We start from the raw sequence: 52,050 nt of genomic DNA on the forward strand, positions 1-52,050 counted from the left end.
CCATAAGCTCTGATAACCAGGAGGTCCTCCAGGCAAGTACAAACATTTTTGTACTGGATGTGCAGAATCAGTCCCAAATAAGAATGCAGACTTAGAGGCTGCAAAGGGCACTAGGCTGTGTGTCCAGGACCCAGAGTGGGCAACCTGAGAATAACCCCAGCAGTTCCCCAAGGCTAAAAGCCTATCTTATAACCCTCCTCCTAGACTCTGTCCCCATCCCAAGTTTCGGTCTTGCTCCCCACAACTGTACGAATATCACCACCTACCCTGTTCCTCCTGGTCCTCCTCAGCCTGGGCTATCTCTTCCAGGAAGCAGCCAGCAGGGGACGGCAGAAGAAGCTCCCCTGCCTGAGACTGTCAGTGGCACACAGCGGCAGGTGTGGGGCCAGACCTTGGGGCTCCTGGATGCTCCGTACTTTACCCCTGATGCAGCTTCCCAACAGGCTGCTCCCCAGGGCCTTCCTGGGACACCAACTTGCAAGGTCTGCCCTGAGTCTGGAGAGGCCAGGAAGATCATCAGAGGGCCTCTGGGGACCCGCAGCCTCTATTCCTTCCTCCAGTAGCCCAATGTAACCAAGGCTCCCTATTGTTCTCTCTGTCCTGAGCGCCCCAGCCCCTGCTGAGGCCTAGGAACTCCCAGTCTTGGGAGAGACAGGACTGGATTAGATGCCGTCAGCCAGTTGGGGGCAGAGCAGGGTCAGAGGGAAGAAAGGAGCGGGAGCGGCCCAGAGTGGGAATTCAGGGCTCTGCCCTGGGGTCAAGGCAGCTGGAAGGCTTCCCAGAATAAAGGTAATTTAGAGCTGGGTCTTGGAAAGTCTCTTCTCTTGGTGAATGGAAGTGTTCAGGGTCTTCTGGCCAAAGTGGAAAGCCCCGCTTCTCCTCTTGGTGGAGTTACCCTGTGTTGTCATGGTGATCCAGCCAGAGAATTCACATTAGTATGTGCATCCTTGGGATGTAATAACACATTTGGTCTTTGTCCAGTTCCTAAGACACAGCCCCTAAGCCCCTGTCTCAGGAGTGATAATAGTAGCTTCTGTATGCTAATAAGATGAATGGGGGCGGGAGGCCCCATCTCTCCTTGCGGTCAAGTTCTTCCCTATCCCTGTTTTCCTGGTAGTCCAGGCCAAAGAATCTACATTAACATCTGCCTCTCTGTGATACGGTCAAACTAATATTTTGTTTCTTGTGTGTCTTTGTTTACTGACCATCTGATGAGAGTCTTTGTATGTTCATGAGATGATGGGAGGCTGTGGGTTTAACATTACAAGGTATCTGCTGGCCTCATCTTTGAGTAATAGTTTTCCAGGAAGATCCAGGAAGATCCAGGAAGGTCTGAGCATATGCTCAGACATATGCTTTACCAAACCCCCGGCATGGGAATCAGACAGACCTAACATTCCATGTGACCCCCTTCATTCAAGTGTTGTGTGACCACCACCAGCATTTCTCCTCTGCATAATAATAGTACCCATACCATTGACCTCTCTTCTGTCATTTGAGATAGCACTGTGCTCTCAGCAAATCCTCTAGATAGATTCAAGTGAAACAGGAATGAGAACTTGATGTTGTACTGAAGGTAATGTGGGGAAAAGGGAAAGGGATCTCCATAAGATGTCAGTTAGCAACACAGTTTTAATATTCTGCATGTTCTAATCCAAACGCTGAACATCTCCTCCCTTAGCTCTTTCCCTCTCACTCCCTTCCTCTTTTTACTTCACATTCAGACATCCTTCAGTCAACTAAGATCAACATAGAAACTTATTTGGGGTCAATCCCCTCCAAAGACAGCGGAAACTATAAAGAGTCAGCCATCTTCTTGGAGACAAATAGTTTATTTTCTCTTGTGCATATGTTATAATTTAAAGATAATACCTATACAACACTGGACACAGTGCCTAATAAGAAAAGCCCCAATGCTGGTGGAATTTATCACTTTGCTTACTCTTGTTGTCCTTATGGTGGAGGAGGGGAAGTTCTGCCCTACTTGTCCATACAAGAAGAACCATTGCCATCAGTGGCCGGACACATCATTGTGATGCCCCCCGCTGGCCCATAGGTAAATAATACATTCTTAGACATAGGTACTGGGATGGACTTCATTACATGGTGTCAAGAACGAGAGATGGTAATCACTAGAGGCTATGCAAGAGGGAACAAATTGAAAACAAATTGAAGGGGAAAAAAAGAACGCCTACCATGCATCCAACATCTATGGATGCATCTCACGATACCTATGTAGTATTCTCAAATACTAAATCTCTACGACAGTCCTATGGAGACAGTCACTACTATTCCCAGCTCTGCTATCATATTTCCTCTTAACCAAACTGGCCATCAGGAGCTTAGGGGACTGAATTTTCTCTGGAAGCTTTTCTTTATGGCATTCTTGAGCTCCTTATTCCTGAGGCTGAAAATGATTGGGCTGAGAAAGGGAGTGAAGACTGTATAGGTGGTGGCCATCAGAGTATTACTGTCCATAGAATGGGATCCCTTGGGCTTGAGATAGATCATGGAGGCAAAACCATAGTGCACAATGACCACAGTGAGGTGGGACACACATGTGGAGAAGGTCTTGTGCCTGCCTTCACTTGAAGGGATCCTCAATATGGCAGCCACAATGAAGACATAGGAGAGCATGATGAGGAATAAACATCCCATCAGAGCTGTGACACACACCAGGATCACACCCAGGGTGACAGAAGATGTCTCCTTCCCACAGGCCAACTTTAGGAGGGAAAACACGTGGCAGCCAAAATGATGGATCACATTAGACCCACAGAAGGTGAGGTGAAAAACTATCAGGGTCACCATCATCCCCATGACTGAGCCACCAGCCCAGGTCCAGGACACCAGACGGGCACAGGTGTGGGTGCTCATGAGCACGTTGTAGCGCAGGGGGTGACAGATGGCCACGTAGCGGTCATAGCCCATGATCATAAGCAGGAAGGAGTGGGTGAAGCCAAATGTGAAAGAGAAGAACATTTGACTGGCACAGGCCACAAAGCTGATGGAATGGTGGCTGGAGAGCATGTCAACCAGCATGCGAGGTGTGACAGCAACAGTGAACAGAATCTCGGAGGTAGACAGGGCACATAAGAAGAGGTACATGGGTGTGTGCAGGCTCTGCTCATTCCAGACAGTGGCCATGATGAGCAGGTTCCCCAACAGGGTGAAAAGGTACATCAGCAGGTACAGCAAGAAGAGGACGGGCAGGAGATGCTGTGGGAGGTTGGAGAAACCCAGAAGGATGAATTCAGACACCATGCTATAGTTCTGACCAGCCTCAAATGCTGCATCTGCTCAGATCATGGAGGAAATGAAGGCGACCAGAATAAAAATAATAAAGATAGTGAATCTGTATAACAGTAACCTTAAAAAATCTACAAAATGGAGGAACTTTAGATATGGTGTGTTAGGATTGGGAAAATGACAAGGATACTCACTGTTTCTGCTGTTCTTTAGCATGGAACTGAAAGCCGTGAGTGGTGCTCTAAGGAAGGAAAAGAAAGAAGATATGTAAGATTGGAAAAGAAGAGACCTGCTCATCTGACAGAAAAAGCAAAAGAATGAAATCAGAACATACCCAGTGTGAGAGAGCACTGAGCTGTAGAAGACAAGATTTGCTTCTAAAAACCCGTATTTCTCATAGAATTACACCACTAGTCATCATTAAAAGTATGAATTTGAAGTAAAAAGTAAGATACCATTCCCATGAGTGACACAAAGTATAAAGAAACAGCTCTCTAGCATTTTGGTCTGGCGATTTCTTTACACTTAAGAAAAGTTGAGCCTCTAATGCACTTTTGTTTGGGAGCATTATCACTCCCCATGTTCACCAGATTAGAAAGAAACACAGATTTTCTGACAATATCCAATTATGGATACATTCTAAGGAAGAATCTACCTGTTCAATGTCAATGTAAGTAACAATTATTTAGGAAAGTAGCTACTTTTACAAAATTAACATTTAGTGACAAGAGGGCTCTCTCCTCCTCCTCCTCCTTCTCCTCCTCCTCCTCCTCCTCCTCCCCCTCTTCCTCCTTCTTCTGCTCCTTCTCCACCTCCTCCTTATTCTTCTTTTTACATTTTAGCAAATTTGTCCCAGGCTGGCTGGGTGGGAGACAAGATGATGCTTGTATCTTCTTCTTCATTCAGGCTGAGGTAATATGTGGCTGTAGTTGAAGCATATGATGAAAATACATCCTCACCTTCATTGGAAAACTGAGAACCTGACGGTCTCCCCAAAATGGTCTCTGGGACCCCAGGGTCCTCATATCACACTTTGGAAGCCTCTGTTGTAAAATATCTAGGAATCAATCAAGCACATGAATGCCTCCAAATTCAGAAATTTTTAGCATTAATAAAATGCAGGTGATTTGAATACATAGAGAAAGATCTACACTCTCAGATGAGGTCAGCGAGTATGGAAATGATAACACTTCTTCCTCAAATCAGAGCACCAGAGCAACTACACTTTCAGTGAGTCAGCTGTATATCTCATAACAGTTTCCTCAAATTCCTTCTGAAAACTAAGGTCAGGGCAAAACCATACTAATCTTCTGAAAGTGGAGTCAATAGGAAAGGAATGCTCTGGCAGGTGTGAAGACTCATCATAGACATTATACACATCATAGTCATTTTTAAGTGTGAACCTGGAACAGACACAGACACTGATCAAATTGATCGGATACCTCAGAAAATATCCCCGCATGAGTCACAGCTTAACATGTGCTAAAGGTGGGAGCACAAGTCAAAGGGAAAAGCTGGATTGTTTAGGAGTTTGTGGTGGGAAAACTGGTCCTTTGATGAAGCAAACTCAATCTGAATTTCTGCCCAAGACCATATGCAAAGGTGGATTCCAGGATTCAAGACATAAATACGAAATATGACCATGGGAAGTTAATAGGAGAAGGTATAGGAGAAGAATTTTGTTGATCTAGGGTTGGAGAAGGACTTCTTAAACAAACTTCAGAAACACAAACATTAGGTGTTTTTGAAAAAAATGAAAACATCAACAGGAAGAGTATTTGTTCAACAAATGATGTTGTGGATCCAGCTAAGAGTAGATGGAAAGGTGAGGAAAGATCACTGTCATTGTCCACGACTGACAGGGAATATGATGTAGAATAAACAAAAAACCAGTTCCATCTACAAGGAGTAGAAATCTCAATGCAGAAATGAGCAAAGGTGTGAGGAGAGAGCTCACATTGGGTATAGCACAAGCAAATGAAAACATGCTAAAAAGAAAGAGAAAGAGAGAGAGAGAGAGGAAGGGAGAGAAAGGAAGAGAAATGCAGTGGAAATTCAGTGTCTACGTATTTAAGGTCCCAAACTAGAAAGTGCCCAGTGCTATCAGGTATGGGGAGCAAGCAATATTAGTGCACTGCCTGTGAGAACTAGAGGGTTAAAATGAATAGGTCCTGTGCTCTGTGCACTAGCACATGTGCTCCTGAGTATCTATCTCCATTGCTGACAGGTATTTATAAGGGAACATGTCAGGGAATATTTTGTAGCATTGCTTGTAGTGAGGAATGTGGAAAGTGCTTGTCCATAAGTGGAAAGAGGGCAGCTCACATGGGCTGGATGCAACTACTAGAGCTCCAGAGTTCGATGCACACACAGCAGCATAAATGAACCTGTAAAATGATCTTGAGTGAATGAAGCATAAGCACATGAACACTCTAGCATAATTCCATTTGGGTACATGAAATTTAAAGCACCTGAAATATTCTGGATGATGCCATAATGGTGTGTACAAGTCACTGTACATTTGCCCAAACCCAAGAATGTAAGATGTAGACAGTGAACCCTAATGTAACCTGTGGGTTGAGTTAATAATAATTTATCCCTATTGGTTCACCAACTGGAACAATGGCACCACAAGAATACCAGATTGTACAATCTTTATCAGCAAACCTGGCCTCCACTCACCAGATGCCAGTAGCATCCCTTACCTCCTCAGGAGCAGGGACAACAAAAAGGTCCTTCATGCATGTACAAACATTTGAGGAGGGGGGGTAGGAGCCCCAAACAAGAATGCAGACTTACAAGCTGCAATGGGCACTAGGCTGAGAAAGAACTTAAGACCCAGAATGGGCAACCTAAGAAGACCCCCAGCAGTTGCCCAAGGCTAAGAGCCTGTCTTATGACCCTTCTCCCAGACCCTGTCCCCATCACCAGTCTGGGCCTTGCTTCCCACAACTGTATGAGTATTGCCACCTACCTGTCCCTCCTGGTCTTTCTCAGCCTGGGCTGCCTCTTCCAGGAAGTAGGCAGCAAGGGAGGGCAGCACACAGGGGCAGGTGTGGGGCCAGACGTCAGGGCTCCTGGAACTGATGCTGTGTGCTTTACCCCTACTGTAGCTTCCCAGCTGGTTGCTCCCCAGGACTTCCCTAGGATACCAACCTGCAAGTTCTGCTCTCAGGTTCTTGAGAGGCTAGGAGGATCATCAGGGGACCTCCAGGGACTAGCAGCTACTATTCCTTCCTCCAACACTCCAAGATGATCAAGGCTCCCTTCTGTCTCTCTCTGCCCAGAGAGACCCAGTCCCTGCTGAGGACTAGGAGCTCCCATTGTTGAGGGAGACGGGGCAAGATTAGATGCCTTCAACCACTTGGGGTCAGGAAAGGGACAGAGGGAAGACAGGAGCTGGAGTAGCCCAGAATGGGAATCCAGGGCTCTGCCCTGGGGCCAAGGCTTTCCAGAATAAGGGTAATTTAGAGGTTGGTCTTGGAGACTGTTTTCCCTTGGTCTTTGGAAATGTTCAGAGTCTTCTGACCAAACTGGATAGCTCCACTTCTTCCTTGGTTGACTTAGCTTTTCTCTGTTGTCACGGTGATCCAAGCCAGTGAATCTATTTAGCATGTGCATTCTTGGGCTCTAATAACACATTTGCCTTTTGTCCAGTTCCTGAGATAGACCCACTATGCTCTTGTCTCAAGAGTAATATAGTGGCTTCTGTATGCTACTGAGATGAGTGGTGGCTGAGGGCACCTGGATAGTTTTAGGAAGGGGGCTGCTCACCAGAACAACCAAGGGATGATTAGTGAATTGGAACCTCCAGGGAGGGGAGGGGATACAGATTGATATTCAATACTGATGATGAATGATTTAATCAATCGTGTCTTTGTCACCAAACCCTCATAAAACTCCCTAAACCCTGGAATTCAGAAACCTTCCCAGCTCGTGAACACATAGCAGTACTAGAGGGTGGCGTGTGCAGCGAGGGCATGGAAGTTCCTCGCTCTTTCCTCCATACATCTCTTTTATTTTTCTGTTCTTGAGTTGTTTATTCATAATAAAGTGGGAAGAGTAAGTGTTGCATTTTCCTGATTTCTGAAAGCCATTCTAGCAAAGTATTCAAACTGAGGAGTGTGGAAACCCCCACCTTTGTAGCCACATCAGAAAGAAGTGCAGGTTCCCTGGGCAGTAAATATGTGTGACTGACATCTCCAGGTTGTTAGTGTCAGAACTGAACACAATTATCAGACAACAAGGTGGTGTCTGGGTAGTTGGAGAATTGGTCATTGGTGTGGAAAGAATTTACACATTTGGTGTCTTGAGTATTAGAGGCAGAAATAGTTCACTTTCTCTCCCTTTGTCCTGTCAGAAACATTGTCCCTTCTACATCCGAAATCAGTCTCAATTTGCCACCCCACCCCATCCAAGATGCCCTCATACACCTCTCCTCATCTTTTCCTGCATCTGCTCACTCTGCCTGCCCTCAGCAGGCTGCTTCCCTGACACCAGCTAGAAGAGGGCTCTACAAACAGGAATCTGACCACTTTGGAAAACTGTTTCGCAGCATCTATTCAAGCTGAACATAGGTATTCCCTATGAGTCTGTATTTACACACCTAACTATAGAACCAACACAACATATAAGTATTAATCTGCCAAAGGACATGTACTAGATGTCATAAGAACACCCTCATAGGAAGCCCCAACTGGAAATATCCATGAGAATGTTCACATAATGGAATACAGCTCTTCCTTTTATGAATTTAAAAAACATTTATTAGTCCCCATTCCCGTTAAAACAAACTCCTCAATTGGACACCATTGTCTTGCATGCCCATGACCTTCCCACATGTATGCCTTCAATTCCAAAAACACACTAGCGACCTCCAACTCTCTCTGGTGCACTGAACATACCACTGTCCCAAATGCACTATGCTTTTTTCACCCTGAGACTTTGTACTTGCTAACCTCTCTGTCTGGAAACCCCTTTTCCACCTGTCTGGTCAGCTGAATCATACCTACTCACCCTTCAGGTCTCCCTGTAGACATCACCAATTTCAAAGCCTCTAAATCCCAGGTTGGGTCTGAGACCCACACTTAGCTTCTCCAGATCCCTAGGCTGTCTCGAACACTCCTATGATTACTCTGTGCTGTCTTCTTTGGTTATATGACAGCTTCCCTTGTGGACCATGAAAAGGACAGAGCAGAGCCCTCGCCCTTGGTTATTGCTGGATTTGAGCACCTAGAATATTTCCATATAGATAAGCCTTCAATAGTATTTCTTGACTATATGAATGAATAAATGAGGGCAAAGAACTGTGAGAACATACAGCACTCTTTTCTGTTCATGATCATGGGCAATGACAGCTATGTGGCCATCTGTCACTCCCTGAGGTATAATGTGTTCATGAGTCCACATGGCTGTGCCATGTCATGTCCCCATCCTGGGCTGGTCTCTTGGTCATAGGGATGATGGTGACCCTGATAGATTTTCACCTCACCTTCTGTGGGTCTAAAGTAATCCATGATTTTTTCTACAACATGCTTTCCCTCCTAACATTGGCTGTGGGAATAAGACATCCTCTGTTACCTTGGTTGTGGTCCTAGTAAGTGTTACAGCTCTGATGTGCTGTTTATTCTTAATCATCCTCTTCTATGTCTTCATTGTTGCTGCCATATTGAGGATCCCCTCAGCTGAGGACAGCGCAAGACCTTCTCCTCATGTGTGTCCCACCTCACTGTGGTCATTGTGCACTATGGTTTTGCCTCCATGATCTACCTCAAGCCCAAGGGCCCGCCTTCTATAGACCATAACATTTTGAGGGCCATCACCTACAGTCTTCACCCCCTTTCTCAGCTGATCATTTTCAGCCTCATGAGATGCTCAAGAAATATAACTGGAGAGATTATGCTAAGTGAAATAAGTCAAGCAGAGAAAGACAATTATATGGATTCACTTATTTACGGAAAATAAGGAATAGCGGAGGACATTAGGGAAGGAAGGGAAGAACAAGGGGGGAATTAGAGGGGGAGATGAACCATGAGAGACTATCGACTCTGGAAATCAAACTGAGGGTTTTAGAGTAGAGGCGTGTGGTGGGATAGTTGAGCCCAGTGATGGGTATTAAGGAGGACGCGTATTGCATGGACTACTGAATGTTATATGCAAACAATGAATCATGGAACACTACATGAAAACCTAAGGATGTACCGTATGGTGACTTGCAAAGCATGATCATTGCCATCGTCGTCGTCGTCGTCATCGTCATCATCATCATCATCATCATCATCATCAAAGAATGCCATAAAGAAAAACTTCCAGAGAAAATTCATTCCCCTAAGCTCTTGATGGCCAGCTTGATAGTAAGGAGAGCCTCTCATCAGATGGTCAGTAAACAAAGACACACAAGAGACCAAATATGAGTTTGATTATATCACAGAGAGGCAGATGTTAATGTGGATTCTTTGGCTTGGACCACCAAGAAAGCTGGGAATAATAACATCTGTCTCTACATGACTGTTGTAGGGTTTCAAGGATATGAAAACACAACACCCATAGGTGATGGATGCATGCTTGGTATTATATTTTGGTTATTGTGCTCTATGGTTTCTCTCTGGCTGTGTGAAAGGGATGTATGCCTAGGGCTGCACCTGCTCTCTTCCCTGAAAGCTGTCTATTCCTTCTAAAGACAACTTTGCCCTCACAGTCATGACCACACTTCTTTCTGCAGGCACCTGAGAGAGATGCATTCCTGATCACCAACAGCACACATGTGCAGATTGTAATGGATTCCTGCCTCACCACTTCAGGGCAGTGTGGCTGGGGAGAAATCATCTCTCAGATTTGCATTTTCTGCATTTCTTTTTTTCTTTTTAAATTTAGTTTTATTTTGTTTAAAGATTTTATTTATTTATTTGACAGAGAAAGAGATCACAAGTAGGCAGAGAGGCAGGCAGAACAAGAGGAGGAAGCAGGCTCCTTGCTGAGCAGAGAGCCCCAGACAATGCGGGGCTCTGCTCAGAGGGGAGCCTGCTTTGATCCCAGGACCCTGAGATCATGACCTGATCCAAAGGCAGAGGCTTAACACACTGAGCCACCCAGTGGGTCCCCTTCTTAAATTTTTTTGTTGTGTTATGTTAGTCACCATAAAATATATTAGTTTTTGATGCCGTGTTCCAAGTTCATTGCTTATGTACAAAACCCAGTGCTCCATGCAATGCATTTTCTGCCTTTCAAAAATGTGAATAGTAACGAATGTGGGTCATACAAACCACAAGAGTCTCTGTCTCTGTCTCTCTCCCCCCTTTATTTTTTGGCTTTGGAGAAGTTTAACATTATTGTTTTTTTAATTTTTTTTTTTTTTTTACACAAAGATAAACTCAAAATGGATAAAAGATCTCAACATGAGGCAGGAATCTACCAAAATCCTAGAGGAGAACATAGGCAGTAACCTCTTTGACAACGGCCACAGCAACTTCTTTCAAGACATGTCTCCAAACCGTAAGAGACTCTTAATCTCATGAAACAAACTGAGAGTTGCTGGGGTTGGGGAGATAAGGATAGTAGGGTGGTTGGGTTACAGACATTGAGGAGGGTATGTGATATGGTGAGTGCTGTGAAATGTGTAAGCCTGATGATTCACAGACCTGTACCTCTGAAGCAAATAATACATTATGAAGCTAAAGCAGATGAACATTCAAGCACAATTCCATCAGGCACATGAAAATTAGAGCACCCGAAACTATTCTGGATGATGTTGTAATGGTGTGTACAAGTCACTATACATTTGCCAAAGCACAAGAATTGTGTAACACAGACAGTGAACCCTAATGATCTGTGGGCTGAGTTAATAATGTAACCATATTTGTTCACCAACTGGAACAAATGGACCACAAGAATACCTGATTGTACAAGGTTTAGCAAAAACCATGACCTCCACTCACCATGCCAGTAGCGTCCCTTCCCTCCCCATGAACTCTGACAACTAAAGGGGCCTCCAGACATGCACAAACATTTCCTGTGTGTGTGTGCATGTGTGTGTGTGCATGCACGTGTGCAGAATCTGCCCTCAAAAAGACTGCAGAGCTAGAAGCTGCAGAGGTCACTATGTTGGGTAAGGAACACAGGATCCAGAATGGGCAGCCCAAGAGGACTCCTAGCAGCTACCCAAGGCTAAGAGTCTGTCTTATGTGATATAAGACCCTTCTCCCAGGCCCTGTCCTCATCCAGAGTTTGGGCCACAACTGTATGAGTATTGTCACCTGTCCCTCCTGGTTCCCCTCAGCCTGGGCTGCCTCTTCCAGGAAGCAGCCAGCAGGGGAGGGTAGAAGAAGCTCTCCTGCCTTCTGTCAGCAGCACACAGGGGTAGGTGTGGTGCCAGACCTTGGGGTTCTGGAACCCATGCTGTGTGCTTTACCCCTGCAGCAGCTTCCCAGGAGGCTGCTCCCCTGGGCCTGCCTGGGACACCAACCTGTAAGGCTTCCCTCAGGGTATGGAGTGGCCAGGAGGATCATCAGAAGGCCTGCAGGGACTTGTGTCCTCTACTTCTTCCTCCAACAGCTTGACATAACCAAGGCTCACTGCTGTCTCTATCTGTCCAGTCAGCCCCAACCCCTGCTGAGGACTAGGATCTCCAAGTTTTGGGAGAGACAGGACTGGATTAGATGCCCTCAACCATTTGGGGTCAGGGCAGGGTCAGAGGGAAGGCAGGAGCTGGAGTATCCCAGAATGGGAATCCAGGGCTCTGCCCTGGGATTGAGGCAGCTGGAAGACTTCTGAGAATAAGGGTAATTTAGAGCTGGGTCTTGGAAAGTCACTTCTTTTGGTCAGTAGAAATGTTTAGTATCTTGTGGCCAAACTGGATAGCCCCACTTCATCTTGTGGTCAAGTTCTTCCCTATCCTTGTTTTCCTGGTGGTCCAAGTCAAAGAGGCTACATTAACATCTGCCTCTCCGTGATATACTCAAACTAATATTTGGTCTTTTGTGTGTCTTTGTTCAGTGACTCTCTGATGAGAGTCTTTGTATGCTCACAAGATGACTGGTGGCTGTGGGTTTAATGTTACAACACACCTTCTGCCTCCAACTCTAATATCTGGCCTCACCTTTGAGTAATAGTTTAGATTCACAGAAGGCCCCTTTCCTTGATCTTCAGACATATGCTTTCCTAAACCCCAGCATGGGAGTCAGACAGACTTAAACTTCCATGGGACCCATTCACTCTGTGTTGTGTGACCTCCACCAATATTTCTCATACACATAAAAAGGGTACACACCCTTGATCTCGTTTTGCACCATCTTGAGATATCATCATGACTACAACACATCCCCCAGATAGATTCAAGTAAAACATAGTAATGAGAAATTGATGTTTTTTTTTAAAAGTAATGTGGGGAAAGGGAAAAGAATTTTCATAACATGTCACCATCCTTTAATAACATTACCATCCTTTATGTTCTAACCCAGGCATGAATGCTCTCCCCCTTCTAGCCCTCATTTCTCTCTGTCTCCATCCTTCTACCTCTGGTCCCTTCCTCTATCATCCTTCCCTCTCCCTCTCTGATGAACATTGCCCTGTTACAAACCTCCTCCTCCTTCTTCATTCCTTTCCCAGATTCTGTACCATATCCAATTTTTTGTAAATTTCTGTTCAGATTAGTTTAAAGGACTCCTATGCCACGAGTTCATTTTCTCTTTTTTTTATCTCTTACTCTTTTTCTCTCCCCGCTTCTTCACATAAGATAGAAAATCTCCCTTAGGGTCTATCCTTTCTAAAGAAGGGAGCAATTATAAATAGTAAACCATCTTCCAGGATACAAATAGTTTATTTTCCTTAGTGCATTTGTTATAATTTAAAAGACAGTACAATATATTCAGAATGTAAATGAGCTAAATGGACCCAATGAAAAGACACAAGTTATCAGATTGGATTAAAAAAACCAAGACCCATCAATATGCTGTCTACAGGAGACTCATTTTAGACCCAAAGACACCTCCAGGTTGAAAGTGAAGGGATAGAAAGTGATTTATCATGCTAATGGGCATCAAAAGAAAGCTGGGTGGCAATCCTTATATCAGACAAATCAGATTTTAAACCAAAGACTGTAATAAGAGATGAAGAAGGGCACTATATAATAATTAAAGGGTCTATCCAATAAGAAGATATAGCAATTATAAATATTTATGTCCCTTGGGATGCCTGGGGGGCTCAGTCAGTTAAGCATCTGCCTTTGGCTCAGGTCATGATCCCGGGGTCCTGAAATCGGGTCCTGAATCGCACTCCGTGCTCAGCAGGGAGCCTGCTTCTCCCTGTGCCTGCTGCTCATGCTGCTTATGTTCTCTCTCTTTATCTCTTTATCTCTGACAAATAATTAATATAATAGTTTTAAAAATAAATACTTATATCCCAACATGGGAGCAGTCAATTATATAAGCCAATTAATAATAAAATCAATGAAATATATTGATAATAATATAATAATAGTGGGGGATTCAATACACCCTCATTGCAGTGGACAGATCATCTAAGCAAAAGATCAACAAGGAAGTAAAGGCTTTGAATAACACACTGGGCCAGATGGACTTCACAGTTATATTCAGAACATTCTATCCTAAAGAAACAGAATACACATTCTTCTCTAGGGCACATGAAACATTCTCCAAGAAACAAACTGAAGGTTTTAGAGTGGAGGAGAGTGGGGGGAATGGGCGAGCCTGGTGGTGGGTATTAAGGAGGGCATGTATTGCATGGAGCACTGGGTGTTGTACATAAACAGTGAATCTTGGAACACTGCATCAAAAACAAATGATGTATTTTATGGTGACTAACATAATACAATTAAAAAAAAAAAAGGAGAAGCATTCTCCAGAATAGGTCACATCCTGGGTCACAAACCAGGTCTCAACCAGTACCAAAGACTGGGATCATTCCCTGTGTATTTTTGGACCACAGTGCTTTGAAACTGGAACTCAATCACAAGAGGAAATTTGTAAAGAACTTAAATACATGGAGGCTAAAGAGCATCCTACTAAAGAATGAATGGGGGCGCCTGGGTGGCTCAGTTGGTTAAGCAACTGCCTTTGGCTCAGGTCATGATCCTAGAGTCCTGGAATAAAGCCCTGCATCAGGCTACCTGCTTGGCAGGGAGTCTGCTTCGCTTCTCCCTCTCACCCTCACCCTTCTCATGCTCTCTCTCTCTCTCTCTCTCAAATAAAATAAATAAAATATTTTTAAAAAAAGAATGAATGGGTCAACCAGGAAATTAAAGAAGAATTTAAAAATTCATGGAAACAAATGAAAATGAAAACACAACTGTTCAAAATTTTTGAGATGCAGCAAAAACGGTTCTGGGGGAAGTATATAGCAATACACGGATTTTCAAGAAACAAGAAAGGTCTTAAACACACAAGCTAAACTTACACTCAAAGGAGGTGGAGAATAAACAACAAATAAAGCCTAAACCAGACAGGAGGAGAGAAATAATGAAGATTAGAGCATAAAACAATGAAATAGAAACCAAAAGAACAGTAGAACAGATCAACAAAACTAGGAGTTGTAAGACAATGGTTGAGTTTCATTCCTCTATACATAGCTGTCCAATTTTCCCAGCACCATAAACTCAAAATGGATGAAAGACCTCAATGTGAGGCAGGGATCTATCAAAATCCTAGAGAACATAGGCAGTAACCTCTTCGACATTGGCCACAGCAACTTCTTTCAAAACATATCTCCAAAGGCAAAGGAAACAAAAGCGAAAATGAACTTTTGGGACTTCCTCAAAATCAAAAGCTTCTGCACAGCAAAGGAAACAGTCAAGAAAACAAAGAGGCAACCCACGGAATGAGAGAAGATATTTGCAAATAACAGTACAGACAAAAAGTTGATATCCAGGATCTATAAGGAACTCCTCAAACTCAACACACACAAAACAGATAATCATATCAAAAAATGGGCAGAAGATACGAACAGACTCTTCTCCAATGAAGACATACAAATGGCTATCAGACACATGAAAAAATGTTCATCATCACTAGCCATCAGGGAGATGCAAATTAAAACCACATTGAGATACCACCTTACACCAGTTAGAATGGCCCAAATTAGCAAGACAGGAAACAACATGTGTTGGAGAGGATGTGGAGAAAGGGGAACCCTCTTATATATCATTAGTTTTTGACATAGTGTTCCAAGATTCATCATTTACGTATAATACTCAGTGCTCCATGCAATATGTTTTCTCCTTATTACCCACCACCAGGTTTATCCATCCTCCCATCCCCTTCCCTTCTAAAACCCTCAGTTTGTTTCTTGGAGTCCATAGTCACACATTAAATAAAATCCTTTTTAGAAAAAGAAAAGGATCAACACTTTTGGTATTTTTATAATGCTTATTTTTGTTTATCCTTGTGGTGCTTATCCGATGCTTGCCCATTCAAGAAGAACCCTGTGCATCAGTGCCCAGACACACCTACATGATGCCACCCTCCTGGCCCTTAGGCAGATAACACATTCTCTGATGGAGGTAATGGGATAGACTTCACCACACAGGGTTAAAAACAGGAGATCCTGATCACTAGATCCCATGCAAGGGGGGTAAACAAATATGAGCATGCATCTATTAACTCTGGATGTGTATCTTCATATGCTTGAAACCCTACAAGCGTCCTATGGAGACAGATTTTATTATTCCCAGCCCTCCTGTCATATTTCCTTACCACGAAACTGGCCATCAGGAGCTTAGGGGACTCAATTTTCTCTGGAAGCTTTTCTTTATGGTATTCCTGAGCTCCTTATTCCTGAGGCTGAAAATGATCAGGCTGAGAAAGGGAGTGAAGACTGTATAGGTGGTGGCCATCAGAGTGTTACTGTCTATAGAAGGGGGGTCCTCGGACTTGAGGTAGATCATGGAGACAAAACATAGTGCACAATGACCACAGTGAGATGGGACACACATGTGGAGAAGATCTTGTGCCTGCCCTGAGCTGAAGGGATCCTTGATATGACAGCCACAATGAAGACATAGGAGAGAATGATGAGGAATAAATATCTCATCAGCGCTATGACACACACCAGGATCACACTCAAGATGACAGAGGATATCTCCTTCCCACAGGCCAACTTTAGGATGGAAAGACCATGGTAGACAAAATCATGGATTACTTAAGACTCATAGAAAGTGAGGTGAAAATCTATCAGAGTCATCATCATCCCCATGATGAGGTGCCAGCCCACCACCTGGACATGAGATAGCATAGCCATGTGGACTCATGAGCATATTGTATCTCAGAGGGTGGCAGATGGCCACATAGCAGACATTGCCAATGATCATGGACAGAAAGAAGTGCTATATGTCCTCATGAGCTCTTTACCCTCATTTATTCATTCATATAGTTGAGAAATGTTATCCAAGGCTTATTTTATGTGGAAATATTCTAGGTGGTTGAATTCAGCAATGACCAAGGGCTAGGGCTCTGCTTTGTCCTTTTCATTGTCCACCAAGGGAAGCTGCCATATAACCAAAGAAGACAGCACAGAGTGGTTGGAGGGGTTTTGGGGACAGCATAGAGATCTGCAAAAGCTAAGTGTGGGTCACACATCCAGCCTGGGATTTAGAGACTTTGAAACTGGTGGGAGTTCTGCAGGGTGAGTAGGTATGATTCAGCTGAGCCAAGCAGGTGGGAGAGGGGTTTCCAGACAGAGGGGACAGCAAATACAAAGGCTCAAGGTGACAAAGGCATAGTGTATTTGGGACAATGGTATGTTCAGTGCACCCGGGAGAGCTGAAGGTCACTAGTGTATTTCTGGAATTGAAGGCATGCTGGTGGGAAGGGCATGGGCATGCAAGACAATGGTGTCCACTTGTGGAGTTTGTTTTAAGGGGAATGGGGACCAATAAATGTGTTTTTTGGGTAAATTTTATTTTTTTATTATGTTTTATTAGTCATTGTACAGTACATCATTAGATGTAGAGTTCCATGATTCATTGTTTGCATGTAACACCCAGTGCTCCATGCAATATGCAAGAGGAAAGAGCTGTATTCCATTATGTGAACATTCTCATGGATGTTTCCAGTTGGGGCTTCCTATGAGGGTGTTCTTATGACATCTAGTACATGTCCTTTGGTGGGTTAATACTTATGTGTTGTGTTGGGTCTATAGTTAGGTGTGTAAATACCGACTCATAGGGAACACCTGTATTCAACTAGAATAGATACTGCCAAATCATGATACCTATTGGTATCATCAGTTTGCAAAACTGATGTAAAATGTACCAATAGGTACATTTTAAGCACAAGTAACGTGGTGAGATTCCTGCTTGTAGAAACCCCTTCTGGCTGGTGTGAGGGAAGCAGGCTGTTGAGGGCAGGCAGGGTGGGCAGATGCAGGAAGAGATGGGGAGAGGTGCATGAGGGCATCCTGGATGGGGTGGAGTGGCAAATTGAGGTTGATTTCAGATGTAGAAAGGACAGTGCTGTTGATTGGACAGAAGGAGAGAGGAAGTGAACGTTTTCTACTTCTAACACTCAAGACACCAAATGTGTGAGTTCTTTCCACACCAATGACCAGTTCTCCAACTACCCAGATACCACGTTGGTGTCCATAATTCTATTCAGTTCTGACACTAACTACCTGGAGATGCCAGTCACAAGTACTGGGTGCCCAGGACACCTGTGCTTCTGCCTGATGTGGCTATAAAGATGAGGGTTTCTACATTTCTCCCTTTCCGTTTGAATACTTTGCTAGAATAACTCACAGAAATCAGGAAAATGCAACACTTACTCTTCCCAGTTAATTATGAACAAACAACTCAGAACAGCCAAATGAAAGAGATGCATCCTGCAAGGTATGGAGGAAGGAGCAAGGAACTTCCATGCCCTCTCTGCACACGCCACCCTCTAGCACCGCTGTGTACTCACCAGTTGGAAAGGTTTCTGGAATCCCATTTTTAGGGAGTTTTTATGGGGGTTTGATTACACATACATCATTGATTAAGTCATTCATCCCTAATTGAGCACCAATCTCTACATCTGTCCCCTCCCTGGAGGTTCCAATTCTCTAATTACCCCTTGGTTGTTCTGGGGAGCAGCCCCCTTTCTAAAACTATTCAGGCTGAGGGCTCAGCCACCACTCATCTCAGTAGCATACAGAAGCCACTGTATCACTCCTGAGACAAGGGCATAGGGGATCTGTCTCGGGAGCTGGACAAGACCAAGTGAGTTACTATAGCCCAAGAATTCACATACTAATTTGAATTCTTTGACTGGATCACCATGAAAACAGAGATAGGCTAAGTCAACCAAGGGGAGAAGCAGGGTTATCCAGTTTGGCCAGAAGACACTGAACACTTTTATTGACCAAAAGAAAGCATTCTCCAAGACCTAGCTCTAAATTACCCTTATTCTGGGAAGCCTTCTAGCTACCTTGATCCCACTGCAGAGCTCTGGATTTCCACTCTGCACTGCTCCAGTTCTCTGACCTTGCCCTGATTGCAACTCATTGAGGGCATCTAATCCTGTCCTGTTTCCCCCAAGACTGGGAGTTCCTAGGTCTGAGCGGGGGCTGGGGCTCTGGACAGAGTTAGACAGTAGGGAGTCTTGACTGTGTTGGAGTGTTGGAGGAAGGACTAGATTTTGCAGGTCCCCAGAGGCCCTCTGATGATCCTCCTGGCCTCTCAAGACTCTGAGGGCTGACCTTGCAGGTTGGTGTCCCAGGGAGGCCCTGGGGAGCAGCCTCCTGGGAAGTTGTGGCAGGGACAAAGCACATAGCCTCAGTTCCAGGAGCCCTGAGGTCTGGCCCCGCACCAGCCCCTGTGTGCTGCTGACAGCCTCAGGCTGGAGAGCTTCTTCTACCCTCCCCTGCTGGCTGCTTCCTGGAAGAGGCAGCGTAGGCTGAGGGCGACCAGGAGGAACAGGGTAGGTGGCAATACTCAGGCAGCTGTGGGGAGAGAGACCCAGACTCGGAATTGGGACAGGGTCTGGGACAAAGGTCAGAAGACAGGCTCTTAGCCTTGGGCAGCTGCTGGGGGTCTTCTCAGGTTGCCCATTTTGGGTCTAGTGTTCTTCACCCAACCTAGTGCCCTTTGTGGCTTCTAGGTCAGTAGTTCTCAATCTAGGGTGATTCTACCCCACAGGGGACATGTGCACATATCTGGAGACAGTTGTCATAACTCAGGAAGGCAAGAGAGGTTACTGCCACTGGGGGGATGAAGCCAGGGATGTTGAACATAATAAAATGCAGAAGACAGCCACCATCCCAGAGAATGATATGGCCCCAAATGCGCGGAGTATTGAGGATCAGAAACCTTGCTCCAGGTGTGTATCTTGTCTGTGCTGTCGTGTCCTAATTAGGATGACAGTGGTTCTGCTACCGGGGAGGGTAGCCTTTTGGGGGAGGCAGAAGGTTGCGCTGGTTGTTCTCCTGTGGTGTGTGACATGGACTCCACACCTGTGTGTGAGCCATCCTCTGTGAGACCAGAGTAGACAGAGTTCTCTCCTGCACCTGTCAGAGGAGATTGGGGAACCCAGCCCAGAGAACTGATGCCACTCCACCCAGCAGGATGTGGGAAGGCAGACTATAATGGTGAGACAGGTGGAGTGTGGACATCGGATCAGATTGGATCAGACACTCACAGAACCGGATTGTCAGGTTACCAGAGGGACTAAGGGTCCCCGTAAGGGCAGAGACCATGAATTTAGAATGGGGCCAATTGGTTCCACGTGGTATGGACTGAGGACAGCAAAGCAGCTTAGAAGACAAAAAAAGATGTCAAATTCAGTGATAACTACCCACTTTAGGTAAACATGGGGCCCTTTTTGTGGATGCTCATGGACCTTCTCCAGATGGTTCTCTGCTTACTCCCACCTTTCATTTGGAGGAGAGGAGGCTCAGAGATGGTACTTTCTTTCTCAGAAGCACACAGCAAAAGAAGACTGAAGACTGGCTCTGATGACTACACTGGGTGTGTGTTTCAGGCAATGCTCTCTGGGATCCCGAATGGAGTGGAAGCAGAGAAGGAGCCTGGGGCTGTGAGCAGGGCAGGGGAGAGGAGTGGCGTCACATAGATGGAGAGGAGCTGAGCACGGGGGCAGCTATTTTGTAGACGGTGAGGATGCTGAGTGAAGGGGAATGAGGCACAGAAGGGAGCTGACACCGGTGTCTGGGTTTCTGAGAGGGACACCTGCACGGCCACCAGACTATTTCCTGGTCATCAGCACAGCCTTCCTCACTCCAGGAAGGTCCCTCCCCATCCTGCTCCTTCTGTGTCCTCTAGGCTCCATTCTGACCCCTATTGTGGGGGATCCTTGGGAACAAGACCCCAGGGAGACCGTGGGGTACAATTATGGCTGGGTCCTGTCCCAGAGCCCAGGATTTCGGGAGGTCTAGGCAGCAAATAAGGCTCTTATTATTTATAAAAACATATTTTTGTTTTATTTTATGGCAGATGACAGGTGCAGAGGTTTGAGTCAATGATATTTCTGGTTCACTGCTTTTGATAATCTTGGTTTTCTTAATGTCCTTTTCTATTTTTGTTCATATTCTCTTTCTGCCATCCTGTTTCCCTCCAGTTTCAACAACCATTCTAAGACACTGAAGTCACGCTCTTTGATTTGTGTATGCTCTTGTAGATAGGTATTGTTTCTCTGCGCGTACCTATGTTGTAAATTATCTTTTTCCTTTTTTTTTAATTTCATAGAAAATTGGTCACTTTTAGATTTATAGAGAAGTTTTTAGTTTACAGAAAAAGGCATACCTCCTCTCTCCCGCATACCATTTCCTCTTCTACCTCTTGTGTTAGTGTAGTACATTTGTTCCAGTTGGTGAGCCAATATGGATACATTATTATTAAATCAGCCCATGGGTTACATTAGAGTTCACTGCCTGTGTTGCACATTGTGTGAGTTTGACAAATGTATAGTGATATGCATCATTCAGAAGAGTTTCAGGGGCTCTGTACTTCATGCGCCCAAATGGGATTATATTGGAGCATTCATCTCATTTTTGGGTCATTCACTCAATATTATTTTAAAGCATTTTTATTTACATTGAATTAATTGACCCATAATGTACTATGGTTTTATAGGTAGAAGCCTGTGACTCGTTAGTCTTATATAATACCCAGTGCTCATTACATCACCTGCCCTCCTTAATGTCCATCACCCAGTTACCCATCCCTCCACTCCCTTCCCCTCCAGCAATCTTCAGTTTTTTCCCTATGATTAAGAGTCTCTAAGGGTCCTTTAGTCTGCTGAGTGTGCATCCAACTGCTGCCTGGGACTCCAGTGTTTGCATCCAGCCCATGGGACCTGCCCTCTTTCCACTTATGGACAAGCACGTTCCACATTCCTCACTACAAGCAATGCTACAAAACATTCCCTGACATGTTCCCTTATAAATACCTGTCAGCAATGGAGATAGATACTCAGGAGCACATGTGCTAGTGCACAGAGCACAGGAACTATTCATTTTAACCCTCTAGTTCTCACAGGCAGTGCACTAATGTTGCTTTCTCCCCATACCTGATCAGCACTGGGCACTTTCTAGTTTGGGACCTTAAATACGTAGACACTGAATTTCCACTGCATTTCTCTTCCTTTCTCTCCCTTCCTCTCTCTCTCTCTCTTTCTCTTTCTTTTTAGCATGTTTTCATTTGCTTGTGCTATACCCAATGTGAGCTCTCTCCTCACACCTTTGCTCATTTCTGCATTGAGATTTCTACTCCTTGTAGATGGAACTGGTTTTTTGTTTATTCTACATCATATTCCCTGCTCAGTCGTGGACAATGACAGTGATCTTTCCTCACCTTTCCATCTACTCTTAGCTGGATCCACAACATCATTTGTTGAACAAATACTCTTCCTGTTGATGTTTTCATTCTTTCAAAAACACCTAATATTTGTGTTTCTGAAGTTTGTTTAAGAAGTCCTTCTCCAAAGGGAGTTGGGGGAAATTGGAAGGGGAGGTGAACCATGAGAGACTATGGACTCTGAAAAACAATCTGAGGGTTTTGAAGGGGCAGGGGTGGGAGGTCGGGGTACCAGGTGGTGGGTACTAGAGAGGGCACGGATTGCATGGAGCACTGGGTGTGGTGCAAAAATAGTGAATACTGTTATGCTGAAAATAAAAAATAAATTAAAAAAAAGAAGTCCTTCTCCAACCCTAGATCAACAAAATTCTTCTCCTATACCTTCTCCTATTAACTTCCCATGGTCATATTTCATATTTATGTCTTGAATCCTGGAATCCACCTTTGCATATGGTCTTGGGCAGAAATTCAGATTGAGTTTGCTTCATCAAAGGACCAGTTTTCCCACCACAAACTCCTAAACAATCCAGCTCTTCCCTTTGACTTGTGCTCCCACCTTTAGCACATGTTAAGCTGTGACTCATGCGGGGATATTTTCTGAGGTATCCGATCAATTTGATCAGTGTCTGTGTCTGTTCCAGGTTCACACTTAAAAATGACTATGATGTGTATAATGTCTATGATGAGTCTTCACACCTGCCAGAGCATTTCTTTCCTATTGACTCCACTTTTAGAAGATTAGTATGGTTTTGCACTGACCTTAGTTTTCAGAAGGGATTTGAGGAAACTGCTATGAGATATACAGCTGACTCACTGAAAGTGTAGTTGCTCTGGTGCTCTGATTTGAGGAAGAAGTGTTATCATTTCCATACTCACTGACCTCATCTGAGAGTGTAGGTTTTTCTGTATGCAAATCACCTTCTACATTTTTAAAAATTTATTTATCTGACAGAGAGAGAGAGAGAGATCACAAGTAGGCAGAGAGGCAGCCAGAGAGAGAAGGGGAAGCAAGCTCCCTGCTGAGCAGAGAGCCGGATGCGGGGCTCGATCCCAGGACCCCGAGATCATGACCCGAGCCGAAGGCAGAGGCTTAACCCACTGAGCCACCCAGGCACCCCATCACCTTCTACATTTTATTAATGTTAAAAATTTCTGAATTTGTAGGCATTCATATGTTTGATTGATTCCTAGATATTTTACAACAGAGGCTTCCAAAGTGTGGCATGAGGACCCTAGGGTCCCAGAGACCATTTTGGGGGGACCATCAGGTTCTCAGTTTTCCAGTGAAGCTGATGATGTATTTTCATCATATGCTTCAACTCCAACCACATATTGTCACAGCCTGAATGAAGAAGTAGAAACAAGCATCATCTTGTCTCCCACCCAGCCATCATGGGACAAATTTGCTAAAATGTAAGAAGAAGGAGGAGGAAGAGGAGGAGGAGAAAGAAGAAGAAGAGGAAGAAGAAGAAGAAGGAGGAGGAGGAGGGGAAAGAAAACGCTCTAGTCACTAAATGTTAATTTTGTAAAAGTAGCTACTTTCATAAATAATTGTTACTTACGTTGACATTGAACAGGTTGATTTTTCTTTAGAATGTATCCATGATTGGATATTGTCAGAAAAATCTGTGTTTCTTTCTAAACTGGTGAACAAGGGAAGTGATAATAATGCCCACAAACAAAAGCCCATTAAAGGGGCGCCTGGGTGCCTCAGTGGGTTAAAGCCTCTGCCTTCGGCTCAGGTCATGATCTCAGGGTCCTGGGATCGAGCCCCGCATCGGGTTCTCTGCTCAGCAGGGAGCCTGCTTCCCTCTCTCTCTCTGCCTGCCTCTCTGCCTACTTGTGATCTCTGTCTGTCAAATAAATAAATAAAATCTTTAAAAAAAAAAAAAGCCCATTAAAGGCTCAACTTTTCTTGAATGTAAAGAAATCGCCAGACTAAAATGCTAGAGAGCTGTTTCTTTATACTTTGTGTCACTCGTGGGAATGGTATCTTCCTTTTTAATTCAAATTCATACTTTGAATGATGACTACTGGTATAATTCTATGAGAAATACTGTTTTTTTTTTTTTTTTTTTTGGAAGCAGATCTTGTCTTCTACAGCTCAGTGCTCTCTCCCACTGTGCTATGTTCTTACTTCATTCTTCAGCTTTTTCTGGGTGAACAAGCCAGTCTCTTCCTTTCCAATCCTTACATACCTTCTTTCTTTTTCTTTTCTCAGAGCACCACTCACGGCTTTCAGTTCCATGCTAAAGAACAGCAGAAACAGTGAGTATCCTTGTCATTTTCCCAATCCCAAGACACTGCATCTTGTTCCTCCATTTTGTATATTTTCTAGGATATATTGTTATATAGATTCATGATCTTTATTCTGATCGCCTTCATTCCCTCTATGATCTGAGCAGATGCAGCATCTGGGGCTGGTCAGAACTATAGCATGGTGTCTGAATTCATCCTCGTGGGCTTCTCCAACTTTCCACAGCATCTCCTACCTATCTTCTTCCTGCTGTACCTGCTGATGTACCTGTTCACGCTGCTGGGGAACCTGCTCATCATGGCCACTGTCTGGAGTGAGCGCAGCCTACACACACCCATGTACCTCTTTCTGTGTGCTCTGTCAACCTCCGAGATTCTGTTCACTGTTGCCGTCACGCCTCGCATGCTGGTTGACATGCTCTCCAGCCACCGTTCCATCACCTTCATGGCCTGTGCCAGTCAGATGTTCTTCTCTTTCACATTTGGCTTCACCCACTCCTTCCTGCTTATGATCATGGGCTATGACCGCTACGTGGCCATCTGCCACCCCCTGCGCTACAACGTGCTCATGAGCACCCGCACCTGTGCCCGTCTGGTGTCCTGGACCTGGGCTGGTGGCTCAGTCATGGGGATGATGGTGACCCTGATAGTTTTTCACCTCACCTTCTGTGGGTCTAATGTCATCCACCATTTTCTCTGCCACGTGTTTTCTCTCTTGAAGTTGGCCTGTGGGAATGAGAATTCTTCTGTCACCTTGGGTGTGATCCTGGTGTGTGTCACAGCTCTGATGGGATGTTTATTCCTCATCATGCTCTCCTATGTCTTCATTGTGGCTGCCATATTGAGGATCCCCTCAGCTGAAGGCAGGCACAAGACCTTCTCCACATGTGTGTCCCACCTCACTGTGGTCATTGTGCACTACAGTTTTGCATCCATTATCTACCTCAAGCCCAAGGGCCCCCATTCTATGGACAGTAACACTCTGATGGCCACCACCTATACAGTCTTCACTCCTTTTCTCAGCCCAATAATTTTCAGCCTCAGGAATAAGGAGCTCAAGAATGCCATAAGGAGAAGTTTTCAGAGAAAATTCAGTCCCCTAAGCTCTTGATAGGCATTTTGTTGGTGAAAAAATAGGATAGCTGGGCTGGGGATAATGATGAATCTCTCCGCAGGACTTTTGTAGAGATTTATATATGAAAATACTGAAAGGTATGGTTGGACGCATGCATAGGTATTGGAGCATGCTACATATTTGTTTTTCTTCAATTTGTTTGCCCCCTTTTGCATAGGAACTAGCGATCATTATCTCTTGTTCTTTCCTCTGTGAGATGAAGTTCATACCATTGCTTATGTCTAAGAATGTGTTTTCTGCCTATGAGCCAGAGCCAAGCACCATATGGATGTTTTGGGGCACTGAAGCCAATGGTTCTTCTTGAATGGAGAAACCAGGAAAGACTTGTTTCCTCCAACATAAGTATAAACAGAAATTAGCATAATAATGAATGACACCAAAATTGCAGCTTTTGGGGGGTAGGGCATTGTGTCCAGTGCTTTATAGTCACCCTTTAATATAAAAATGTACAAAAAAGTAAATAAACTATTTGTCTCCATGAAGGTATTTGACTCTGTCCAGTCCCTTCAGTCTGTAGGTGATAGATCGCAGGGGAATTTTTCTATACTGATCTGAATTGTGTGAAGGATGTCAGAATATGAAGTGAAGAGTAGGAGGGACTATGGACTCTGAAAAACAATCTGAGGGTTTTGAAGGGGCAGGGGGTGGGAGGTTGGGGGAACCCAGTGGTGGGTACTAGAGAGGGCACGGATTGCATGGAGCACTGGGTGTGGTGCAAAAACAATGAATAATGTTACGCTGAAAAGAAAAAAAAAAAGAGTAGGAGGGAGAAAGGGAGGGACTAGAGAGGGGGTCAGAGTGGAGGAGGAGAGGGCTCAGTGTATGAAAACACACAGAATGTTAAAAGTGTGTTGCTATCTGACATCTTATAGAAATCCTTTTCCCTTCTTCCTCACCTTACTTTCAGTGAAACATCAATTTCTCATTCCTGTGTTTTACTTGAATCTATCTGGGAGATGTGTTGGAGGGCACAGCAGTATCTCAGGATGGCACAAAGAGAGATCAGGGTATGGGTACTTTCTTTACAGATTAGAAATGTTGCGGGACATCACCCATGAATGAAGGAGTCACATGAAATTTTACATCTGTCTGAGTTCCATGCTGGGGTTTGGGAATACCATATATCTAAACATCCAAGAAGAGGATCTTTTTTTGGTGTAAGTTCATGCTCAAAGCCGTGGCCAGATATTTAGGCTGCAGATAGAAGGTGTTTTATAATAATAAATGTAAAAATGGCTATCACATATGAGCACTTGCAGTTTGCCAAATGTTGTGGGAAGGGTTTCCTGTGCATTCACTCTTCTACGTCTCAAAATAAATAATTATTTTTAAACATTTAGATATGACTCAAATCTATTCCTATTCACATTTTTGTAAAGCAGTAAATGCAAATCTGAGAGATGATTTGTCCCAGACACAGTGCCCTGGAGTGGTGAAGCAGGAATTCATTACAATCTGCATATGTGTGCCCTTGGTGATCAGGAATGCACCTCTCTCAGGTGCCTGCAGAGTGAAGTGTGGTCCTGACTGGGAGAGGAAGACCATCATTAGAAGGAACAGACACCCTTCGGGGTGGGAGGGCAGGTGCAGCCCTAAACACACACCCCTTCACACAGCCAGAGAGAAACACTGACTCCAGAGGAGTTACAGAGACACTTTGTGACAATTGTCACATTGACACTGACATGAGACCCTGGGGTTCCATTTCATTATTTTACAATTACTGATGTTAACGACTAATGCCAACCCACCATCCCTAAGAGGTCCTTTTCCAGAGCCTGTGACTGTGTTCCCTGCCCCAGCAAAAGGGACTGCATGTGATGAGATGCAGTTAATCCTCTGAGGCAGAGGGATTGCCCTGGATCATCCAGATGGGCTTGCTATAACTGCAAGTGTCCTTCTAGAAGGGGGCAGGAGGGGTCAGACACAGAGAGAAGTTGGTGATGTGACACTGGAAGGAGGGATTGGAGTAGCTGAGCCAGGAACCTTGAGCCAAAGAATGCCTCTGCCTCTGGCAGCTGGGAAAGCAGGAGACAGAACCTCCCCTGAATCCCCTGAAGGACGCAGCCCTGCTCACACCTTGACTCACAGCTGGTGACCCTGATTTTGGCTTCTGGCCTCCAGCATAGAGGGTGATAGATATGTGTGGTTTTAAGTCACTAGGTTTATGTGCTTTGTTACAGCAGCCCTAGAAACCTGACTCATGGAATGGCATCCTGTCATTCTATGTGATTTGTTTCATGAAGCAAAAGTTTTATGAACAAATTAGTTTCAAGCCAGATTCGTAGGCCATTCTCTACGGAGAAGACTTAGGGCATTGCGATCACTCATGAGAAGGGCAAAGTATCCTTGGAAGTCCATCAGCAAAGGTGAAGGAGTCCTGATAGCCCGGCTGCAGGATTTGCTCATTGGCAGCAAGGCCCTTGGGGAGTGTCGTGAGGACACATATCACTGTGCAGCTGTGGAGTACCCAGGCCAGGACCTAGAACCCAGCATCTGTCTGTACTTATGACTCTTCTATTTGTTGAGTTCTTCACGTCCATAGAATGTGCGGAAAGTCACACGGTTTGTCAGTAGGGAAAAAAAAGTAAAACCAGTTTTTGACACTCTTAGAACATTTTGCAGGCTTCACATGGTTCAGAGACCTTACTATCTGCACTTCACTGTAGTCTATATGAATTATTTTTTGAATAACATGATTGCTGTGCAGTACACATGGGTACTTTATTCCCCTTGTGAATCTCCCCATTAGATTGTAAGCTTCTTGGGGTCAGGGTCTCTGTCTTGCTTACCATTGTAGCCCTACTATGCTTGACTCATAGTAGATACTTAATATTTGTTAATTGTCTGAAAAACTCAACTTAGTGAGTAAATAATGATCTAGTGCAATTAGAATATATTTTGTACTATACCATAATTGTATTGTTCCATTATATAAAACAATATATATTAAATTATATATAGCATATATTATATACTGTGATACTCTATATGATAGTATATGTAACAAAACAAAACTGGGGACATCACGTTGCCTGATTTCAAGCTTTACTACAAATCTTTGATCACCAAGACAGCATGGTACTGGCATAAAATCAGACACATAGACCAGTGGAACAGAGTAGAGAGTCCAGATATGGACCCTTAACTCTATGGTCAAATTATCTTCAACAAAGCAGAAAAAAATATCCAGGGGAAAAAAGACAGTCTCTTCAATAAATGGTTCTGGGAAAATTGGACAGCTATATGTAGAAGAATGAAACTCGACCATTCTCTTACACTGTACACAAAGATAAACTCAAAATGGATATAAGACCTCAACGTGAGACAGGAATCCATCAGAATCATAGAGGAGAACATAGGCAGTAACCTCTTTGATATCAGCCATGCAACTTCTTTCAAGATATGTCTCCAAAGGCAGAGGAAACAAAAGCAAAAATGAATTTTTGGGACTTCATCAAGATCACAAGCTTCTGCACAGCAAAGGAAACAGTCAAGAAAACAAAGAGGCGACCCACGGAATGGGAGAAGATATTTGCAAATGACGGTGCAGACAAAAGGCTGATCCCCGGGATCTATAAAGAACTTCTCAAACTCAACACACACGACACAGATAATCATGTCAAAAAATGGGCAGAACACATGAACAGACACTTCTCTAATGAAGACATACAAATGGCTATCAGATGCATGAAAAAATGTTCATCACTAGACAACAGGGAAATTCAAATCAAAACCACATTGAGATACCACATTACACCAGTTAGAATGCCCAAAATTAACAAGACAGTAAACAACATGTGTTGGAAAGGATGTAGAGAAAGGGAAACCCTCTTACACTGTCGGTGGGAATGCAAGCTGGTGCAGCCACTTTGGAGAACAGTGTGGAGATTCCTCAAGAAATCAAAAATAGAGCTTCCCTATGACCCTGCAATTGCACTACTGGTATTTACCCCATAGATACAGATGCAGTGAAAAGAAGGGCCATCTTTACCCCAATTTTCATAGCAGCAATGGCCACAGTCACCAAACGGTGGAAAGAACCAAGATGCCCTTCAATGGATGAATGGATAAGGAAGATGTGGTCCATATACACTATGGAGTATTATGCCTCCATCAGAAAGGATGAATACCCAACTTTTGTAGCAACATGGACGGGACTGGAAGAGATTATGCTGAGTGAAATAAGTCAAGCAGAGAGAGTCAATTATCATATGGTTTCACTTATTTGTGGAGCATAACAAATAACATGGAGGACATGAGGAGATGGAGAGGAGAAGGGAGTTGAGGGAAATTGGAAGGGGAGGTGAACCATGAGAGACTATGGACTATGAAAAACAATCTGAGGGTTTTGACGGGGCAGGGGGTGGGAAGTTGGGTGAGCCTGGTGGTGGGTATTGTGGAGGGCATGTATTGCATGGAGCACTGGGTGTGGTGCATAAACAATGAATTCTGGTACACTGAAAAATTTAAAAAATAAAAAATTATTTAAAAAACAATATATAGTATATATTATATACTATGATACTCTGTATGATAGTATATATGACGTAATATACTATAATAATATGGTATATATATTAATATGATAATATACAGTGTATGTTTTATATTATATGATATATATTATATAGCAATATGTAAATATAATTTATATAATTTCATAAAATAATTATATTGATAAATACATAACTTGTTAATATATTGTACTATATATTAATATATTATTACATGTGACATATATTATTGCATATTATTATTGATAATTATTTATTAATTATGCATTTTTATATAACATATGGTTGTTACAAATAATATATAATCTAATTTAATTATTATCAAATGCAATAATTATTAACATAACATAACACAGTATATGTTTTTATAATGTATATGATTATATATTAATGTGATTATACATGTAATAATTTAATGAAATTTAATACTACATAACATATAATATTACATTATAATATGAATAGATATTTAGAGACTTATTATAGGAAGAGGTAAGGAACCAACCCAATGTAGGCTTGGGGTTTTTGAGCAGTGGTTTAAAGCTCAAATTTTTTAAACAGATTTTCATGCAGGTAACATGGTAGAGTTTTGTATAAAAGGATAAAGCACCATGTAATTCTTACTAAGGCTTGCACACAGCTCAGAGTTGATGCAAGCATACTGGGCATAGTGATGTGAGATGTGCATTATTCTTTCAAAGATAGAATGCCAACCAGCACCAGATTGTTCCAATTCAAATTTTTTATTAGAGATCCCAGTATAAATTTTTTAAGGAAAGATTAGACTTGTTTCTTCTTGAATTTACCCTTCCTACTTAGAAAAATGGCTGGAGGTCCTGACGAGCTCTGAAGTAGGATTCAACCCAGGTGTGGCTGAATATAGACCCTGAGCTCCTTCCACTGGTATTTTAGAATAGTAGTCATAATAATTATTAATATTATTTTGAATCCTTACTATGCACCAGGACCCATGATGAGCATTTGAGGTACATGATCTTATATAAACCCCAAATAGCTCTTTGAAACACAGACCAATACCATGAACACCATGTTGCAAAAGGAGGGGCTACAGTTAGAAGGTGTAAGGGACATGTCCAGGAAGTCCTCCCAGGCAGGGGCCCAGTGGATAACCTGAGTCATGTCCACTGGGCCTTCTTACCTCCTTCCCCAGCAGAGATGGTCACATGTGGGGCCTACACCACAACTCCATGCTGAAGTCATCCTTAAGGGTTTCCCAGCCAATGGTAATGGAAAAACCTAAAGGGAATCAATATAAAGAGGGTGAGCTGTCAAGGAGATCACATGCTGCTAACATTTGTCAAATTACCAACCCACATAGACAATTCACCAGTAAAAGTTGGGTAATTAATTGATGTCATTGAACATTACATCAAAAACCAATGATGTACTATACCTTGGCTAATTGAATTCAAATTTTTTAAAAATTGAGTAATGGGGAGAACTGGGTACTATGCATGAAAGGAGAATACAACTTTAAAAATACAGATAAAAAACAGAATTTTGAGGAGAGATTCATTCCAGGACAGGGGAACCAAGGAGCTAGATATTCCTTTGCTGCTTTATGAAGATTCCTGAGTTAGAGTGGTTGATGTCAGAAGTAGTGGTAACTGCGTATTGGAAATATCACCTACATCTCTTCTCTCATGGTTGGTTTGATTGCCTGCCCCAAAGAGCTGGTTGTTTGAGGGAATTCCACTTGTAGCATGGATGATGCCCCCTTTTGCATTTGTCTTCTTCACTGCACTTCAGGGTAAGTCAGTGTGAAGAGGAATAGACTCCCAAGGAATAGAGACTTTCCTCCACTTTCAAGTGAGATCCAGTAGAGAGGCATTCCGCAAGGTCATGACAATGATACATTACTAGAGGTTTCTTAAGCAGATAAGGAGGAAGCCTTATAATTGAAGTCACATGGAAACTACTTCTAAAAAGATCTATAAAGAACTCCTCAAACTCAACACTCAAAAAACATAATCACGTCAAAAAAGGGGCAGAAGACATGAACAGACACTTCTCCAAAGAAGACATACAAATGGCTACCAGATGCATGAAAAAATGTTCATCATCAATAGCCATCAGGGAGATTCAAATCAAAACCACATTAAGATACCACCTTACACCATTAGAATGTCAAAAAATTGAAAAGGCAAGAAACAACAAATGTTGGAGAGGATATGGAGAAAGGGGAACCTTCTTTCACTGTTGGTGGGAATGCAAGTTGGTGCAGCCACTTTGGAAAACAATGTGGAGATTCCTTAAGAAGTTAAAAATAGAGCTACCCCGTGACCCTGCAATTGCACTACTGGGTATTTACCCCAAAGATACAGATGTAGTGAAAAGAAGGGCCACATGAACCCCATTGTTGTAGCAGCATATCCACAATAGCCACACCATGGAAGGAGCCAGGATGTCCTTCAACAGATGAATGGATAAAGAAGATGTGGTCCATCTATACAATGGAATATCACTCAGCCATAAGAAAGGGTGAATACCCAACATTTGCATCAGCATGGATGGAATTGGAGAAGATTATGCTAGGTGAAATAACTCAAGAAGAGAAAGTTAATGAGAAAGTCATATGGTTTCACTTGTTTGTGGAGTATAAGGAACAGCATGGAGGACATTATGAGAAGGAAGGGAAAAATGAAGGGGTCCGAAATCAGAGGGGGAGATAAACCATGACAGACTATGGGCTCCAGAAAACAAACTGAGGGTTTTAGATGGGGGGGGGGGGGTGGGTTAGCCCGTGATGTGTATTGAAGAGGGAACGTATTTCGTGGAGAACTGGGTGTGATATGCAAACAATGAACCATGGAACACTACATCAAAAACTAATGATGTACTGTATGGTAACTAACGTAAAATAATATAAAAGAACTTAAAACAAAATTTTCTGAAAAAAAAAAAAAAAGTGGTTTCCCAGGTCTGGGAGTTATGGGAGCTGGGGAAGAAATGGGGAATAAATGGGTAGGGGTTACCTTTTTGGGTGACAAAAATGTTTCAAACTGATAGTGGGGATAATCACATAACTTTGAATATACTAAAGACCAACTGAATTGTGTACTTTAAATGGGTGAATTTTATGGCATGTGGATTATATCTCAAGAAAGCTGTTTTATTACAAATAAAACTAATGTCTGAACACAAACCAATGGAGGGAGAAGAAGAAAAGTTCACATTTATTGAGCACCTGCCATGTTAGGGGTGTTGTCACACATCTTTACCAATCATACTCAGTAGTCACTGTTAACCCATTTTACAGATGAGGCTATGGTCATCCTTCTAACTTTTTCTAAAACCACCTTCACTGGCTACTTAAATGTTGGAGGGATAAAGTTTGCTGAGGAAGGTCTTCTTCATGGCAGTCTTCAGCTCCTTGTTCCTGAGACTGAAGATGATGGGACTGAGGAAGGGTGTGAGGACTGTATAGGTGATGGCCATGAGGGTACTGCTTTCCTGGGAGTGAAGACCTTTGGGCTTGAGGTAGATAATTGAGGCAAAGCCATAGTGAACAATGACCACAATAAGGTGGGAAGCACAGGTGGAGAAGGCTTTGTGCCTGCCCTCAGCAGAGGGGATCTTCAAGATGGCGGCCACAATTAAGGTGTAGGAGAGGAGGATGAGGAGAAAACAGCCCAACAAGTTGGTGATGCACACCAGCCCCACACCTAGGGCCACTATTGGTACATCTGTTCCACAGGCTAACTTCAAGAGAGGGGGCACATGACATAAAAAATGGTGGATCTCATTGGGTCCACAGAAGGTGAGGTGGAAAATGGCGGTGGCAACCACCAGCCCTATGACCGAACCACCAGCCCAGGACCAGGCCACCAGGCAGGCGCAACCACGAGGGCTCATAAGCACGTTGTACCGCAATGGGTGGCAGATGGCCACGTAGCGGTCATAGCCCATGACGGTGAGCAGGAAGGAGTGGGTGAAGCCGAATGTGAAGGAGAAGAACATCTGGCTGGCACAGGCTGCAAAGGCGATGGTGCGATGGGTGGAGAGCAGGTCGGCCAGCAGGCGCGGGGTGATGGCCAAGGTGTAGAGGATCTCAGAGATGGACAGTGCACACAGGAAGAGGTACATAGGTGTGTGCAGGCTGCGTTCACTCCAGACAGTGGCCATGATGAGCAGGTTCCCCAGCAGTGTGAACAGGTACATGAGCAGGAACAGCAGGAAGAAGATGGGCAGGAGATGAGGTGGGAAGTTGGAGAAGCCCACGAGGATGAATTCAGACACGGAGCTGTGGTTTAGACCCCAAGTGGCAGCCATCCCTGGGTGGAGAGAGAGTGAAGGCGGCCTGGTGTGCAGGAGCTCTGGGTCCAAGCTGAGCCCAAGCCAGAGGACTTCCCAGGGGAAGAGGGGACCCTTACCCTGCAGACCATGGCCATTCCCTCCGCCACCCAATGCTCATAATGACTGTCACTGCACCTGGGAGTTGCATGGGGTTCATGGAACATCATGAGCCTCAAGTGCATAGGGTGGGCCCTGGAGCATAGTAAGAATGCAGTAAAAATAATACTACTAATAATAACTACAACTACTGTTATTACTATTATTGCTCCATGCACAACCTCCTGGCTTTCCTGCCTTGGAGCATGCTGGCCATTTCATGCTTATCTCCAACTCTGTGATTCAAAATCCATCCTGAACTGTAAGTGCAAACTACTCCCTAATTGCTATCTTCAGCTGGAGGGTACCTCTCCTGTGTGGCATGGAGAGGATGTAGGCTCTGTTTAATTGTCAGCATTGCCCCTTACTGGCTCCCTGGGAACATGGAATAATACTCCTTATTCCACAGGGCTGTAGTGACACTAAGGTGAGGTGTGCACATTCAGCTCTTAGGTACTGTTGTTGTTGTGTGCTCCTACTTGTGGGAGTCCCCCACAAGGATGTGGCACTGACCAGCATACCATCACATTCTCTGACCCCTGCTGGGCACTCTATCTCTGGTCAGGTACCAGTGCAATTCACTGAATCTTCTTCCATCTCCTCAAGCCCTACCCACTCTCTTATCTCCAAACGCCTGCTTCGTGGAGCAACCAAGGCTGGCAGCTGTGGGATCTCCATTACCCTTCTCCAAGAGGCAACAGACTCACATCTGCCCCAGCTCCCTGTGAGGACAGCTCTCCTTCCAAGCATCTGCTCCATCCAGGGTTACTTCTCTGTCTTTCTGTCTCTCTGTCTTCCTCTCTCTGACACCAACACACGTGATGCAAAAATGCAACACATTTTTAACAACACAGGATGGATCAACCGATGAATGGATAAACAAAAAGTGGTATATCCGTATGATGGAGTATCTTTGAGGCATACAAAAGCATGAAGTGCTGACGCACATTACAACATGCTGAGACAATATGCTGAGTGAAAGAAGCCAGCTGCAAAGACCACATATTGTATGAGTTCATTTATTTGAAGTATGCAGAATAGGCAAATGCATTAAGACAGAAAGCAGGTTAGAGGTTGCCAGGGAACGGGAGGAGGATGGAATGGGGAGTGAACTTTTAATGGGTTGTAGATTTCCTTCAGGGGTGGGGAAATGCCTTGGACCTAAATAGAGGTGTTGGTGGCCCAACACTGGGAGTGTTTAAATGGCACTCAGTTGTGCCATTTAAATTGGGAAGGAGGTGGGGAAATTGGAAATCTGCACTGTTGGTGGGATAGCACAGTCGTTCAAGAGCTATGGAAAACAGTATGAATGGCTTTCCATTCATAAATTAAAAATTAAAAATAGAACTACCTATGCTTCAGGCATCCCACTTCTGGATGGATATGCAAAAGTGGCAAAAGCAGGGTCTGGAAGACATATTTGCATACTCCTGGTCAGAGCAACACTAGCTATAATAAACCTAAGGTGGAAGCAGTCCCATTGTTCATTGGTGGATGGATGGATAAACAAGGTGTGATACATCCGTACAATGGAATATCATTCTACCTTAAAGGAAGGAAATCCTGTCTTCGGTTATAACATCAATGAAGCTTTATGCTATGTGGAATCAGCCAGTCCCCAGAAAGGAGAAATCCTGTATGATTGCACCTATCCGAGGTACCTAAAGCAGTCAAATTCATAGAAACAAAGTAGAATGGAGGTTGCCAAGGGCTACAGAGAGTGGGAAATGGAAAGCTTTGTTTAATGGGTGTAGAGTTTCTGTTTTGCAGGATGAAAAGGGCTCTGCAGATCGATTACATAAAAACGTGAATATACGTAACACCACTGAACTGCACACTTAACAATGGTTAAGATAATAAATTTTCTGTTGTGTGCTTTTTACACAACAAAGTATGAACACTTGCAACATCATAAATGAACCTTGAAAACATTATGCTATGTGGAAAAAAAGCCAGGCATGAAATACTTTCTGAAGAAAAGGTCGTCTGATTCCTTTAATATGAAATACCTGAGACATACAAATTCATAGACACAACAAGCAAATTAGGGGCTAGAGCCCTTGCTGAAGGGCCTGGGGAATGGGTAAGTGATTACTAATGAAGACAGTGTTTCCTTTTGGAGGGATGAAAATATTAGACAACTACAAAGGGGTGGTGATTGCACAATATCATGAATGTGCCAAATGCCAATAATCTGTTCAATTCAAAATGGTTAATTCTATATTATGTGAATTTTGCCCCATTTTTTTAAGAAAGCAAAACAGGCCTTTTTCGGCCCTCCTTTAATTCTGAGTTGTCTCTCCCTTGATTCACAGCCCAGCCTGTACCCAGAAAGACAGACAGTGAGTGTCTAGAGCCAGAGGAGAGATGACGGAGGAAGAACCCACCACCTGCCCTTAAGCCTACCTGTGCCATCCAGGGCAGCCACTGAGCCTCTGCCCAGGTGTGTGTGAGAACAGGAGAAGCACCTCAGAACAGCTCCTCTCAGGGATGGGTGGCTGCCTGTCTCACAGACTGGGATCTGGGTGCCCCCTATGTCTCACAAACACCTCCATGTGGGCGGGCCCCACACCTCCACATACCTGCATTCCCTTTGTCACCCATCCCCACAGGTGCAGCTGCCTTAAGCACTCACACCAGATAGGCACACAGCAGGCCCACAGGCACCTGAGCCCTGCTATCAGCCTGCAGCACCATGCAGATGCGGAGACCCGGCTGCACGGATAGACCCACACAACAGCAGAGTCGTGGACACAGGCACACCTGCAGGTGCACACAGACCTACACTCTCACAGTAGGACACAGCACAAGCAGGAAGATGGTGACTAACGCTGGTGTCCCTGACACACAACCTTTCTGCTAAGATCTGCAGAGACAGCCAGGAAGTGCACAGGACTCTCAGGGACTCCCGCGCGCACACAGCCCAGCCTGGATGCGAGATTCCGGATTAGAGGTCTCCGCCCAGGTACTATTTGCTCCAGACTTCATTGGGCCGGGTTCGGGTCCCAAGATCCACCCCAACATTCTTATTACCCACAGTCTTTCCCTGCATCCCGCGCTTGCATCACCTCCTCCTCAAAGACACCCAGGGGCACACACTCGCCTCTGTTGTTGGCGGCGGGGAGCGGTCTGGGGGCGTCGCCGAGGTAGCCCTGGGTCCCCTCACTGGCACTCAACACCGAGAGCTCAGGAGTGGGGTGGGCACGGCGGGAGGCTGCACCTGCACTTTATCTAGCTGTACTCCAGTGACATTCCCAAGGCTTCCCAGGGGGAGCCGGGCTGCTGACTCAGCTTGTGGGCGGGGCCACCATCATAGCCCAAGAGGGAGGGGGTGGAGAGAAGCAACAGGACTCCAGAGACTTCCAGAATCTTTCCTGAGATTCACCTAGAGCTGTACATGCAGCCTCCAAACTTTCCCTAAGGCCTCCCACCTGGACTGTACAGAGGAAGGTTACATCTGTAGATGGAGGTGACAAGACAGAGGAAGAAATACAACAGGAGGCTGGCGTTCCTCCCATACCCTCTGAGAATACAACTTTGTTCTCATGCATTATGGACTAGGCACACTCCATTCCCAATGCTCAGGCTCCATCCACACCCCACAAACAGGCACCCCGGGGCTATCCCAGAGAGGATAGCTCAGGTTCTCAGAGCTTTGGTGGAGAAACCCTGGGTCCCAGGCCCTGGGACTGGTCCAGAAGAGAGTTGCTGTCTGGCCTCTGCAGAGACAGAGGTGTTGGGCCAGATCTCTAAGGCATGTCCTTGCTCTGGGCCCAGGCTGCTCCAGGCTGAGGTCTGATGGAGGGGAGGAGGCAGTGCCACACCATCACAGTTACCAGCACCCGACTTGCCTTGCACTTGGGCCACAGTGCAGCTCAGTATCCACTCACCTGCCACTCCCCATGTTCTCATATCCGGGCCCCCTGCATGGTGTGAACACATCTGACCTAGAAGACAGCACCTGTCCTTGTATTAGTTTCCTGGGGCTCAGGAACAAATTGCCACAAACTGGGGTGCTCCAGACTCCAGAAATGTGCTCTCTCACAGTTCTGGGGGCCAGGGAGCAGCAGTGTCATTCCTTCTGCAGGCTCTGAGGGAGGATCAGCCCTATGCCTCTCTCCTGGCTTCTGGCAGCTGTCAGCAGACTTGACCGCATCATTTCCATCTCTACCTGCCCTCACATGAACTTGTCCTTGTGTCTGTATGTCTTCTCCTCTCCTTATAAGGACACTAGTCATTAGACACCAGCATTTAGGAGCCTAGCACGCAGCATGATTTCACCTTGAGGTCCTTCTCTAATTACATGTGTAAAGACCCTATTTCAAACAAGGTCACATTCTGAGGTTCCAAGTGGGCATGCATTTCTGAGCGACACTATCTTGACCCACTACAGCATCCCTCCTGATTCAGTTCTCTGCTTCAGGTCTGACCTCTGCACCTGCTTCCTGCACAGCATCAGAGGGATCCTGCTGAACAAACCACATTCCATCTTCCCCTCTGCTTGGAACCAGTCATGGCTCCCTCGTCCCAGATGCTTCACTGCAGCTGACAGTCTGTTGTTGGCCTCTCCGGTTTCCTCTCTCAGCTCCCTTTCCATCTTCCAACACAGCACCCCCACTTTGTATCTAGGCTGAAATGAGATGGGAGCATTTTCAATTTCTTGAGTGTACCAGACTCTCGCATCCCCAGATCCCACTGCATCCCTCCTACCCCACTCCTATCTGCTTCAATCAACGGGTCTCAGGTCACATGCCACCCTGTTCAGGAATCTTATCCTGTGTCCTTGCACCACTGGCTTGACCAGGGTCCTGTCTGACTCCTAGCTTGCCCTGAAGTCCCCCATCGCATGGTGCTGTCATCACCGGTTATGGGTCTGTGTCTCTCACTAGACTTCACCAGACCTCCCGAGGGCAGAGATGGCATCTCATTGGGAGCATCCTGTGTTCCCTACACCCAGAATAGTAAAACTTAAATGGAACGATACATGCACAGTACAAATGCATTAATCGAAACAGTGAAGGAAGCACATGCACAGTGCTGTGAGACGCTACAGCGCCAGTGGGAAAGGAGGGAGGTGGCATGAGCTGAACTCTGAAGGATGAACAGTCCCTGGGGCGTGGAGTCAGGGAGGGAATGGCCGGCAAAGGAACCAACTTAAGAAAAGGCATGGAGAAATGCCCAGAGTGGGGCTGGGGAGTCTGGGAAATCATTCAGGGTCAAAATATAAAGGGCCTTTAGGCACCTTGGATCCACCCTTGTAGGGTCCAGGGGAGAGTGGTGGGAAGAGGTGTCAGCCTGGACTGAGGGTTCCATCAACACTGTACTCTAAGTTCTAGCCCACCGGCACAGCAGAAGACCCAGAATGTGAGGGCAATCTGGGAAATTCCTGGCAAGACTCAAGTCCAGAAAGGACATGAAGGAAACGTATGTTCAACCAAGAAATGAATTCGGGTCTAAGGAGAAAGATCTTTGTTGTTGTTTCTGGATACGCAGAGAGGTCAAGATATAAGGCTAAGGTCACAGAAGGGGGTCAGGAGGAAGCCCGGAGATGGAATATTTGCTCAGCTGGGTCTTGCAATCCTGCCTCGAGGAGGGCACTGTGACCCTGGACAAGTGGCTTGGCCTCTCTGGGAATCACTTTCTCCTTTATGAAATGGGAGTGAATGATAAGTAGAAGTGACACTTTTGTATATAGAGCCTGGCACACAGTAGGTGTGCGGCCGAGGTGAACTCCACCCACCTCAGCACCAATTTCAACATTTTTCTTGAACTGTGGGCACCGTGCTTTCATTTTTCTCACAGGTATTTCTTGTGCACCTACTGTGTGCCAAGCAGTCTGTGGTCACTGGAAATAAAATGACCAAAACCAATGTTCCTTTGAAGCACAACCTTGTAGCTTTGCTCAGCTTTTCTGCCAGGCAGGATCTGTGCATTTCTGGGTCTCTGCACTGGGTCTGATGCAGGGGTGATCAAGAAATATTGTCCTAGTCATTTCCTACCCTAGGCATTCATCAACCCCCACTGGGTGCCGGAATCTGTATTCACAGCTGCAGACAGAGAGTTGGGTCAGACTCAGCCCATCTCCAAGACCAATGTCCTGCGCCTACTTCTCTACACGACATGGCACTCCTGTCCCCAGGAATGTGGGGGCAGTTTCCTATGAGTCTTCCATCTGATCCCAGGCTCATGGACATGGCAGGACTCATTAACTGTCAGTAGATTTCCTTTTCAGATCCTTTTACCTCTGTGAATTTCAGGGAAGTCACCGGGGCTGTAGCGTCCCGAGAGTCTACAGCATCTTCATGATATTTATCTCCAAGGATATGAATGATTTCAGCATTTGCCTATCTCTCCCCCCTTGCCTGGTAGCCTTAAGTGTTAGCACTTAGGTCCAGTCACTTTCCATCTCTAGCACAAACTAGAACACCACGAATGTGTATGGCACAATATTCAACTACAGACTGGACAGTTAAGTCAATTGAAAAACTCTTCAAATCCTTGGTCACCGTCTTGCTTAAGAAGTCCCTGCTCATTTTGCTAGGTGGCAGTGTGTTGGTACATGGAGGGAGGAAGTGTCATGTTTGATCTGCTCTTTGATAGCTGGGTAAAGTCGGAACAGGCCACGCTAGCTGGTTGGTTTGATAAGCGTGACTGGCCTCAGTTCCTAAACACTGTGAGCCAGATAACTCTTATCTCTGGCTCAGAGGACATCTAGCCCTAGCTAGCATGTATCCAATAGTTGTGAATGCAATGCCTGAGCCCTTCTCTGGGGAGCCCACAGTGACCAGGACTGACATGCCTGCCCCTGTGCACATGACAGTAGAGAGGAGATGGTGGGTGATAGATAACTGAATTTAGACAAGAGTATGAGATGAGTGAGGAAGGGAAGGTGGTGGGCTGTGAAAGCAGGGAAGATTGCAGGTTTTTATGGAGAAGGGGGCATTTCAGCTGAGACTTTCTCCTATACGGGTAGAGTGTGAGGAAAGGGTGCATCAGGCAGAGAGAACAGCATGTTTTGGGGTTGCAAGATAGGAAGATGGTTGTCCACTTCAGGAATGAAAGAAAGCCAAAGTGACAGCTTGGACAGGAGAGGAGGAGTGAGTGGCTCAAGATGGTTTAAAGCCAAACAGGGATGAAAATAAAAGAACCCTACTCCATAACCCTACTGCCATGGGATGGAACTCATCTACAGGAAATACTGGCTATGATACACACAAGAGGGTAGATGGGTTCCAGTGACATCAGTCGCATAGTCACTCCTGAATAGTCAATTTCAGATAAATTAGGGATGAACCATTTGTATTTCAGAATGATTTTACCACTCACATACTTCCTGGAGTGTTATAATGAGAGATGAGTTTGTTTTCTCAGCCAGTTTTATTGACCACCTACTAGGTACCCAGCTATGGGCACACAATATTAATCTAGTTCAGATTGGTCCTACGCTCTCAGGTTGCTAGTCTAGTGGGGAAGGATGGAAGGTGTTGATCAGGTAATACTATATTGCAATGTAGTGACTATTACTGTGGAAGTAGAAGCCTCAGCTGCTCTCAGAGCTCCGGAGACCTTTGTCCCTGTCTGTGTCCAGCAGCATGCAGTGTTCACAGTGGCCACTTGGCACCACATGGTTTGTGGGCAACAGTTCTGCCATGGTGTATGTTGTAGAACTTGACCTCTTTGAGCCCCAGGAAACTGGTGCATGAGCCAAAAAAATGGTCACCTCCATTTCCCACCTATGTTTCTTGGTGCTAGTAAAACATTATGTCTGAGCTTGAAATTAAGATGGGAAAATTCTTTGGGGACCATTCCTCTGGAGTGAGCCAGACTTACCTAGCCTTGAGGTGTGTACTGAAACTCATCTTCCTGCAGGTCTGTGGCCAATCCTTAGGGACTCTTTAAATTCCACCAAAGAAGTGGAGATGGGGAATTGTGTGCCAACTTTTAATGAGTTCCCTGCTGTCACTTAAAATCCTGTGACTTGTTCAGTAATGACCATGGTTTTGGCTTTTAAGGATTGGTATACCAGCTGTGCACAGAAGGGGTCCCATTTTGCTCTTTCATGGCTTTGACTGACTCCTGATGAGCCTAACTCAATTCACCTCTCTGTGTCCTCCAGGAAGTGAGCCCAGGGGCCCTGGCAGATGGGTTCTGAGAGCATGGGGGCAGGGCTGGAGATGGTGGATTCAGACAATTCTCCTAATCTCCTGCTACCCCAAGACATCACCTCCACTGAATTCTCTGGGGGCTTTTTGTTTGCTTCTTTAAACAAAGACTAGCTAGCCACCAGTGTGAACTGTTCAGCTCTCCTGAGGTTCTTTAACACAGATTGATAGGCAAAGAGAGACTTTGTAGTAACTTGGATGTAGTAACTTGGGTATGTAACTTGGGTGGCTCTGTGTCTCAGGGCACTGACTCACATCAGACAGACTCAGGTGGAAATCCTGGTGAGCCACTTCTGGTTGTGGGACCTTGGTGCAGTGACTGGATCTCTCTGATTCTCTGTCTGAAAACGGAGACACCAATAGTAATAGCACCTGCCTAATGTATAAGCTGACTGGTACTTAGCAAATGTTCAGGAAGTGCTCGGTACTGGTATTTCATCACTGAGGAGATCCCTGTAGCAGCCTGGGTCCAGTGAATAGAATCAGCTCACTGTCTACCTACCTTATCCCATGCCTTTGGAACTCCTCCATCCATTCATCCATCAAACATTATTGAGTGATTTCTGTGTTCCAGGCCCCTGAAATTTAAACACAGGGCAAGGAGATGAGGTTCCTTCTGGTTTTTACCTTCACATCGGGAGGGGCTCATTTATAAAAATATGAGCTAGTATGATTCACACAAAGAAATGCTTATTTTAAGGAAATGGATTTGTGGTTTCCGTTCTTGGGCCAGATGTAACAGCAAAGCAAACATTAAATGGATATTATATCAGAGTCAGTGTGGGTTGTGAAGAAATCATTTTCCTGGATTTGGACCCTTCCCCAGTGAGGATCAGGTCACCTGGCTGTTTGTTCAAACTTACCATTGTGAGCATTCTATGAAGGTACATACACATGTTGTGTCTTTCCATAATTTCAGCTTTATTCAGTCTTAAAGGCAGGTTAACCTAATTATAAAGCAAACTCAGGATTCCAAATTTACTGACATTTTACTACATTTTTATCTTGGCTTCATAGATGTCACACAAAGCAAGCACAAGACAAAGTCATATAACAAGCAAAATAGAGCAAGGGGTAAGAGGTTAGCAAACCAAATACAAAGTCAGTCCGTGAGCATGCAGTTGGGAGGAGACCTTGGTCTGAAAGGATCAGCTCTCTGAACTGCTGCTTATTATGTTCAAGCAGTGGAGGATCTCTGTTGAGTTTGGTGATCAGGTGGGAAGACCTTTTGCAGGAATTGTCTTTTTTATATGTGGTCAGATGTGAAAGGGGCAGCATTTGGAAAGTCTGACAGTTTGATGCAAAAATGCTCCTTTTTAAAAGGAGTTTAATCAGGGGTGCCTGGGTGGCTCAGTTGGATGAGTGTCTGCCTTTGGCTTGGGTCAAGATCCCAGGGGCCTGGGTTCGAGTCCCATATTGGGCTCCCTGCTCAATGGGGAGCTTGCTTTTCCCTTTCCTTCTCTCCCCTTGCTTGTGAGCCCTCTCTCATTATCTCTCTGTTGTAAATAAATAAAATCCTTAAAAAGGGGGGAGTTTAATCAGTCTGGGGCCTTTGAAGACCTCTTTGGGTTCAGCTGGTTACGAGTTCTGGAAGCCATCAGCTTGTGCTGGTTTCAGTGATATCAGGTCTGAGCAGCAACGCCCTTGGCTGCTTATGTCAATGCTTGACATAAGTTATTTCTTGACCTGAGTGATTCCATCTTGCTCTGTACACCTGTTCTATCAACTCCCCTTCTGCCATAAACTACAAAGTCCCAGGAAGGCATCCTGGGGACAGATATTTGTATCCTCTCTTAATCTCTGTGTCTTAAATGTTATAAGTACTCATGAGTTTTTGCTGAATACATCAATTACAAAATACATCCTGAGAAAGCACATGGTTTGATCCACTTCACCAAATCATCATGAGACACCTGTTCTACTTGTATTTTCACAATAGCTGAGCTTCACCTAAACTTTCTGAACAAACTGACAACCCGAATAAACCAATAATCAGTAACAAGATGGAAAGAGTGATTTAAAAAAAAAAAAAAAAAAAACCTCCCAAAAAACAAGCATCCAGGGCCTGAAAGATTTCCTGGGAAATTCTACCAAACATTCAAAGAAGCAATAATACCTATTCTGAAGATGTTTCAAAAAATAGGAACAGAAGGAAAACATCTAACCTCACTCTATGAAGCCAGCATTATCTTGATCCCAACACCAGGCAAAGAGCCCACCAAAAAGGAGAATTCAGATCAATATCCCTGTTGAATATGGATGCCTAAATTCTCAACAAGATCCTCCTAATAGGATTCAACAGAACATTAAAAGGATCATCCATTACGACCAGCTGGGATTTATCCCTGAGATGCAAGTGTGGTTCAACATTCGCAAATCAATCAGTGGGATGGAACACATTAACAAGGGAAGAGACAAGAACCATATGGGCTTCTCAACAGAGGCAGAAAAAACATTTGACAAAATACAGCATCCTTTCCTGATTAAAACTTGTCAGAGTATAGGGATAGAGGGAACATTCCTCAATTTCCTAAATGTCATCTATGAAAAGCCCACAGCAAATATCATTCTCAGTGGGGAAAAGCTGAGAACCTTCCCCTTAAGATCATGAACATGACAAGGATGCCCACTCTTGCCACTGTTGTTCAACATAGTACCTGAAGTCCTAACAACAGCAATCGGAAAACAAAAAGAAACAAAAGGTATTCAAATTCGCAAAGAAGAAGTCAAACTGTCTCTCTTCACAGATGACATGATACTTTATGTGAAAATCCAAATTTCTAGAATTCATAGCAATTCAACCATGTGGCAGGATACATAGTCAATGCCCAGGAATCAGTTGCATTTCCATACACTAGCAATGTGACTGAAGAAAGAGAAATTAAAGAATTGATTCTATTTACAATAGCACCAGAAACCATAAAATCCTTAGGGATAAACCTAAGCAAAGAGTTAACGGATCTATACTCTAGAAACTACAGAACACTCATGAAAGATATCAAAGAAGACACAAAAAGATGGAAAACATTCCATGCTCATGTGAAAATGTCTATGCTGCAAGAACAATCTATACTTGCAATGCCATCCCTATCAAAGTACCATCTACATTTTTCACAGAGCTGGAACAATCCTCACATTTGTATGGAACCAGAAAAGACCCTGGAATCAATACAGGATTGATGAAGAAGAAAACAAAACCTGGGGGCATCACAATGCCTGACTTCAAGCAATATTACAAAGCCGTTATCATCAAGACAGCAACACATAGATCAATGGAACAGAATAGAGAACCCAGAAATGAATCCTGACCTCTATGGTCAACTATCTTCAACAAAGCAGGAAAGACTATCCAATGGAAAAAAGACAGTCTCTTCAATAAAAGGTGCTGGGAAAACTGGATAGCCACATGCAGAAAAATGAAACCGGACCATTTTCTTATACCATACACAAAGATGAACTCAAAATGGATGAAATACATAAATGTGAGACAGGAATCCATCAAAACCTAGAGGAGAACATAGAAAGTAACCTCTTGGACATCAACCATGGAGACCTCTTTCAAGACATATCTCAAAGGGCATGGGAAGCAAAAGCAAATATGAAATGTGAAAGTTTAGCTGAAGCTCAGCTATTGTAAAAATGCAGGACTTCAACAATTAAAAAAAAAAAAACCACCTCTGCACAGCAAAGGAAACAGTCAACAAAACAAAGAGGCAATCCACAGCTTGGGAGAAGATACTTGCAAATGACTTTAGAGATAAAGGGCTGGTATCCAAGATCTCCAAAGAACTTCTCATACTCAACACCCCCCAAAACAAAGAATCCTGTCAAGAAACGGAGAGAAGACATACAAGTGCCTAGTAGACGCATGAAAAAATGTTCAAAATCACTAGCCATCAGGGAAATACAAATCAAAACCACAATGAGATACCAGCTTCCACCAGTTAGAGTGGCAAAAATTAACAAGACAGGAAGCAACAAATGTTGAAGAGGAAGTGGAGGAAGGAGAACCCTCTTTCACTGTTGGTGGGAATGCAAGCTGGTACCGCCACTCTGGAAAACGGTATGAAGGTTCCTCAAGATGTTCATAATAGAGCTATCCTACAACCAACAATTTACTGCACAGATGCAGATGTAGTGAAGAGAAGGGGGACATGAATCCCAGCGTTCATAGCAGCAATTTGTGCAGTAGGCAAACTGTGTTAGGAGCCAAGATCTCCTTCAACAGGGGAATGGATAAAGAAGATACAGTTCTTATGTACAATGGAATATTACTCAGCCATCAGAAAGGATGAAAAAGTGTATCAGAATCCAGACACATGATGCTGCCCTCATGGCCCTTAGGTACATAACATTTTCACTGATGAAGGGCATAGGATGAACTTCATCACACAGGGTCAAGAACAGGAGATCATGATCACTAGATCCCATGCAATGGAGGTAAACAAACTGGAGAAAATCAAATATTGAACATGTATCCATCACCTATGAAAGTGTGTATTTTCATATCCTTGAAACCCTACAACAGTCCTATGGAGGTCGACATTATTATTCCCTGCCATTCTGTCATATTTCCTTACCACCAAACTGGACATCAGGATTAGGAGCTTAGGGGATTGAATTTTCTCTGGACTCTCCCCATTATGCCATTATTGAGTTCCTTATTCCTGAGGCTGAAAATGACCAGGCTAAGAAAAGAGGCAAAGGCTGTGTAGGTGGTGGCCATCAGAGGGTTACTGTCCATAGACTGGAGACCCTTGCTTGGACTTGAGGTGGATAATGGAGACAGAATCATTGTTCAAAATAATGACAGTGAGATGGGACACACATGAGATGGAGGACTTGTGCTTGCCCTCAGTAGAGGGGATCCTCAGTATGGAGGCCACTATGAAGATGCAGGAGAGGATGGTGAGGAATAAACAGCCCATAAGAGCAGTGCCACACATCAGGACCACACCCAAGGTGACAGAGGATGACTCCTTCATAGGCCAACTTTAGGAGGGAAATCACATAGTAGACCCAATGGTGGAACACTTTCGAACCAAAGAAGGTGAGGTGAAAAATTATCAGATCGCCATCAACTCCATGACCGAGACATCAGCCCAGCACCAGGACACGAGACAGCACAACTCTGAGAACCCATGAGCACACTGTACCACAAGGGTGGCAGATAGTCACATAGCAGTCATTGCCCATGATCATGAACAGAGAAGAGTGCTATATGTCTTCATAGCACTTTGCTCTCATTTATTCATTCATATAGTTAAGAAGTGTTACTGAAGGTTTATTTTATATGGAAACATTCTAGGTGCTTGAATCCAGCAATGACCAAGGGCTAAGACTCTGAGGTCTTTTTCATGGTACACAGAGGGAAGTTGTCGTAACCAAAAATGACAGCACAGACAGTCAGAGGTGTGTCAGAGACAGCCGAGGGAGCTGCAGAAGCTAAGTGCGGTCTCAGACCCAGACTGCAATTTAGAGACTTTGAAATTGGTGATATCTACAGGGAGACGTGCAGGGTGAGTAGGTATGATTCAGGTGAACCAGGCAGCTGGAAGAGGGGTTTCCAGATAGAGGGGGACAACAGGTACGAAGGCTCAGGGTGACAGAGGCATAGTGCATTTGGGACAATGGTATGTTCAGTGCACCAGGGAGAGTTAGAAGTCATTGGTGTGGTTCTGAATTGAAGGCATGCAGGTGGGAAGGGCATGAGCATATAAGACAATGGTGTCCACGTGAGGAGTTTGTTCTGAGGGTAATGGGGACCTTTTCATGTTTTCTAAATACATAGAGGAATGAGCTGTATTCCGATTAGTGAACATTTTCATGGATGTTTCTATTTGGGTTTCCCTATGAGGGTATTCTTATAAGATGTAGTACCTATCTTTTAGTGGATGAATACCTATGTGTTGTGTTGGGTCTATATTAGGCGTGTAAATGCTGACTCATAGGGAATACCTAGGTTCAGCTAGAATAGATACTGCCAAACAGTTTTGCAAACTGATGATACCAATAGGTACATTTTAAGCACAAGTTGCATGGTCAGATTCCTGTTTGTAGAGACCCCCTCTGGCTGGTGTGAGGGAAGCAGGCTGCTGAGGGCAGGCAGGGTGGGCAGATGCAGGAAGAGATGGGGAGAGGTGCATGAGGGCATCCTGGATGGGGTGGAGTGGCAAACTGAAGCTGATTTCAGAGGTAGAACGGACAGTGCTGTTGACTGGACAGAGGGAGAGAAGAAGTGAACGTTTTCTACTTCTAACACTCAAGACACTAAATGTGTGAGTTCACACCAATGACCAATTCTCTAACTACCCAGACACCATGTTGGTGTCCTGTAATTCTGTTCAGTTCTGAACTAACAACCTGAAGATGTCTGTCACACGTATTAGGTATTGAGAGTATCTGCACATCTGTCCGATTCAAGGGACTTTGGTTATTGGTTATTTTATCTCCAGGGGCCACACACTGCTTGACACACAGTAGATGCACAAGAAATAACTGTGAGAAAAATGGAAGTATGGGACCCACACTCAAGAAAAAAGGTTGAGGGGCGCCTGGGTGGCTCAGCGGGTTAAAGCCTCTGCCTTCGGCCCAGGTCATGATCCCAGGACCCTGGGATCGAGCCCCGCATCGGGCTCTCTGCTCAGTGCAGAGCCTGCTTCTCTCTCTCTCTCTCTCTCTCTGCCTGCCTCTCTGCTACTTGTGTTCTCTGTCAAATAAATAAATAAAATCTTTAAAAAAAAAAAAAAAAAGAAAAGAAAAAAGGTTGAGGGGCGCCTGTGTGGCTCAGTGGGTAAAGACTCTGCATTCAGCTCAGGTCATGGTCTCAGGGTCCTGGCATGGAGCCCTGGATTGGGCTTTCTGCTCAGCAGGGAGCTGGCTTCCCCCTCTCTCTCAACCCTGTCTCTCTGCCTACTTGTGATCTCTGTCTGTCAAATACATAAATAAAACTTAAAAAAAAAAAAAAAAAGACTGAAATGGGGGTTGAGGTGGGAAGAGTTCACATGGTCCAAGCAACTACCTTGTGCCAGGCTTTTTCTACACATTGTGTCTCTTCTCCTTTTCATTCAAGCTCATTTCATAAAAGAGAAAATGAGGCCCAGAGAGGCCAAGCCACTTGTCCAGAGTCACAGCGCCCCCTCCAGGCAGGGATGGAAGAAGCCGCTGAACTGAGACCCTTGGCTCCACTCCATCACCTGGCTTCCCCTTGACCCTCTTCTGTCACCTTAGCCTTCTATCCTGACCTCTCTGGGCATCCAGAAGCAACAACAAAAATCTTTCTCCTTAGTCCTGAATTCACTTCTTGGTTGAACATCTGATTCTATGATATTCTTTCCCGACTTGAGTAGTGCCAGGAAATGCCTCACATTGTCCACACAGTCTGGGTCCTCTGTTGTGCCAGGGGGCTAGAGCTTAGAGGAGAGTGTTGATGGGACCCTTAATCCAGGCTGACACCTCCTTCCAACCCACTCTCTCCTGGACCCTACAAGGGTGGATCCAAGGGGCCTAACGTCCCTTTACATTTTGACCTCATCTGACTTCCCAGACTCCCCAGACCCCATACTGGGCATTTCTCCATGCCTTTTCTTCAGTTGGTTCCCTTGCTGGCCATTCCCTCCCTGACTCCATGTGCCAGGGACTGTTCATCCTTCAGAGTTCAGCTCAGATGCCACCTTCCTCCCTTCCCACAGGCGCTGTAGGGTCTCACAGCACTGTGCATGTGCTTCCTTCACTATTTTCTTTAATGCATTTTTATTGTGTATGTATTGTTCCATTTAATATTTACCATTCTGGGTGCTGGGAACACAGGATGCTCCCAATGAGATGCCATCTCTGCCCTCAGGAGGTCTGTTGAAGTCCAGTGAGAGACACAGACCCATAACCGGTGATGACAGCACCATGTGATGGGGGACTTCAGGGCAAGCTAGGAGTCAGACAGGACCCTGGTCAAGCCAGGGGTGCAAGGACACAGGATAGGCTTCCTGGAGAGGGTGGTACGTGAAATGAGACCAGTTGATTGAAGCAGATAGGAGTGGGGTAAGAGGGATGCAGTGTGATCTGGGGATGAGAGAGTCTGCTACACTCAGGAAGTTGAAAATGCTCCCATCATTTTAGCCTACAGATACAAAGTGGGGTCTGTATTGGAAGAAAGATAGGGGGCTGATAGTGACAATTGGAAAGGCCAACAAGGACCAGACTGTCAGCTGCAGTGAAGCATCTGGGACGAGGGAGCCATGGCTGGTTCCAAGCAGAGGGGAAGATAGAATGTGGTTTGTTCAGCAGGATCCCTCTGATGCTGTGCAGGAAGCAGGTGCAGAGGTTAGACCTGAAGCAGAGAACTGAATCAGGACGGATGCTGTAGTGGATCAAGATAGTGTCGCTCAGAAGTGCAAGCCCACTTGGAACCTCAGAATGTGATCTTGTTTGAAATAGGGTTTTTACACATGTAATTAGAGAAGGATCTCAAGATGAAATCATCCTGTGTGCTGGGCCCCTAAATGCTGGTGTCTAATGACTAGTGTCCTTGTAAGGAGAGGAGAAGACATACAGACACAAAGACAAATTCATGTGAGGGCGGGTTGAGATTGAAATGATGCGGTCAAGTCTGCTGGCAGCCGCCAGAAGCCAGGAGAGAGGCATAGGGCTGATCTTCCCTCAGAGCCTGTAGAAGGAATGACACTGCTGACCCCTGACCCCCAGAACTGTGAGAGAGCACATTTCTGGAGTTTGCAGCACCCCAGTTTGTGGCAATTTGTACCTGAGTCCCGGGAAACTAAGGCAAGGGCAGGTGCTGTGTTCTAGGTCAGATGAGCTCACACTATGCAGGGGGCCTGGACACGGGGAGTGGGAGGTGAGTGGACACTGAGCTGCACTGTGGCCCAAGCGCAAGGCAAGTCTGGCTGTGGGTAACTGTGATGGCTTGGCACCGCCTCCTCCCTCTCAGATCTCAGCCTGGGCAGTTGGGTCCAGAGCAGGGCCATGTTGTAGAGATCCCACCTCTGGCCCAACACCTCTGCTTCTGCAGAAGCCAGACTGCAGCTTTCTTCTGGACCAGTCCCAGGGCCTGGGGCCCAGGGTTTCTCCACCAAAGCTCTGAGAACCTGTGCTGTCCTCTCTAGGATAGCCCACGGTGCCTGTCTGTAGGGTATGGATGGAGCCTGAACATTGAGAACAGAGTGTGCCTAGTCCATAATGCATGAGAACAAAGGAGTATTCTCAGAGAGTAGGGGAGGGACACCAGCCTCCTGCTGTATTTCTTCCTCTGTCTTGTCACCTCCATCTCCAGACTTAACCATCCTCTGCACAGCCCAGCTGGGAGGCCTCAGGTAAAGTTTGGCGGCTGCAGGTACAGTGGGTCTCAGGGAAGCCTCTGGAAGTCTCCTGAGTCCCTCCCCACTCAACTCTGGGGCCTGAGGTCGGCCCCGCCCACAAGCTGAGTCAGCAGCTCGCCTCCCCCTGGGAAGCCTTTGGAATGTCACTGGAGTACAGCTAGATAAAGTGCATGTGCAGCCTCCCGCCCTGCCC

At 44.9% G+C, this 52,050-nt stretch overlaps 2 protein-coding genes and 4 pseudogenes across 2 annotated transcripts; 2 read left to right on the forward strand and 4 right to left on the reverse strand.

Annotated features, from left to right (window-relative positions):
- Positions 1-2,334: 2,334 nt before the first annotated feature.
- LOC116573946 (olfactory receptor 10H4-like) lies at positions 2,335-3,273 on the reverse strand. Its single transcript, XM_032314388.1, has one exon. It carries the CDS (start codon positions 3,262-3,264, stop codon positions 2,335-2,337), a length of 930 nt encoding a protein of 309 aa, XP_032170279.1. The 5' UTR covers positions 3,265-3,273.
- A 5,268-nt stretch (positions 3,274-8,541) lies between these two features.
- On the forward strand, positions 8,542-12,897 carry LOC116568366 (annotated as a pseudogene).
- A 3,070-nt stretch (positions 12,898-15,967) lies between these two features.
- Positions 15,968-18,182, reverse strand: LOC116568382 (annotated as a pseudogene).
- A 6,288-nt stretch (positions 18,183-24,470) lies between these two features.
- On the forward strand, positions 24,471-25,409 carry LOC116573934 (olfactory receptor 10H3-like). Its single transcript, XM_032314365.1, has one exon. It carries the CDS (start codon positions 24,480-24,482, stop codon positions 25,407-25,409), a length of 930 nt encoding a protein of 309 aa, XP_032170256.1. The 5' UTR covers positions 24,471-24,479.
- A 7,874-nt stretch (positions 25,410-33,283) lies between these two features.
- On the reverse strand, positions 33,284-34,449 carry LOC116600382 (annotated as a pseudogene).
- Positions 34,450-47,125: 12,676 nt separating this feature from the next.
- LOC116568398 lies at positions 47,126-51,821 on the reverse strand (annotated as a pseudogene).
- Positions 51,822-52,050: the final 229 nt, after the last annotated feature.

The sequence above is a fragment of the Mustela erminea genome, chromosome 1, assembly GCF_009829155.1.
Source record: "Mustela erminea isolate mMusErm1 chromosome 1, mMusErm1.Pri, whole genome shotgun sequence".
In the NCBI taxonomy this organism is placed as follows: Eukaryota; Metazoa; Chordata; class Mammalia; order Carnivora; family Mustelidae; genus Mustela; species Mustela erminea.

Coding starts and splice junctions, on each gene's coding strand:
- LOC116573946 (XM_032314388.1), bottom strand. CDS start 3,264: ATGGTGTCTGAATTCATCCTTCTGGGTTTCTCCAACCTCCCACAGCAT.
- LOC116573934 (XM_032314365.1), top strand. CDS start 24,480: ATGGTGTCTGAATTCATCCTCGTGGGCTTCTCCAACTTTCCACAGCAT.